The sequence below is a fragment of the Mytilus edulis genome, chromosome 1 (assembly GCF_963676685.1).
Source record: "Mytilus edulis chromosome 1, xbMytEdul2.2, whole genome shotgun sequence".
NCBI classification, from domain to species: domain Eukaryota; kingdom Metazoa; phylum Mollusca; class Bivalvia; order Mytilida; family Mytilidae; genus Mytilus; species Mytilus edulis.
The window spans coordinates 81533533-81594677 of NC_092344.1; the positions used below are offsets into that span (position 1 = coordinate 81533533).

Consider the following 61145-nt stretch of genomic DNA (forward strand, 5'->3'; position numbering starts at 1 on the left):
TTAAACTTAACGAACAGGTGAAACACATTAGGATTAAACATGTTTGTGAGTACTCGATTCATCAGCTCCATTTTATAAACAAGGACTGGTGAAACAAAAGTACGATTAATTCCGATTATTGAACATATTTTTTAGAACACAATAATCCAGCTCATTAAACTAAACGAACTGGTGAAACAAAAGTGGTATTGCACATTTTTGTGAGTTCTCAATCCTCTAGTTCCTTTCTCTAAACAAGAAATCGTGAAACAAAAGTAGGATTCAACATATTTGTGAGTACTCAATCTCAAGCTGCTTTAACTAAACGAACTCGTGAAACAAAAACAGGATTTTACATGTTTGTAAGTACACAATCCTTCAGCTCTTCCTTCAAAGAAGGACTGGTGTAACAAAAGTAAGATTAAATATGTTTGTGAGTACATAATCCTTCAGCTGCTATGTTTAAACTACGATAGTGTAACAAAAGTAGGATTAAACATGTTTGTGATTACTCAATCCTCCAGCTCTTTAAACTTAACAAACCAGTGAAACAAATTAGGATTCAACATGTGAGTACTCGCTCCATTTTATAAACAAAGACAGGTGAAACAAAAGAACGATTAATTCCGATTGAACATGTTTGTGAGTACACAAACCTCCAGTTCCTTAAACTAAACGAACTGGTGAAACAAAAGGAGGATTGAGCATGTTTGTGAGTACTCAATCCTCTAGTTCCTTTCTCGAAACAAAAACTCATGAAACAAACAAAAAAGACTGATGATGTTTGTGAGTACGCAATCAATCATCTCCTTAAACTTAAAGAACTCGTGAAACAAAAGTAGGATTGCACATGTTTGTAAGTACACATCCTTCAGCTCCTTCAACTAAACGAACTGGTGTAACAACAGTAGGACTGAACAATCATCTAGCTCCGATTGAACTTGTTTGTGAATACACAATCCTTCATCTTCTTTCTCTAAACTATAACTGATGTATCAAAAGTAGGATTATACATGTTTGTGAGTACCCAATCATCAAGCTCCTTTTAATAAACGAACTGGTGAAACAACAGTAGGATTGACCATGTTTGTGAGTACACAATCCTTCAGCTCCTTAAACTTAATGAACAGGTGAAACAAAAGTAGGATTGAACATATTTTCGAGTACACAATCATTCAGCTCCTTTCTATAAAATACGAGTGATGTAACAAAAGTAGGATTGCAATTTTTTTTGAGTATTCAATCCTCCAACTCCTTAAACTTAATGAGCTGGTGAAACAGAAGAAGGATTGAACATGTTTGTGAGTCACAATCCTTCAGTTCATTTCTAAAACTACGACTGATGTAGCAAAAGTCGGACTATACATGTTTGTGAGTACTCAATTCTCAAGCACCATTAACTAAACGAACTGGTGAAACAAAAGTATGATTGAACATGTTTCTGAGTACTCTATACTCCAGCTTCTTAAACATAACGAACTGGTAAAACAAAAGTAGGATTGAACATATTTGTAAGTAAACAATCATTCAGCTCCTTTCTATAAATTACGAGTGATGTAACAACAGTAGGATTACACTTTTTTGTGAGTACTCAATCCTCCAACTCCTTAAACTTAACAAACTGTTAAAACAGGAGAAGGATTGAACATGTTTGTTAGTCGCAATCCTTCAGTTCCTTTCTAAAACTACGACTGATGTAACAAAAGTCGGACTATACATGTGTGTGAGTACTCAATTCTAAAGCTTCATTTACTAAACGAACTGGTGAAACACAAGTAGGATTTTACCTGTTTATGAGTACTCAATCCTTCAGCTCCTTAAACTAAACGAACTGGTGAAACAAAATCAGGATTAAACATATTTGTGAATACACAATCATTCAGCTCCTTTAACTAAACGAACTGGTAAACAAAAGTGGGATTGAACATATGTGTGAGTACACAATCATTCAGCTCCTTTCTATAAATTACGAGTGATGTAACAAAAGTAGGATAACACTTTTTTGTGAGTACGCAATCCTCCGACTCCTTAAACTTAACGAACTGGTAAAACAGAAGAAGGTTTGAACATGTTTGTGAGTCACAATCCTTCAGTTCCTTTCTAAAACTACGACTGATGTAACAAAATTCGGACTTAACATGTTTGTGAGTATCAATTCTCAAGCCCCGTTTACTAAACGAACTTGTGAAACACAAGTAGGATTTTACATGTTTATGAGTACTCAATCTTTCAGCTCCTGAAACTAAACGAACTGGTGAAACAAAATTTGGATTAAACATGTTTGTAAGTACTCAATACTCCAGTTCCTTAAACTAAACGAACTGGTGAAACAAAAGTTGTATTAAACATGTTTGTGATACTCAATACTCCAGCTCTTTAATCTAAACGAACGTAGGATTGAACAAATTTGTGAGTATACAATCATTCAGCTCTTTTCTATAAATTACGAGTGATGTAACAAAAGTAGGTTTAAACTTTAATCCTCCTTTAACTAAACGAACTGGTAAAACAGAAGAAGGATTGCACATGTTTGTGAGTCACAATCCTACAGCTCCTTTCTCTTACGCACGCCTGATGTATTGAACATATTTGGGAGTACTAAACCCTCCAGCTCCTTAAACTTAACTAAACTGGTGAAACAGAAGTAGGATTTAACATGTGTTTGAGTACTCAATCATATACTACTTTTAACTTAACTAGGACTAGTGTAACAAATAGTGGAGTAACTATGTTTGTGAGTACACAATCCTTCGGCTCCTTAAACTTAATGAGCTGGTGTTACAACAGTTAGATTGAACAATCATCTAGCTCCTTTCTATAAACAAAGGCTGGTGAAACAAAAGTACGATTGATTCCGATTGAACATGTTTGTGAATATGCAATCATTTAGTTTCTTTCTAAAACTACGACTGATGCAACAAAAGTCGGACAATACATGTTTGTGAGTACCCAATCCTCAAGCTTCATGCACTAAACGAACTGGTAAAACAAAAGTAGGATTGAACATATTTGTGAGTTCCCATGATGTAGCTCCTGAAACTAAACGAACTGATGAAACAAAACAAAAGTAGGATTGAAAATGTTTGCGAGTCACAATCTTACAGCTCCTTTCTAAAACTACGACTGATGTAACAAAAGTCAGACTATACATGTTTGTAAGTACTCAATCATCAAGCTCCGTGTACTAAACGAACTGGTGAAACAAAAGAAGGATCGAACATGTTTGTGAGTACTCAAAACTGTAGCTCCTGAAACTAAACGAATTGTTGAAATAAAAGTAGGATTGAACATGTTTGTGAGTACTCAATCCTCCAGCTCCAGTTCCTGAAACTAAACGCACTGGTGAAACAAAAGTTGTATTAAACATGTTTGTGAGTACTCAATAATCCAGCTCCTTAAACTAGATGAACTGGTGAAACAAAAGTAGGATTGAACATATTTGTGATTCTCTTATGGTAGGGGCCTGTTATCTAACTCCCATGTGAATAGATATTTTTCGTATCTTATTTAATTTCAATAATAATAAACTCGCCATAGGCTCGTTTATTATTATTGAAATTAAATAACTCGAGTTGATATCAATCGATATCTAATTCTCACTCGTTATGAAACCTATAAGTATACAATTATTTAGCTCCATTCTATAAATTACGAGTTATGTAACAAAAGTAGGATTAAACGTTTTTGTGAGTACTCAATCCTCCAACTCCTTTAACTAAACGAACTGGTAAAACAGAAGAAGGTTTGAACATGTTTGTGAGTCACAATCCTACAGCTCCTTTTTCTTAAGCACGTCTGGTGTATTAAACATATTTGGGAGTACTTAATCCTCCAGCTCCTTAAACTTAACTGAACTGGTGAAACAGAAGTAGGATTTAACATGTGTGTGAGTACTCAATCATATATTTCCTTCAACTTAAGTAGAACTAGTGTAACAAATAGTACAGTTACCATGTTTGCGAGTATTCAATCATCCAGCTCCTCAAACTAAATTCTTGTTTCATTAATTTATTGAAATCTGACAATGAATTAAAATTTTGAATTTTGGACCCCCTTTTTTTATTAATCCACATTGAGGTCAAAAGGATAAAAAAAATAAACTTACATTTAGATTTGAATGTGGGTCCAGTTTTCAAGTTGGTTCAAATCGGGGTCCAAAATTAAACTTTGTTTGATTTCAGCAAAAAATAAATATACATGTATGTGGTTCTTTGATATGCTATAGCTAACTGTGTATTTAGATTTTGGATATTGGACCATAAATAGTAGGTAATTGTCCAATTTCATTTTTTTAAGCGTCAGAATCCTATACTATGTCAAGTATTTGATCATAATCCAAATTCAGAGTTGTATTGCTCAATTAAAAGAAATTGTAAGTTAACTACATAGTTAAATAGATACTGCATCAAACTCTAATTTTAGAAAAGAAATTATGTTAAGATATATTTGAAATTTACTGTTCATTATAAGAAATTTTGAAAAATGATTACAGGTAGGTTTTATGGATTTTTTTAATGACATTGTATTAATGATGAATGGTATTTTGGTAATTGCAGGTCGTAAAATTGTTCCGGCGGCGTCAACATTAAGATTCAGTATGTGGTTAACATTTTTTCAGTTATCAATAACTTTGTCAAACCTTCGTGGTATTTTATAAAATTCAAACAGAAGCCTGTGTCTGACCACAATACAATATCCAGAGCAAATGTTATATATATTTATATATACATGTATATATATATTCCTAACATCACCGAAAAGACATTAATTATCGAAATCAGGATATGGTGTACCAATTTTTGCACCTCATGTTTGCGGCATACCACATGTCCTCAAGTTTATTGTTTTCTGTTTTGTTTTAAACTAATAACTAGGATCCAGTTTGTTACATCTGGAGATCTGTTTATTTGGCAATCGCCATGACAGTCAGCAGTGTAACTGTTAAGGACATCCCAGAGTAAACACAGCCTGAATAAAACCAAAAACACATTTCTGTCTCTTCCTTTTCACTTAGTGAACACGGAATTGCCCTATGTTAAAAATAAATACAAGGACAACACTTTTATTGCGTTAAAGCTTGTAATTTATATTTGTTTAGTTCAAATTTAAATGTTTATGCACATGTAATTCAGTATTTGTCCTTTAGGAACATTTATAATAATATGTTATTATACCGGCTACCTCAAACAATTATAGTTACTGATGATAAAATTATATAACATTCTGGTACAAAAAGTCATAGGATTTACATATAAGATGATCGCTCAAATAGTTTTATAACACATTTCCTTGTTATTTTGGCTAATATTACACAATAGTGTAAAACTGTGTTATAGTAGTCTCATTACAGTCCGGCCTCGCCCATTAACACTCGGATAAATAAGAAAATGTGATGTCAACTGGTACATCTTTGTTTATTGAAAAATCATGACTGAACGGCAAGTCTTATGAAGTTCATGCTATTATTGCACCCTCAACTTATGGTAATGCATTAGGTTTATAAATATCTTCTTTAAAGTGTTCTTTTATGGCTAAGTTGAATATCTCATTTTTTAGATATAGAAAAAATTAGGTACCGACAATTTATCTTTTAGAGGTAGGGGCCTTTTTTCAAATAGTTTATTTCGGAATTGAAGGGATAAACAAGTTTGTTTCTTCTGAAAATAAGTATTAAAAATTTTGACTAAAAAAGATTAATCTTAATCCTGTTTGTTATTTCTTTATTAGTATTATTATGTTTGAAAAAGAAAACAACATACTGATGTCTAAATTGAAGTCAAATTACATATCAAACCCTCTTAAATCACACCATACCATATCAAAGATGCTGTCATATGTACAGTTCAGATTTGGCCTGAGGAAAATCGAACACAGACTTTGTTGAAACTGTTTAAGCTTAGTTCAAGCAGTATGGTTAAAAAAAATAGTCTAATATAGTTCAATTTTATATTGTTATTTACAATTGTTCATTGGGCCCGTGTGTCAATACATTGAATATACATCTCAACTTCCATCTATGTATGTTAGACATTTATAAGATGAATAGCAATGGCGGATCCTGGGGCGCACTGAGCACTGAGCATTTTGATCGCCCTAAAAAAAAATTAAAAAATCTCATATTTTCACGATGTATATATAATTTTTTAGTTTAAAATAAAATAAAATTTTGAAAATATAAGATAACATATACAAACTTATGTGTATATTCATTTTTTTGACAATTATGCTCCTCCCTTTCGAAAACGCTGGACCCGCCTTTGAATAGTTAAATCCTGATATACGCAGGAGTTTCAAAGTGGAATCCTGACATTCTACCTTATTTGGAAAAACTACCTGCATATATATTGACCCTGTCAAATTTCTTTTATGTCTTATAAAAACTTACATATCACATAATCATGTAAAGGTAAGATGCCAAAATAGTTTACATTTTATTAATGCACTTTAAAAGTAAAGAAATGAAAGATTATTAGCTATTTACTGAGTTAATGAATATTTCCCAGTTGACACCTGTGGAGTTTTGGTCATTATAACCACAAATAACATTGAATATCTTCTTGGTCTATAGTATTGACATAGGTCAAGTGATTCTTAACACTTAGGTAGTTTATTAATGGTAATATGTTGACACCACAACTTAAATTGTCATTGTTAATAAATCTTATTACTTTTACTGATCAGTACGTATGTTGCCCCAGGAATATCACCTGTTATGCCATTAGATATTTATCTATATTATAAAACGTTGACATCTTCGAGATAAACTAGGATCATGTCCAATCGGGATCCAGATCAAAAACCGTTACACAAGATGTGATAATAACGGACATCGCCTAACTCTGATTAACATGATGAAGACATATAGTTACATAAATAAATAGGGCATGAATTTCCGTTACCCAGACATTTTATTATCATATTTAACAAATGTAACAGAGCATTGAAGTTTTATTATAATAAGCGACTATTTTTTACTATCACAGTTACAAGGCTGTTTCCAAAGCCAAAGTTACTTTAATGTCTGGCCTACTCGGTTCGTTTCGTTTTTTAGGACGAAAAACATCATCCATGTCTCTGTAATCTTTGTGGACTTTATTTGTCAATTCTTGTTTAGTAAGTTCGTCCTCGTCATGAAAAATGCCATCATCAGATTCAGTGCTTAGTATTTGTATTTTATTCTCTTTTTTTGACTCTCTTTTATTTTTTGTATTAGGCTTATTGTCCATGAGAGACCTCCTTCTTTCTGGTAACTTTGGCACTGTTTCAGACAATCTCTCGTTGCTAGTCAATATCACAGGTAAACTTTGGCGTCTTATATTCATTCCTTCAATTCCTTTGGCTGCAAGAGGGAAGCTCTTTGTTGTATTTAATGTTTCTGTAGACCCAAAATAGTCTGACGTAAAACTGAGATTACGCGCATGTCCGATAGAATTTGTTTCTGTTCTAAACTTTGTATTTCCTTCAGAGTTTACTTTGGTATTAGTGTTAGCAGCGTCTTGTTTGGTTAGTTTTTTATTTGTCGTCTGATCACCTGCCCATTCTGTAAGAATAGTTTTCAAATCTTTTTCAACACTGGGCGAGGTCTCCATTTTATCTTTCATTTTTATATCAGAAGAACTGCCATACTGTCTTGTAACAGCATGTACAGGAGAAGGAAAGTTATATTGAAGTTTAAAATCGGATATTAATTTGGAAACAGAATCTCCCCTTTCAAACTGTTTTGTAATAACAGCTTCACATTGGAAGCTTGCCCTACGAAGTTTTGGACGGATCGATCGGTCAATCGGAGGTGGCTTACTATTAGTTAAAGTGTCCACTTGAATACTGGCCCTTCGTCTAGGCTGAATTTGTGGCGGCTGAGCTGTCGGGAAATTTCTTCGAAAACTTTCTAAAATTTGTTCATTTGTGCGAGTTTTTATTTGGTCATCTATTTCTCTTGATGAACGATTAAGCGACTCCGTGCTTCCACTTATATTACTGTCGCTACTACACATGCTAATGTCCTTTAGTGAATCATCACTACAAATACTAAAACGGACTTTGGAGTGATGGCTTTCATCATTCGTGGTTTCGACATGAAATTCACTGTTAACCTGTGACTCTTCTTTGATAATAGCTAAACTTGAAGACGATAGTCTGACTGGACTACTTCTTATCTGGTTCTACAAAAATAAATATAAGCTGTTACTCATTTTACTAACAATTGTTCTTTTTTTGCTATGTTTTTAAACATGAACAGTGTGGAATATGAAAATGAAGCGACTTGAGATATCAATATATATGAAAGATACACTGTTCCAAAAGCCTCATTTACGATCAGTTGTCTGAATGCCTTGGTTATGCTTACATTGTGTATAGAAATGTCGGAGAACGCATATAGATTTTAAAAATATAAATTTGTTAAAAGATGAAAGTCAGACCTTGAAACGGGGGTCAACTGCTGTGTAAATTATTGTTCAATATTATTTTTTTATGGATACATATCATAACGGATCAAAGATAAATTAAGAACCTGAACGTAAACAAAGTCATGAAAATATTTAAAACTGATCTTGTCATAAATAATAAAAGTTTTTAAACTGGTCATACTATTTTGACCTGTATATATTTTGGGACAGACACAAATGAATGATTTGAGGATTTCATTTTGAAAAAAAACCCCAAAGGTTTAACATAATTATTCACAAATGAGCATTGTTAATGTTAGTACTTATGTTCAAATGTATCGGAAGGATGGAAAAGGGGGGGGGTATATATTTTTTTACTTTCGATACACCGACAGTTGCTGGAGGTGTGGTATTTTAAAATAGGAAGCACATGTTTTAATAAGCATAAATCTTCGAAATTGTTTTTCAATACTAAGACCAACGGATAGCATAATTCATAGATTGTGTTTTTGTTTATGTTATCTAATTCTCAAAAGTTTCTATAAATCAACATATTGACAAGTCTGGAGTAATTGAAATCTCGTTACAAGATTTACTGTAAATGTCCGGAATTCTAATGACCGTCTGAGAGGCCATTATCCTCAATAAAGGTTCGCTCTTATATAATTTAAATGTATTACATGTTATTTGTATGTGACTTATTTATCAATAAGATTTGTTATTGTACGAGATAAGAGATTGATATTACAATATGATACCAATAATGAACAAATAAATAACAACTTTACGGTGTAAATCTCAGTGTATTATTGAAAAAATTTGCAAAGAATTTCATTTTCATTTTAATTGAATGATATGTGATCCACTATAAGTAAAGCCTGACCAATAGGGAATACAATTGAGAATGGAAATGAGGAATGTGTCATAGTGACAACAACCCAACATAGAAAACCGCCGAAAAATGGGACAGGGTTAAAGACTGTTTGCGCTGAAGGAATCAACATAGCGCAAATAGAGTTACACTGTAATCGACAGAAACATGCATGTATAATCACGAGTATTGTCCTTTGATACTGTAGGCCAATACTCTTTTTAATTAAATTGTTAGAGTTAGAGAATTAGCTAAGGAACAAAATAAGATAAATAATGATAAGTTATGGAACTTATTTTTGCGATATTTGATTCTATTAATTGGCGAGTAAAGGCTAACTCGGATTGTACATTATATGTAGCAATCACTTGTCTAAAATAGTGTAATAGAGATAACTTTTTTAGATGCTGAACCATATTGCTAGATTTTCGATACTATTTGTAAAAACAATACGAATACGAGAAATAAAAAAAAAGTATAAAATTTGTGTCATTTTTTTTACAAATTATTTACAACAGACCAGTTGCCTACTCGATCAAAGGATTTCTCTTCTATGTTACTGTATACAAACGTAAAACCAACGGGCTGATTTCTCGATAATCCGAATGACGCCCTTGACATGACTGAAAGTAAAGTCTTATTTCAAAGCCTTTAAAAAGTAAATTCTTGATAGATTCCAATGATTTAAATATGAAATATTTGAATTTTAAACATGTGTATGTATATAGAGAAGGCATTAAATTAATACTCTTATCTATAAAGAAGATGAAAAGATATTTATATTAATTCAACATTGGGGATTTATTTGACTTAAAATGTAAACCGATAGAAATGCGATTATATATGTATCATATCCCTGGACTTGCTGATGTGAGAGAATGTTTTTCCTAGGGCTGTCATGTTTTTCTTTGGTCACACTTTAATTGCATTTAAAGAGAGAAATCTTAAATGCTTCATTACCCCTGTCTAATTCTCCGTAAAATAATTATCGAGTGTTCCGTGTTTAAAATATTCCATATATGTATATCGCTATTATTACAAACCATGAAAATGTCTGATCGTTGTAGATGATTAGTGGAAGGTCGTAGCTGTGGACAACACGTGCGCATAAAAAGGTCCTTAAGCAAAAATGTAAATTACTTCACATACTTTTTAGTAATTAAAAGAAACATTTAGATGCAATTTTCTAAATTTTGAAAATGTCTCAATATAATTAAAATTTCTGACTGTTATTAAATTAAACAAACCATTTAAACTTAAAAAAACCTTTTTTTTACATTATAATAGTTCTATCAAAAAGAACTTTGTCCACTGAGGATCGCAATGAGGATCCAGTATAATAAGGATCGTGTGGTCTTTGCCAACCTGACTTTAGATTGTATAGAATCGCAATGAGGATCCAGTATAATAAGGATCGCGTGGTCTTAATTGCCAACCTGACTTTAGAGGATCCAGTATAATAAGGATCGTGTGGTCTTTGCCAACCTGACTTTAGAGGATCCAGTATAATAAGGATCGTGTGGTCTTTGCCAACCTGACTTTAGATTGTAGATAATATCAATGATAATAAGGCCGTTTGTTTTCTTTAAAAGTATGTATTCCCTAAGCACTGTATACCAAATAGTCTTTTTTATGATTATTGTTAGATCAAGTTATTTGACGGGTACAAAGGCTTCGTTTCAACTATATACAGCCGATTTCAATGAGCGTGTAGGCACATGTGATATATTTGGTTAGCTTGCTTGCTAGCTGAATCGTGAAGTAATTGTTGGGTTAGGTAAACTACCCTCCACTTAGAGTAGACTAGTCCGACAGATAACCAATCTATTTGTCTGTAGGACTATGCTACTTCGAATGGAGGGTAGTATACCTTACCTAACAATGATCGTTTCGATATATATATATATATATATATGTTAGCGACAATAAGTGAAATCAGGCATTAAGCTCAGCTAACGCCTAGGCAGTACGTCTATTGCCTAAATTATGTTAGGCAGTAGTCTTAAATCCTAGGATTTAAGCTTAAATCCTGAAAAATGTGTGCAGGCATTAAGCGTAATGCCTAAAGTATAAATGCGAGTAAATAAAAGACATTTAAATAAAACTATGTTTGTTACATAATAACATTATGAGAACTGGAGCCTGTTTATCGAAACTGTCCTAAGATCGACCCTATAAGATATTCTTAGGACAGAAATTATGATAAAGTTAGGACCGACTTTCAACATGTCTCAGCATACACATCGAAGCTATCTGAGGATAATCTTAGCAAGGATGTCATAACCGCTGTCCTAAGTATTGGCATAAAAGAAAATAGCAAATGAAAAAATTGAAAAATTGTATCAAATTTAACTAACAACTTTAATTTATATACCGATTTATTATTGGCAAATAATTATTAGTTTTAAATTAAAGGGTAATAAATAATTTTGATATCATAATTGTACATTTAAACTCTTTGAAACAAAACATAAATATAACTATGTTTTAAATTACAATTGAACAAACTCACTGTAAATAGTTAAAATTAAATATAAAATCGGTATAATCATTTATTTATATGCTTTGAGGGAGATGAATTCGAAGTGTCACGGTTTCATACTAAATAGATCAAAGGAAAATATCGTGCATCTTTCATTATAAATACAGAGAACTTCAACTATTTTAATTTTATTACTGCAATTAACATACGTTTGAATATGAGCAAAAGAAAAATAAAACTACAGGGCCCAGTTTCGTCCTAAATATAAAAAAGAAGATGTGGTATGATTGCCAATGAGACAACTGTCCACAAAAGACCGGAATTTAAATCACTCAGAAAACATGTTATTTATATTAAAACGCATCAAATAATAATTTTAAAATATGAAAACTTGATGGAAATTTGTGTTAAAATCATTTTGTTGTCACAAATTGTGGAACTGAAAATGTACTTGTTCAATGAAAAGAATATGGAAAATGGTGTGAGCAATATATCATATCTTAATTTTGTCTACTATTGACCAGTTCAAACCAGTTCGACTAGTGAAGTGTACAAATTTTTAAATGGACATCATGATTACTCTATAGAATCTCCCCCTTTTTTCAATTGAATACAATAAAAAAAAAAAAAAAAAATCTTTTTAATATTTTGTAATGCCGAAAAAACATGAAAAAAGTATGCGTTAGATCTGTTTTTTAAATGCTAAAATTACTAAATAAACTTACTAAATTTGAAGATCTGTCAAATGAATGTATATTTATATGCATAAATTCCAGAGTTTACTTATTGCCTAAAATTATGTTCGGCAATAGGATGAATAATTATCATCAGATTTCAGGAAATAAGCTTAATGCCTGAAAATTTCAGGCAATAACTTAATGCCTAGGCGTTAGCTTATTGCCTAGGATTTAAGCTTAATGCCTAATTTCACTTATTGCCGCTAACATATATATAACAAGACCAATATCGTGTCTGAACCTATTCCGCACAGTTGTTGACAGTGTTGTTTTGAAAAAAAGAAGCTTTAAATGCGCTGTGCAATAAAATTTAGAGTTCTCAAAGATTGACTGATTGTTCTTTGCTTTATGTTACGTCCAGTGGCAAATGTTTCATTCACCTACGGTCAAGTTTGAGTGATTCCGAAGGAAAACCGTAAAAGTTAAACATGAAACAAACTAGGTACTTTGGCCTCTATTACCTCTATAGCATTAATACATTTGTGCAAACTTTAATTAATGTTGAAGAAAATGCAGTTGATGCATTGCACACCCTATGAATCGTCTATTTGAATGGACGGGCGAAGTTAAGCGTTTACATGCCCCACCTTTAGCGATGGAGGCAAACAATGCGTGACAAGTAAAATCTTTCTGTAGAAAATGTTTACAGATCCCGTAGCATTCGAAACATTCGAAACGATTTTGATGATCTCATTAAGTGAGTGTTTTTTTTGCAGTTTTGAAAATCGTTCAATGATTCCTGTTAAATTAGTTGGTATGATGTATATCATTATGTTCTTTGTTAAATAATTGCTTTAATTCCTCTAAAAAAAGCAGAGAGTTAAATTTTGTGAATCTACTTTCTTTCAACTGACACGATTCTATTTGTATTAAAATCGGAAAGAAGCTACTCAAAGGAAACCCACTGGTACCAAAATGAGTTAACAGTACGTACCTACTTACATGTATCTTAGGTAACTCTTAATCTAAAACACTTAATACAATTAACAGAAGAATGGCTGGGATATTAAAACTCACAAATCGAAGAAAACCGAAAAAACGACGAAATAACAAACAACAGTCTACATAGAAAACTTCAGACAGAGCAACACAACTGTAGCCATAACTGCCAACCACGATGGCGTATAATGGACAAACGATATTCTCGAAATAGATCTATAACTAAGTCGTATATATGACTCACTCAATTTTCATTGAATTTGCCAGGAAAACAACTTCTATGGGAAATGTGTGTACATAAATTTTGTTAACACAGAGTAAACTTTGCATATATTTAAAAAAAATGAATTTCTGGTTGATTTCACTTCAAAGTTAATGTGGTTGCAATCTGGGGGGAAACAATATACTAACTAGACCCCTTACAGAATGAAACGATGATTGAACTTGTCCCACGTCCAACATTTATGTCAACAATGTAACTCCGCATGAGAAAAAGGACGGACAACATTAATCTTTTGAGGGGCGATAACACATTCAATTTTTTAAATGATACTAAGTTTGGAGTAAATCAGAAATTGTCATCGTGGTTAATCATATGATAAATAGAAACTGTAATACATACAGTGAGTTATCAGAACGTTTATGTAAAGTACTTTCTGATTTTACATATTGCGATAAAAAATAATTATTTCAAACGGCAACGCATTTGTTACAAAACAAGACATGTCATCAAAAAGCAAGTCATCACTTGAGGTATGCAAATATCACATAACTGTGTAAAGCAGTTTTTTCTTATCCTGTTGTTCATAGAAAATGAGCTTAATGTAAATAAATTTGATTGAACAAATAGATATAGTCATAATGTATTTCTTATAAATTGTATTTGATCTTAATTTTAAATCCTTTGGACTGGATTAAACTTTGGCTCTGTCTAGTAAAATATTTTCAATATTGTTACTTTGAAATAGATTTTCCTTTGCCAACTTAGCAACTATAAACTTAAAAGAAATGATTTAATGAATAAAAAAGACTGATAAACGACTTATCAAACTTCTTTTGTAACTAAAATGTAAATATAAGAATGAGACCTCCTTGATGTTAAATTTGTCGTAGGCCTTTGGACTGTCGGGCCTTTCAGTCATTTTGGACATTCCAAAAATTTTTAAAAGGGAGTCCAGTCTGATTTTCATATATATTTTTTTGGCTCTACTTCAAAGAAATAATAAAAGAAAAAAGAGGTCCAACCTGGATCCTTCCCACTCTAGGTCAGAAAATGAGCATGCCTTTTAAAGTATCCGATGGACAATTTCTCTTGTCTATTCCATTCTTATGAAAATTAACAAAAGCGCTGCATGCTTGCAAATGAAAAAAAAAAGATGTAATTCTACCAATGTTGTCATTTTATAAAGAAATATTTACTTTTAGGGTTTATCTCTGAAAGTTAAAACAAGTACTAGTATACTAGCCCTGATTTGTTTCAAATCTGATGGTCCTTTTCCATTCTTAAACATTAACAAATTGTTTTGTTATCGATTAGGCCGTTATAGTTTTCTCAATTGAATTGTTTCATATTTTTCAAGTCGGTGCCTTTTATAGTCGACCATAAAACGGGTATGGATTTACACATTGTTGAAGGCAGCACGGTTGCCTATGATTGCTTACAACCACTTCATTTGGACTTTGGTCGATAGTTCAAATTGTCCCATTTGCAAACATACCACATCACTTTTATATATAAGTCGGATGAATGTTCGTGACCCCTTGATAGTAACTATACATATGCCTTATGTGTCTCATGTAGTACATTAATGTTATGTGCGTTAGAAAGTTGATATTTATGAAGGGGGTTAGAATCGGTCTTTATAGAGACAAGTCAGAGGGTCATGTTCTTTTCAATAAGCCCAATATGAACAATTTACAGACGAGCGACGGATTGTCAATTTTTGAATGGATATTAGAACAATGAATTTTTCTTCTATTTTCTATTTCTTTATCTACATTAATTACAGAGAGGTCCGAAAAATTTCCAGTTTAATTAAACATAAACCGACTACTGACTACCCAAGGTAGGTTTATTTTAGTTAGTTACTTAAGAATCCCCGATCAAGGTATCGATATCACCCTAGACGGTGTAAGTGTAATTAAAGTACAGCTAACAGGACAAAATGTAAATATAGAACTTGTCATCGAGGCATTTTTTTTTGTACTTAGTCTGTCCTTATGTACAAATATTTTCCCATAATTGCCAAAATTTAAACTAGAACTCATTTGTGGATTGTTGACAAATAGTTTCTTAACAAGCTAAAAAAAAACAATATTTAAATTAGAATATGATTTTTCGTCCAATATAAAATAACACAATGAAAATTTGAGTCTTTTACAACCGAAAAAGGTTTCATTTATTGTGTATGCCTTGGGGTTTCATAGACCTATTTTTGAATAGCGTAAAAAATGCCTCACAGTCAGAGGTGTCGGTACAACGTTGTACAATATGTATTACTATTGTTGAAACATGCCTCAGTCTAGACACGAGAGAGAAAAGTTACAATTTTATGAAGTGAAAATTTTGTTTATAATATCTTAAAATTGACCAAAACAAATGCTCATAGCAAAGGAGCTGCAAACGGTTAGATTAACGTCGTTTCTATTATGTGTCATGTCACTTTGTCAGACAAGAAAATCAGTGTATACCTTACTTTTGTCCTAGGCATAAGGATAGTGTTTAAATATATTATCATTTTGTTACTTTATGACGTAAGTTTCGTAGATTATATAAGACTGCACTAAGGTTACCCTCATTTACTTTGATACAGTTGATGTATATTGATCGACCGATCGTAAATTTTTAAATGTAAATACACTATTTTCATATTGAAAAAGTCATTAAGTTTAAACATATATGGAAATTTGAAACTTGATGAGACGTCTCTTTTGACAAGTTAAACATATAGGTGATTTTTTTAAATAAAATTAATAATTCAAATTTACCATTCTAATTACCGGTATTTTATTTTGAATGAAAGATTGATTTTTGCTGGCTTACCGTCCAGTGACAATTATTTCCTACATATTCAGGACATCAGAATGGAAGAAGATAGGTAGTTGTACGGACTAGCACAGTTTGTTTAACAGTTCAATAACATCATACACATGTATCAATAATGAAAATAATAACAAACCTTTTCTTGAGGGACTAATGTAGCTGTTATGTCTTCCACCATTTTCCCATGTTTCTGTCGTAACATTTTTAGTTCCTCCAAACCAGCAACGTTTGCTTCATATTTTTGTTGAAAACGTGAATCTGGTTTCTTGAGTATTGGTACACGTAATCCACCAGGCAAGTCATCCAATGATCGACTTCTAGGGACATACTCTGGTGGCTTCTTTGGTTGTCTGGTATACTTAATGATGCTTTCAGCATCTTTGTCAGTCTCATCACTAAATATTTGCGTCCCCATTTTGGAAATTTACACAAGGTTACGTTTTAACATAGACACTTCTCATTTTTCTAAACTGAATAGCGTTTATTAGATTTTCTGTCCATTTTCTCACTGTCCTGTGGCGATGAAAGTGATACTTAAATAAACTAATTGCTGAATAGATAGACACTACTTTTTCATTTCTCGACGGGAATATCCAGACTATAGAAAAAATACAGATCACGCACAGAATGTTATTTATTTTATATGTAGAGTTACGTGCCTTCGAGCATTTCGAAATTCAGTATAAAACGTATTTATATATCAAAAACATTTTTCAATTTGAACATTTAAGGCTGCTATAACTATCTACACTGATAAGATATGCTTTAAATATCAAATTTATATACATCACCTCCAGGCGAACCAACAAATCACGTGCTTATTCAAAATTCTTAGTATTAGAGTTAAAAGATATTATAGTGAAAAGAAGGTAATTTATTTAACCGAGGACGGTATGCGAAAGAAATATATTTTCTACCTGAATTAACAAGTTTATTTACATACTTATTTAGAACCGTGAAACTTTATTTTCATATCAATGAATTGAATCAATATTGAAAAACATTCTTGCTTATTTTTACGAAATATTATATATTTGATATGAAAATCTATCAAAGTTATCCAACTGTAAAAATTAAATTTTCCTAATGTCAATGCTAGAATAGTGTCCTGTATTGAATAGTTGTGAGTTTGCAAGGTGTCGAATAATGAAATAATTTAAGTAACAATTTAATGTGGTTTTGTTTTACGACAGTTATAGCCGAATTCAAACAATATTTCCGTTACACATTGTTTTTATTTGTTCCTTTAGGCCTAGACTTCAAATTCTATTTAACATAAATTTCAAACATTGCTGAACATTCACATACAAATGATATAAAAAATCAATCTTAGTAAAAATCGTAGGACGTCAAATTTAATTTAATGAGCATGGATGTCAAAACTTCTATTATCAAAAATCCATTCAGATCTAAAAGTTTGAACAATTACTGTAAATGTAAAGTGCATCTAAATGCAATAATAATACAAAGATAAAGAAAATCTGATAGAAATATGGGATCCCTTTGCCAGAAATGAAGATGTGAAAATAACGAAAGAATTCACGATAAAATGAAGAGGATGTTAATGTAACATCACCAGTCTGTCCGTTTTTGTGTTCCATATTTGAATTAAATCCCTTTCACGTATATCAAAAATCATTTACAGATGATGTGCATTAATAAATTATAAATTTTAAAAGGAATAAAAAAAAAACAAAATCAAGTACATGTATGAACCTGGAAAAGCGAGCAACCTTTAAAATCCATACCTTGCTTGTCAGCTGAAGAGGGTTATAATGTAATTAAGCACAGTCGTCCTGAGGGAGATTTGTGGATATATTATGCGTGGCAACGGACGGACGAATAAATGAACACATGGTACCCCTACTTTAATATGTTAAGAAAACATTTCAGGGTGGAGCATAAATACGACCAAACATGAATACATGCAAATGTGGATTAAACTTCATTTGGACAGCAATGCGACATCTTTTAAAACAGTTATCCAAAGTTAGCATGTAGAGATCATCATACGACAAATCATGATAGCAAAGAAATCTCGCTTAAAAACGTGCTTCCAAGGGTGACTCAAGGATAAGAAATATTGTTTTCTTTCGACCGGCAGTAAAACCCTAGCCGAAGTGGGGCGCCCGTTTGGCTGTGCGGGATGTGCAAGTACGCTATCCCCACCGGTGAGAGACGTAAAATATAATGTCTCGTAAAGAGAGTGACAAGTTAAGGACCATTGCACTAATTCTGATGATATATACGTAGGTGGCATGTTGGAAGGCAGAATTTCCGTCCGTATTCACAATATCCTCCTTTTCAAGTGGCAGTCAAGAATTCCCAGATCTTCACCGTTCCGGACGTCCTCTATTTCTGAGCTTCTGATTGTATTTATGGTTAACGTGGCTAGTCCTGGACATGTATGATATATTTGCCACTGGACCAAAGGATCTTTTTTTCAAAATATTTGCGTGGCATTCTTTCTATATTTTCTAGTTTGTCCAAGAGGCAGGCCCCTTCGCGGTTAGTTCGGCCATATTTGATAGGTGGCAGATTTTCATAATTGAGATAAAAATGGTGTGAAAAATACGAGAAAACATCATCATTAAAACAGAGCAGTTGCTTGGAAATATGCTTATTGGATTTCCCATATTTCAGTCAACAATTGAGATTCCAAATATTTTTATCAGAATGGACTGATATAATGTGAAAATTTCTTTAAGAACACTATTCATCCTATACCTGCAAACTGTAATTCGAACTGGTCAATTGGTGTTTGACATAAGAAATCTATGGGCCCCATAACTACACATCATGCAAACTAATCAGAAACAATGAAAAGCTATATAACAGTTTGACTTTTATTTCATAGAGAAAAAAAAAATGACCAATAAAAACTACTTTTAGTAATCATTTTGCTATTTTTTAGGGCTGTTTGTTAGAGAAATTTCTTTTTATAACTCATCTTTGTTAAAGTTAAATTTAGCCAAAAAATTTGAACAACACTGAGAATTAAAAGTATTACATGAAACTTAAGATCTCTCAAGTTGAAATTTATTTCTATTTTGAAATATATTTGTATAGCACTATTATAGTCAATTGTAAAATATCTTAATTAAACAGATATTTTACATGGTTTTAGCGCTCTTTGTCTCGTCAATCCGTTACAAATAAAGATCTCTCTCAAAATCAAAGTTCTTCTAATTCAACTTTACAGGCGTGATATTAAATCAAATGAAAAACTCTCTTATTAAGTAACAAATCTTTTAACTTTATCCGTAAATCTCTCTGCATACACGGTACAATGCACACACAAAAAAACCCACAAAAAACCAACACATATTACAAAAGAAAGTAGATATTTTGAGAGGAATTATTGAAGGATCTCAAATGTAATAAAAGACTTCTATTATTTACCTTAAATATATATATATATATATAAGTGAAGCCGAGGTGGTCGAGTGGTATAGCGCGTCGGATACCTTGGCAGTGCAGGCGATTTGATATCACGATATCCCGGCGAGGGAAGAACCAAAAATTTGCAAAAGCAAATTTACAGATCTAACATTGTTGATGATTAGACGAGTTATATATATATATATATAGCCCAGGTGGTCGTGTGGTCTAGCGGGACGGCTGCAGTGCAGGCGATTTGGTGTCACGATATCACAGTAGCATGGGTTCGAATCCCGACGAGGGAAGAACCAAAAATTTGCGTTATGTATTATAAATATTTCTAAATATAAAATAACCGCGGCTCTTTTTCCACTATAGCCGAGGCCAATATATTAATATACATGCATGTATTCGTTCAAAATAAGAGTCCCAAAGAATTCGGAATCATGGATGTGGATAGTCTTTAAGACTTTTTTAATATATTTTTAAAGAGTTTTTATAATTTGTTAGTGGGAGTGATAAGAGTTATGTAGGACTGGTTACCTTTATGACATTAAAGGTTTAGTCTGAAAGCAGTTCCGACATTTAATTGAAAATGTGGACGTTCGTCAGACTTGTCAAATGTGCATCTTAATCACGTATTACATATATATTCAATTTTTACAGGCATGCATACAATTCTGTTTTTGATTGATGAGTTGTTATGAGTGATGAATTTTTGGCCTTGTAAATGTATCTAAAAATATGTGTTCAGTGAAGTATTTAATGCAGTGATTTAACATTCATGTCACACTTGCCCCAGAAATGATCAAAACTAATGAATTTTAACGTGGAAAGAAAGTGTTTCTTCAATCAATGATTTACAAAAATTAAGTTAAAATTCGGCCATTTTGATTAAACTTAACTAACATCACACATGCACAAACAAAAAAACACATAGCATGGTAGGCTGCAAGAGATATTACAATAAAAAATCTAAAAGAGTTAAAACTTACATCTAAATTAATTAGAACTTGTAACACTTAGGGAATTATCATTTTTTATCTGGAAAGGGGCTGGTCATTTTGAAATCAAACACATAAAACTTTCCCTACCCCCCTCCCCCCCGCCCCCCCCCGCCCCCCCCCCACCTTCCTCATAATATTTCACCATTTATATTTATCATCCCTTAAGGGCTTAACAATACAGTTTTGATCCCGTATTTTGATAAAAATGTCCATAAAGACCATTTTTACCTCATTAAATTAAATATGTAATAACAAATATACCTTCATGTGCTACTTTTTGAGTAAAATGAGGTCGAAATTTTGTGATATTTGCTCAAAATTCGGATTTGTGGCCGTATTTTCCCTTTCGAAAGAAAACCATAACTTTTTTGGTTTTAAAAGATAAACACAAATTATTTTTTTGTTAAATAGTTTGTAATTTTTGTATTTTATAAGTATCCTAAAAATTCATTTTATTCAGAAATAACTCATATATATCAAATGTTCATGGATGTAGAAAAACATATTTTTTTGCTGTATATTTATCAAATTTAAAAAAAATGCACTATTTACGTTTTCATGAAAATTGGCACACCTAATCTTCTCGCTTAATCAAACCAAATGGCATTTTAAAAAAGAGGGGTCCATGAATTCGTTTTCAAGTTAAATAAGTTTGAATGATAAAAATCAGTCGAAAACTGAATCTTTTCCCGATAAGTCCTAGTTTGGCGTCGCTAAAATAACAATTTACGTTAGCAACGTCATTACCTCCTCTGTAACTGTATCATATGCCCTTAAAAGTTAAAACATTTAAAAAAGATTGACCCCCCCTTTTCTCAACACGCCAAAAACTTACCTTTGACATACATGATAAGTAGGATATACTTGAATCAAAAGTTCACAATTTTTTTATTAGAGACAAAACTGACTCCCAACTTTGAATTTATAAAAGAAATTCTAACCCCCCTTCTTCTACATACCTAAAAAATTGACCACCCAAACATTTTGACCAGTCCTCCCTTTTCCTAGGTATAAAATGATAAGTCTTTTGAAAGTACTAGGTGCAGAAAAGGGGCGGGCATACACGGAGAACTGTCCATTTGGCTTTTCAAATATGGTTCAGCTATCATAAGAGTAGTCATAAATACAGCCAAAAAATCAAACCAACTATAAGCTCACATTAGCCAGAATCTCTCAATGGCAAACGAACACAGCACTAATCAGAGACGTGGATACTTGCTGCGTTCTGTTAATCGAACATGGGGTCGTGAGCCGCTGAAGGTCCGAAGCGGATGTACAGCAGAGCCCTGGTGGATCGGAAATTCAGTCCAGCACGCAATAAATAATATCTGAATTTACAGTATTTAAGGAATGTAACAACGGCAATATAAGCCAATTGATGATTTCTTTCACTTGAAATTCTTGCTTATCTTTTTATGTGTACTACACCGTTTTCTTTATCTGAAAAAGTTTCCAAGTTAATATCAACAAACCTTAAAATTTGTCAAAAGTTGTCATCTATTCTAACTCTACAAAAAGACTAACCACCAAAAATTGTTATCTAAGTGCAGTAACTCTACCAGTCTAACCACGAAATTCAGTTCACTTGTGTCTAAATCTTTGTAGATCTAATCTTGTTGTTAACTATTGCTGTTCGCAGTCTCTCTCTAAATCTGCATGCAATATCCGATGACATAATTTACGACGGTTCACAAGGAGCGTTGTACAATATCGGACATAATTAACGACAGCTCACAAGGAGCGTTGTACAATATCTGACATGATTTTTATCAAACGGTCATTTTCTGCTACCGTTAGCGACAAATTGGTTAAAATTTTATCGTAATTCGTCAAAATATTTTTATCCTGATTCGTCAGAGGTCTCAAATAATTATCGTTATCGTTTAATGTTGTACGTTATTCGTCAAAAACAGTCGATTTTTTTTCTGAAAGAAAGTATAATCGTTTACAACGTCATTTGGCAGGAAGTTTTACATTTATTCGTCATGAAGGTAACGCTTATCATCTCGCTGTAGTACTATTCAATAGCTAATTATTAGAGCAAAGTCTATAATCCCTAGCTATACAGAACTGCCGAAAGTCGGGGACTCAAATGCGTATTTGATCAAATTTGACTTTTCTCAGTTTTACGGACGAAATTTTCGGCCTTTAAAAATGCTTAACCCATAAATTCGTTACCCTCATGTTGTAATTCTATCCAATAGCTATTCGTTAGGGCAGGCTAAAAAATGGTATGTAATAACAAGAACATGTAATGATTGCTGACAAGAAACTCAGTGGATTTGTCATAAAAGAAATGAAACTGGTCTAGAAGTAAACCTCTTGTAAATCAAACATGTATAAACATTTAATAACAATTACATTGTTTAATAAACAAGTAAAAACATAGAAAAATTATTAAAACATTAAAAAAAAACAATAAAAAAATAACAATTGGTTAGCCTTTGTATTGTAAATCACAGGAGCAGGAAACATATGGTTAGCCTTACTATGAATATATAACTCATTTCCTGGAAAACTGAGAAAAAAAACATACATTTCCAGCCCCTGAGTTTTACAAAGACACTTGCATAAAACAAAATATGATAATCCTGCCTTTTAGTCAAGCAGAATCAGTCCATTGTCTAAATAAACTTTCATCTGATTTGTTGTCAAAATCTGGAATAAAGTCAATTTCTGTAATTTCTGAAAATCCCTCAGTTTTGGTTGGAGCTTCAAAGTTTTTTCTGTACACATGAAATCCAACATCTGGAATTCTACGAACTTGTCCTTCTGTTTGGTTTTGCCTGACCAGATTAAGATGGTGTGCCAGTTCTAGTGGAGTTTTCATCACATAACATCTACATGGTATGCCTGGAAAACAAATGGAAAAGTTACAATTATGTATGATGATATCAAATGCATGTGATGGTAACTTTATGAATTTAGAAAGAAGGTTTCTCCCATAATCATGTTAATCAGTACAGGTTAGTACCTAAGAAAAGTTATCCTTGAAAGAAGCATTTTCTTTTATAATTAGTAGGAACTGATAACTGAATTCAAAGTGAATTGCTTATTTTTATATCTTTTTTGCATAATACAACTAAACAGACACAATCATTGGCGGATCCAGGGGGAGAGTTCCAGGGTTGGATCCCCCCTTTTTTTTGGACGATTAATGCATTTGAATGGGGACATTTAGTTGGAACCCCACCTTTGTCCTGGGTTGGGAACTCCCCCTTTTTAAAATGGCTGGATCTGTCCCTGACAATATCATCACGTAACAAAGTGTTTAACTTCCTTGAATACAGTTTTTATCATTATTCTAAAACACTAACCTGCTTTCTTTGCCACATCTATAAAATCTTTCCTGGCAGCAGCTGATGGGTTAGTATTGTCTGCAATAACACTTTTACCATTCTTTACTGCTTCCTTTGCTGCCTAAATTGAAAAGTGAATAATTTTGATAGTAAAATTGTAAATTTGACTTATATCTGTACATTAGTTTTTATTCAATTGAAAACATGCAATTTTTCTCACAGATTGAGAACTGAGAGCCTGAAAAAAGGTAAATCTAGTTAAAAGTAATTTAAATTTTTTGTTTGTCCCTATGGTAATATAGTCAATGGATTAATTAAAAACAAATGTTTAACATCAACCTTGAGTTCCAACCAACATCATTTTCAGAAACTACTCACCTTTAACATTGAATCACATTTTAAAGCAGAACATCATGAATTAGATATTTATAGTGTTTCTGTCCACATGAAGATATCACTCTGAGACATCAAATCAATTTGAATCTTGAACCACTTACACTCTTTACTCCATATTTTGTCATGTGTTAGATTTAAAAACAGAAATACAATTTTCTATTCTAATATGAGGTTCTTCTTAAGCTTTGGGTACAAAGCCATTTTCTAATTCAAATAGAACATGGGCTGCACGTGATTGACGTCACAATTGAAATTGCAACGTCAGATGAATTTTGAACAACACCAGAGATCAAAATGGACATTTTTGTTGGTGTTTCTCGCTAGTAAATTAAACAACAACAATCTAAAAGTAAGTTTAAATGTTTCTGTTCTTTTTTTATTGATAAACTGCTAATTTTCTATAACGTTTTTGGTTCATAATCAAATTGGCGACATTCCGAGCGCCTACTATAGGTCCACTTCGAAGTGAAAAAGTTCGAATATTCCTATTAGAATCGAAATAATTCTATCCTGCCATGCTCTATGCTCATTTTAACATGGGTAGGCATTATATTTGTAAACATTTAATACCTCGCTTACGCTCGGTATTAAGATATTAACAAATATAATGCCTACCCATGTTAAAATGAGCATAGAGCATGGCAGGATAGAATTATTTCTTAATTCATTTTGTATAATCTGAATATGGAAGAAATCTACAATATGACAGAGTAATAACTATGTTACTAGTAAAAAAAAGGGATCATTTGTGATGCTTTTATATTTTGTTATACATGTGATTTGAAGTTAGCCATACCTTGACACATTTGTCCATTGTTCCCATAGTATCTCTGTTTACCACTTGATATCCATGCTTCTCAAAATATCTTCTTCTGAATGTGCTCTTCCCTGATGCTGGACAGCCACACATAACTACAAGCTCTTGTTTCTGTAAGAAAATGTAATCAGGTATTTTTTAATATTAGAAGATGATATATCATGCATTCTGTTTTTCTTGATTGCTAGTTTATCATTCAGAAGCCCATATTAAATAATTCTTCATAATTATATATAATGATATTTAAAATAAATATTTACATAAGTTACAAAAAAGTATGAACAAATATTTTTTTTAATTACACCAGAGACATATTATATGTCTCTGATTACACTAATCAATTTTCAGTTTTTGTCACTGAAACATGCAAAGAAAAGTCTACCAAAGTACTAAACAGAATTGAAAGAATAACTCACATTGGAATGGTGTTGTGCTTTCTTGGGTTTTTCAGCATTTGACAAAAATGTATTTGGATCCATGGAACGCCATTGAAATGGAGCAACTTTTTCTTTAAGGAAATATTCTTCTGGTGTGTGAAAATCTATCCAAAATATATAGTTGTGTTACAAACCATGGGAGACAACTCAAAAGACTTTTTATGTTATTGATATGCTTGATGTATTTTAAATTTCATTTCTATTGAAATATTACTTTTCCATTTATCTATGTCCCTTTGTTGTGATTTGTTTAGTATTAAAGCTGTTAATATTGCCATGCATTTATTCAGTAATAAACTCATTGACTTGAACTATTAGTGATTATTAATTTCTACCAATTTATGTCTAAATAAATAATTATAGTGTACCTATTCCTACATTGGCTGCAAACATTCTATCACTGCAAGAGAAATCTTTAGGTTTACCAGGGGACCATTCCTTTGCTCTGCCAGCTGCATCACCAACATATAAACATTTGGACATATCAGGCTGTAAACAAACATAACTGTTAGAAGCAAACAATTACTGATAACTGAGTCAGTTTTTGGAGGCACAAATTCTAACTGAGGCAGTATATAGAGGTTGTTTATGGAGACACAAATGCTCACTGAGGTAGTATTAAGAGGCACAATATTGCTAACTGTATTATTTTGGATTTTGATGGTTTTTAGTTTTTACAACTATTCAGCTTTCATGGTATTACTGTGCATATTGAAAAAAGATAGTTTTTTTAACACATTACATAGATTAAATGGCTTATTTGTAATACTTTTATTTTTTAATGAAATACCATAAAATTGTTACCTTTATTCCTTTATTACAATGTTCCACAAAGTGGTCCCACATCATTGTACTAGGTTTTCTAAAATGATTAGTTCCTGTGCATGCAAAAACCTACAATAGATAATAATACACTTGACATTACCTATACTAATAATGTATTTTAATTATGTTATCATAGTTATGTAGGAGAGTTGTTTATATGAATGAAAAATATGTAATGTTTAATACGGAAAAGCAATTGAAATAGAATAAGAGAGAGAGAAAGGGGGTCTTTTTTTACTAAACATCCATCATTTATGCTTTATTTGATGGTTTAGTTTGATGTTGTTAAAATATCAAGGGCATTTTAACTATTATAGTCATTGACAGTTCAAATGATATATATTATATCTGCATAAATCGTATTTGCTTCAAGGGGTTAACTTAACATAAGTTCTCAGTGATCATGTTAAATTTTTCAAACTTTGTATTAGAATAAACTGGAGAAAAAGGAAAAGAGAAACAATATTTTTTTATTCATCGGTCAAACAACAAAAGTTCATCGAAAATGCTTACATAAATTGGTACACCAACTTCTTTAATTATAGCCTCGGTTTTTTTCATGAATTCTTCCGGTTTAACTTTAAGTTTCTCTATTCCAGCTTGATTTGTAAAGAAAACTACTCTGTAACCATTGTGATGAAGCTCTTGTAGTTTACTTGGAACAACTTCATCCCAAAATTCCCAATCTGATGCACCTTCAAAGAGAATCCAGTAAACGGGGTTACTATAGATTAATTGTGTTTCAATTGAATAAAGATATTTTTTACAATCTGATCAATTATAAACAAGGAACGTATTTATAAAATACTTACCAGTAGCAAATCTTCTACCACTTGCAGTTCTGATAACTGTAAAATCAATATCAAAGCCAGCTACTTTGTCGCAACCAGGGAGGGTGTCGGATGTAAGTTTCAAGAGGGGACACACCCCCTTCATGACATCTCCATACTGATGCCATTTGAGATCTCCTTCGAGATCTGTTTCTCCTTTGGCTCGTTTGGCCTTAACTTCAGAATCCATGGCTGCTTTTCGTTTCGGTCTGCTCATGTTGTATTATTTTGTGTTATTATAAACTGGAGAACCGTACTATTTATATATCTAAACCACAAGCGTGTTTTTACCTGTTGTTTATTTTTAAAGGGAGGTAAAGATGCACACATACAGGATCATAAAGAAACACACCATCGCATTAACATTAAATTCCTGTTGGTTTTTTTTTTTTTTTTAAGTCAGAATAGATATAAAACTACAAAAAAATATTCGATTAATTATATAAACTAAAATGCAGGTGTTGCTTTGCGGATTAAAGGTAGCTCCTCCGTCAAATAAAGTTGGGAGAATTTAATTTGAAAAAAAAGTTCAGCGTTGTGAGAATTTGATAGTCGTCATATTTACCTGTTGTTTATTTTTAACGGGAGGTAAAGATGCACACATACAGGATCATAAAGAAATACACCATCGCATTAACATTAAATTCCTGTTTTTTTAAGTCAGAAATAGATACAAAACTACAAAAAAATATTCGATTAATTATATAAACTAAAATGCAGGTGTTGCTTTGCGGATTAAAGGTAGCTGATCCGTCAAATAAAGTTGAGAGAATTTAATTTGAAAAAAAGTTCAGCGTTGTGAGAATTTGATAATCGTCATATTTACAGATAATTCGGTCTAGCGATATTCGGATAATGTGTTATCTGATGTCTATTCTTCTTTTTCTTCTTCTCGTTCCTTGCTAAGGACTGGATTCTTGATAGATGGTTATAAGTCCACTAGACGGAGAATGAGACAGCCATTCTCCTGTAACTATTCACAGATATAACGTTCCGAAATATATACAATCAAAACTATGTACACTTTGCTGCTGTCTACGGTGTTGATTTCTGAGGTGCACTATTGTTGGATGGTGTACTCTATTGTCAGAGATTCTGTTGTAGCAGTTGGGAGGTGGTCCACTCTTGTATCGTCCGAGGGAAGAATGAGTATTTATATACTTTTTGGTTTGCTGGTGGTTGGTATAGACGTTTGCCTCTAGTACGTCGATCGTTTGGGCGTAAGATAGAACTGGCATCAATGTCCACTAGCTCACTTTTTTCTGTGTATACTTGGGGTATAATGATCTATAATGCTAAAGATTAAAACTTTAAAATCTTCTGTTGCAATTACTTCAAGGTTAGGGTCATATTTATGCTAGATTGACTGGACTAGATTCAAGGCAACCATTCACAAATGACTAAATGCGCATATATTAGAGGAAACAGTAGTTATCTGGAGTCGATTTCACAAAAAAACTTATGATTAAGATTAATCGTAAGTCATGAGCAATTCAGTATACTTAAGATCAATCTTAGTCGTGAAATCGACTCCTGGTGTTCAAATCTTGTATGACCTTATATCCATTTATGAGATAATACCAAAAAGTGAGGGAATAGTGTAAGCATCTCATGCTCTACATGCATCAGACGCCATTCAAAACCACACTTAAGTCAAAAGTAACAAACAGGAATAGGACACAATCTTTATATTTACAAATTAGATGACTGCCTTTGGTTTCTAGAGATATTCAGACACTTCGTATTGATGAAATGGTAAAACAAATGCAGTGCAGATTTCCATTGTTTTTCCTCAAACCCCTGCTGGAGCAGTTTTTGTGTCAGTAATGTGCCATTTAAAGCTTCCCAATTGTGAACTTATCATTTTAAACAACATTATAACGATATAAACCAGTCACCAAAGTTTCATGATACCTGTTCAAAGCAGTGTTCGAAAAACTGGAAAAATTCCCCCCTTTTTTTATGAACAAGAGTGCACACGCTGACATGTCTTACCTTCTTTACTTATCATTGATATTATGTTGATAGTCCGAAATATAAAGCTTTTTACAACTGTCACATAAACTTAACATAATAACCCAGAAACTAAAAAAATGACCAATGAACCATGAAAATGAGGTCAAGGTCAGATGAACCATGCCAGGAAGGCATGTACAGCTAACAATTCTTCCAAACAACAAAATTAGTTGACCTATTGCTTATAGTTTAAGAAAAACAGACCAAAACACAAAAACTTAACACTCAGCAATAAACCGTGAAAATGAGGTCAAGGTCAAATTAAATCTGAGCAACTGACATATAAATCATAAAATATTCCCATAAACCAAATATAGTAGACTTATTGCATACAGTATATGAAAAACAGACAAAAACACAAAAACTTAACTATAACCACTAAACCATGAAAATGAGGTCAAGGTCAGATGACACCTGCAAGCTAGACATGTACACCTTACAATCATTCCATACACAAAATATAGTAGACCTATTGCATACAGTATAAAAAAACCAGACCAAAACACAAAAACTTAACTATAACCACTAAACCATGAAAATGAGGTCAAGGTCAGATGACAAGTGCCAGTTGGACATGTACACCTTACAGTCCTGCCCATACACCGAATATACTAGACCTATTGCTTAAAGTATGAGAGATATGGACTTGACCACCAAAACTTAATCTTGTTCAGTGATCCATGAATTGAGGTTGAGGTCAAGTGAAAACTGTCTGACAGGCATGAGGACCTTGCAAGGTAAGCACAAACCAAATATAGTTATCCTATTACTTATAATAAGAGAGAATTTAACATTACAAAAAGTCTTAACCTTTTTTTCAAGTAGTCACTGAACCATGAAAAAGAGGTCATGGACATTGGACATGTGACTGACGGAAACTTCGTAACATGAGGCATCCATATACTAAGTATGAAGCATCCAGGTCTCCCACCTTCTAAAAACCTTTTAAGAAGTTAGCTTACGCTGTAGCAGCCGGATCACTATCCCTATGTCGAGCAATAAAATCACATAACTCCGAAACAAAAATCTAAAATTTGTAAAAATCGAAATGGAGCTAACATCAATAGACATAAACATTTCACCAAGGTTTCAGGAATACTGCTGAAACAATTTTTGCGTGATTGTCCAAAAACTGGAAAATACCCCATTTTTTTAATGAACCCCATAACTCGGAAAGGTAAAATCAAAAATTTATAAAAATCAATAGATGCAAACAGTTTACCCAAGTTTAATGCCAATTGGTTCAAGTGTTTTGAATTATTATCTGACATGTTGACGGTGGAGTGACAGATGGACAGACAGACAACAGTATATCATAATACGTCCTGTAAACAGGCTTATAAAAACACTACCAACAAGTTATCCCACTGCAACCAAGTGCCTACAGAAAAACAATAAAGACAGCACCACATAAGTATATGACTTTTGTCATAATGGCAACAAAAAAAACAACACTAAAACTTTCATGATGTTTTAATACAAAAGATTGAATAAATAGACATATACATCAAACTTAATAATACAAACAGTGTCCCAATGTACTCCCCATTCTAGTTCTGAATATATGTGTCTGAATGAAGATCTTCAGAGTTGTGAATGTTTTTGTTTTTCATTCCAACTTCTAGAAACACCAGTAAGTATAAATCCCTTAACTTGTAGACAAATTCAATGTGAAAACTGTATGGTAAGTGTTAAGAAACAATATAGTTCTGCTTTACAGATAACCATTATAACATCATTTAAATAGAGTGATAACAGAGTGATAACAGTGTAATAGATTTTTTATCTCTGTGCTTACAAGTTCTGTGAGGTTTTGTTTATGATAATCATTGTAACACCTATTTGGAATAGACACCCAAAAAAAAGACTAAATAATTTTAAATAAGAAATTATCAACCTAATTTATGCAACACGCCCAGCATCTTTATGTTAGAATTGATTGCAGATCCAAAATCTAAATTACAAATCAAACAGAAGTCTGGTTTGTAGTGCTTCACTTTTTATAAATGAATTTAAATCTAAATATCAATCAATTTTAGGAATAATAATTTTTCGGTTACGTCACAACAAAAAAAGTTCAAATATTTAAAAAAAAAATGAATACATACTAAACTGGTCTTTACAATCACTTTTGATTTTCAAATTTGGGTACGATGCACATAAATTTTCACATGTGAGATTTCAAACATTTGAATTTGTTAATAATGATTGATAGTTGATAACTGGTCCAGTAATAAGATCTAATAAATAAGTAACAACCCCATTAGTGTTTTTTTCTGAACTTATAAAGAACTTGGTAACACAGAAGTGAAAATATATAATTCACACACTATTCCTTACTTTAAATCAAAAGTTTTATATTCTTATGGATGTGAATATAATTTTTTCCACAAGTAAATAGTAAAGGAAGTCCAATTGGAAGCCTCTTAATTTCCTGTGTGCTTTATCAAGTTAACAAGGGCACTAGTGGGCTCTGGGTATTTTTAGAATTATATATAGTCCATGACTACAAAACATCTTATCAAAACTACATGTGTAAAATGCTTTGCTTTGTTGTATCCTGTATTTCTTGGAAACTGTCAAAAATTATAAAATAAACTACTAAAAATGTCAACGTTCATACTTTTGATAGTTACATGCCATTTCAAAATGTAATAGATTAGCACAGCTATTTCAATGATGTGATAATAAGGGAGGACAGGAATTGAACAAGTGGTTAACACTTAAGCATATATAATATATACTCATAATCAATTATTAGAAAATACAACAGACATGTAAAATCAGAGGATTTATTTCCTAACATGATTTATAACAAAAGAAATATATTTATCACTTTTTGGTTAAAATAAACAAGTCAAAAACACTGAAATATCTGATTAAAATACAACAACTTTCTAAAATCTTAACTCCATATTGATTAGGACCCTTCTTTCAACAACAATTTAGTAAATCTGTTTGAAATTGGAAGTTGTCAAGTCAAAACTAAATATAGAATACTGGAGACCAAACATTATTAATGCAAGATCTTGCAGTGTGTATCAAATCAATGCCAGTAAAGAAAAGGAATTCAGTATTTAAAAAAAAATATAGAGTCTTTCTAAAAAAAGAAATCACTTTCAGTACTGAATACAATGTTACCATTAAAGCCTATATAAGTGACAAAAGCAATTAACAAGGTAAGAGTTAACAAGCATTAGTTTGGTGTTCTACTGATTATGGCAGACACATACCAGTCATATCTCCAGAACCAAATGTTTAAAATTTTATTTCTTGATGACAGAAAGTTAAAAACTCGAGTCTCACACGAAAAATGTTTATAAAATGTTACAATAATCAACAGTGTTCATGACCCAGCATGTGAAATGTAAGATGGCGATAACAGCATTACCTACATGTTTTAGATGGACTACTATATATATTATATACACATTTTATGTACAGGCATTCAGTACTGTTCAACATTCTTTGAAATCATAAACTCTCGGAAGAAATAAATCTGTTAAGAGGATTGTAAAGATAAGTTCTATGAGGACTAGAAAACAAGAATATATCAACAAACACAAAGCCCTTATAAAATAAACAATCTTCAAAAAGCAATACTCTGCATTCACACACAGTTATACACTTCTCATTTTATCCATTTAAATAAAATGCTTTTGCTTCCAACATGACTGAAGTCAACGGAGCCCTATTGTTCAGTCATGTCAAGAAAATAAATATGACTGCACTGAAGTTCCATTTTGTAGTAGAATCAGAAGCTACAAGTTTGTTTATGTCAAATGTATGTTACAGTTAATATATGCTAAAAAGAAATTATGAGAGAAAAGGAATGGATTATTTGTATTTATCAAATATACTATTATACTTATTGGAATTTTACAGTCCAAACTTTTAAGGTTTATTGTTTAAATAAAGGATCATCAGGTAATTTCTGTTTTTCTTTGTTTTTATGTCAATTGACTCTCTGGTGATAAAAATACCATAATAGATTTTGATCAATCAAAGCAATAACATCTGAATTTTAAATATAACTAATAACCAGCACAGTTAACTTTGGTAATTAAACTTTTTCAAAGTTGTATTTTTTAAATTGGATTCAATGTGTTGGATTTGATGATAAGTTTTAGTACTGGAATTCATGCTTCCTAAGTATCTGGTTAGTTATTATAAAAGTCTATACTTTAAGTACAGGAACTACAATGAATTAAAGATCTCTACTGACCCAAAACATACATATTCATTGGTAACTAAAAACGGAATAAGTTATGAGGTAAGATAGGTAGAGATATCATTCAGGTTCTAGTTTTCAAAATGTTCAAATATCAGTTTGTGTACTGGTAATAAGGAAAATAAAATGCAACAAAAAAAGCATGAACTAGAAATTTCGTTTGAGCATTAAGAACTTAAACCTGTAAGAATACACATATGCACTTAAATGGACAAAATGTGAAGAGTATACTTTTGTAAACAGCAATAGACAAAAACTTATTAAAATATATTCCATCTGGCAGTTAAACAAAAAAATCATTATAAACTCTATCATTACAACAAAATTATCACAATACAAAAACCATTAAGTGTTTTATTAAAAAGTACAACCTCCCCGTCTACAGGGAGACTAAGTGAATATCACATGATCTATACACAATGGATATCAAAGCACTATTCTTATTAAATTATACACTATTTTACATCATGTACATTATATGCCATTTCTTGTCAACAATAACACTGGCTATTTATGAGGATATATCAATATATACATTTGTACAGAGATGAGACAGCTTCCTATCTGTGGTCACGAGATGTGGTGCGACGTCTCTTGCTTGGAGGGGGAGGAGGTAGATCGGTTGCATCTGTAAACAGAATAGCACATGCCAATATGAAATCATATTTTTCATTTATGTTAACATACATGACATAATAGATTTTTTTTTGTAAGTTCCAATAGCATGGTTATAACAGTGTACCAAAGTTTCCAAAACTCTCATATTTTGTGTAATTGTCCATCAAATTTCAATTTGGGTTTAGGTGAGAGGTAGTTGAACCAGGCATCTGATATCAACCGGAGTTTTTGGTTGGGTTCATGTTACTAAGTCTTTATTTTTCTAAGATGTCTTGTGTACTATTATTTGTCTGTTTGTCTTTTCAGCCATTGCCTTGTCAGTTTAAATTTCAATCTATGAGTTTGAATGTCTCTCTGGTATATTTTGCCCCCTCCCTGAAATGGCATTGATATTATTTTATAATTACATAAATATTTGAAGTTGATGCAATCTTTTTTTGTTTTAACAATAACACATTTTCAGTTCATAAAGTTGTGTGAGGAGAAATTACTATACAAACAAGCCCATATTTAATTCCCCTTCACCATAATTGATATTACGCTATTGTTTCAGGTAATGGGTTTACACTTATTTTTTGGGCCCTGTTTAAGTGATTCTGGCATAAGTTTTTAGAAAATAAAACACATACATTAATATTGAAACAGAAGTAAAGAGAAGTAAACTCTTTAATACTTGATTTGCTTTAATTGCTTTACTTTAGTAAAGAGATTGAAAAAATGTCAGACTGGTTTTTCCTAAAGTTACAGAACATACCATTTTGTGTATCAACACTCTGAAGTTTAGGCTTTGCTGATCGTGTTGATCTCTTACTATTATCATCTTCAGCACTGGGGGAAATTTGTCCACTTCTAGTTCTAACAATTCTTCCAGGTGACTTTTCTCTAGCTTCTACAAAAATAATGCATTATTATAGGTTCTTTTCTTACAGTTTAAAAGCTAATAATAGTCATACACAGTTCTGTTTCATACTATATTTGTTTGTTCTAGTAGGTTACATAATTTAATGCCCTTGAATGGGTATTTGTTGTACACCTATTTTGAAATGGAAATCTGTCAGACTTTACATTCATGTCAGATACCAATAATCAAGTGACCATAATCACAATGAATCTAATAATTTCGATTTTTGTTTTGCTGCTACATTCATGACATTGTAGATTGGTTTATGTCAAATCTTCACCAGAGATATGTGACCTCATATTTTTTTTTGTTTCCTTTGCCAGTTTGGTGTACAATTCTTATCTGTTATTTTTTTTAGAGAACATTGAAGATAAAATAGATGTCTTTAAAAGCAAAATTGTAAGTTAAGGCCACACCAATTTAATTTCTTGTTCTACGGATTTTTGGACTCCAAAAATTGGGGCGAGCGAGCGATTTGAAAATTTTAATAAAAAAATATTTAATTTGAAAATTTTTGAGGCGAAGCTGGAAAAGTAAAGGCGAGCGATTATAATTTTTTTTTGTAAACATAAAATAGTAGGTTTTGACAATATTAAAACTCAATTTATGACTTGTACTTTGAAATTTCTTTAATTTATGAAGTATTTTTTCCCTGTTCACCATGAAATAATTGTATATTTAAATCTGGTCTATGTATGTGGGACTGACAATTGGCCAATTTTCCATCTACTTTAAGTCATAATCAGGTTGGGAACAACCCCTTAATGTTATAATCTAAATATCCCATTTATGAGGGGGTCAATATATTAAAGTCATAATATATTTCTTTGTAAAAAACATCTTTTAGTACAAAAGGGTTCATATGTTCCCAAAGAACTATATATCTATCTTGTATTAAATGGTCAAAACATGTCCAAGAATTTTGTAAACCTATTAACACATTTACTTTATAAACAGTTTATTCAATATTATTCAAAATAAGTGGACCCCTCTTTTAGAAAAATTGTTTAAAATAAAAATTATGATGTATTTCTCCTCTTTTTGAGTAAAACAATCTAAATTTTCAAAGGTTTTGAATAGTAGCACTATACAAATCCTTGGTATTTCTATTTTCTTTTCTACAACAGAAAAATTACCCCTTGTCTGAGGGCGGGTTGTTCCGACAGCCTAATAATAACAATCATGACAATCACAGGTCAAATACGGCCTTTTACACAGGGCTTTGATCCAGACCAAACAGCAAGCTTTAAGGGACCCCACACTTATTGGTGTACACAATTCGAACAGGAAAACCAACTATCTAATGTATATATCCAAACGAGAAAATACCAATGAACCACATCTACAAACGATAACTGCTGAACGACAGGCCCCTAAATCAATCAGGACAGGTACATAAACATGCAGCGGCTGTGTATAGTTTTGTTTCTCCAGCATACAATATAATCGCAGGTGAAGGCAAATCCTTCAGAAGTTCTTTTTACTTTATTTTAACAACGAACATCTTTTGATAGGGAATATAAGTAAGGGGGAAAGAAACCAATGTTTAGTTCTGTACAGGTATTTCCGCTTATATATTTATATTGGAGCACTCTCACGTTTCATGCTGAAACAAATATTTTCACAGATATTTACACAGTGTTATGGGGTGCTTATAGGTTTAAAATCGTTATTAACAGGTTTAGAATGTGATTTTAAAAAACAAATGTTGATTTTATAATATTTACAAAAAAAAAAAACGGTGCGGGAAATGGACAAGATTACATTTCCGGATGCGGGAAGCGGGAATATAAAAAAAATAAAAAAATTCTGTTTTGAAACAAATAGGTGCGGGCGGGTCCGTCGAACAAGTAATCAAATTGGTGTGGCCTAAGTTTGAAAAGATTTTCTTCTAATTATTTCTATCATGTCTATGTAAATAAAATTATGTATTAACCTAAACTGTTTTTTCATGTTTGTTTCTGTATTTCTTTCTAACATTTAAGAAACATGAAACTTAACAATATCATGAAATACCTTTAGTTTGTTGTTTGTCAATGGTGGTTGGTGACTGTCGACTCTTGCGATTTTGAATGTTACGTTTCACATTGTCTTCTTCAACACTTTTGCTCTGTTTAAGCTCTTTAGGACTAACTTTGATCTTTTCTTCAGGTTTATTTTGAGTCCTAGCTCTAAGACCACTTTTCACAGTATCAAATAATGTAAGACCTTCACCAATTTCAGTTTGCATTTCTTCACTTTTACCTAATTTCTCATCAGTTTCTTCTGAACAGTTTTCAATATGAAGTCTCTTATCTGAATCTTGTGCAGGTTCACTGTCCGATGTAGTTTTTCTTCTTCGTGACTGCCTCAGAGATTTAGATGAAGAATCATCCACTATTTTATATTGTTCCACTTCTTGTTCAACAGATTTCTGACGTACTGGTTTAGGTGGCCTTAAATTGTGTGTTGATTCAGATGCATCCGATGCTTTCCTTGCTCTGAGAGACATAGTTAGTGATTGAGATTCCTCTTGTTTTTGTTCTGTAGTTGGTTCAACAACAGCTGGTTTTCGAGATACCTTCAACACTAATGGTGGAACAGTTGGTTCCCCTGCAGAGTTTTCGCTCTTCCTATGATCGGATCGTGTTATCACAGTTATATTAGTTTCATTTGCTAACTCCTCTTTGCTAAATGGTTGTGAATTTGTTATAATGCCATGAGAAAGATGAAGCTTGATAGGTCCCTTTTCATCTGATTTACCTTTTTTCACTGGTGACACACTTGTAGATTTCTGACTAGATTTGGGAGAAGTTTTTTCAGAATCACAGTTAACTTTTAATGAAGAATATTCAACACCTGTATTGCACGAACTATCAGATTTCTTGTTCAAATTTTTATTTTTCACACTTTTATCAAGCAATTTATCATTTTCAGGATTTATAGTATTTATTCCTGAACCATTATTATTTGTTGGCACTTTAGAAAGGTCAATTTTTGATGTTGTAACAGTTGAGTCTAAGCTTGTTGAATCCATTACGGAAACCTCAATTGGCACTTTCACATGATCACTTGCATTTTGTTTATGATTCTCCTGAATATTTTGCTCAGAAGAGTATTTAAAACTACTGTCAGAACCAGATTTGTTTGACTGGTTATAAATATTAGAAACAGCACTAACACTAGAGGGAGCACTTTCCTGAGAAGGTAAGGAATGATTTCCAGATCCTAAGTTTCTAGTATCACTTCTACAATCACCATTCTTGTCACTATCATGTGCATCATTTGATTTGGGAGTTTTTTCACTTAAAACATGGTTAAAAATTGGAGAGTTTGAACTATTTTTTACTCCATTTTCAGCTTCTGTTTTCAGAGGATCTGAAGAGGAATTTGATAAAATATCACTATTTACTATATGGTTATCATTGTTTAGAGTTAGATCCGATTCCATTGGACCATTTATCACATTGTCTGAACTGTCCATGGAATCTTTTAGTCCATCACTTTTCAGTGACTGAGGAGAAGTGCAGGCTCTAGAACCCACTGATCCTGGTGAACGTCTCTGAGAATGAGGTAGAGTTGATGATTCAGGAAGAAGAGGTTTAACTAGTTTTTGAACAGATTCAGTCAATTTTTTCGGATCAAAAAATTGCTGCGGTAATGGATTCAACAATGCTGAAGCAGGAGATCTTCGTTTGTACGACCCAGACTTTGATAGTTTTGTAACGTCATTTTCACTTGATCCAAGAATATTTTCCGGTCTTTTTATATTGTTCATCAAGTCATTTTTTAGAATACCCTGAGCATTCATTCCTTCTGCATGTTTACCTATAGCACTATTCACAGACATCATATTTTCTAAAGAGATCAATTCCATAGCTGCTGATACAGTTAAATTCCCACTTATTGGTGATTTAGCTTTTCTTTCATGGTTTTTCTGTGTCAAATAAGATGAAATTATATCATTTTGCATTGATTCCATTTCAGAAACAGGTGTTTTATCAACGTTATGTCTAGTTTTATTGCACATGTTGATGTCACTTGTTTCTTTCGGATCATGATTTGCAAACAATCTTGGAGAAGGAGTTCTTGCACTAGTTTGTATGCTTGTTGGAGAATGTAGGTTATCTATTCTACTAGGGACAGCCAGCCTTGAATTTGACAATAAATGCTGATTTGATTTATCTTGTTTCCCTGAAATAAATTATATGATCACTGTGAATACAGTTAAAACTTTATAGCATTATATATATATAACAACTAGAAAACAAAGTAGCTGATTAAATTAGTACATATTGAATCAGGGAGCATATGTTAAATGCAACTCTATATGCAAACATTCTTCAGGAGCCTGTAATTCAGTGGTTGATGTTTGTTTATAATGTGTTACATATTTGTTTTTCGTTCATTTTTTGTACAGAACCAAGGCCATTAGTTTTCTCGTTTGAATTGTTTTACATTGTCATTTTGGGGCCTTTAATAGCTGACTATGCAGTATGGGCTTTGCTCATTGTTGAAGGCTGTACAGTGACCTATAGTTGTTAATTTCTGTGTCATTTTAGTCTCTTGTGGAGAGTTGCCTCATTGGCAATCATACCACATCTTCTTTTTTTCATATTCAAATAAAAAAAAAAGACTCATACTAATGCACCTGATAGCAGTCACTATTCCTGCAAAGTACTATTTTTCTTATATTAGAATTAAATGTAAAATACTGCTTTCTTGGCATTTTTTCACCCATTTCATTTCCTCAATAAACAATTAAAAAAACCAGGTTTAATATATGTTGATATACACCAAAACACAGAGGCATAGATCTTTACATAGTAATTACAAGAGCAATGTTTGATGAAGTTTGATTCAGTCTTTGTCTGAACTCTTGTTATAAATTCAATGATCTACATCTACCCTGGATACTCAAATAGATTTACAATATCTTGATTATAAATAGCAATAGCTGTAATACAGTACTGCACTATAAACATCTAACATGTGCATGATGTGCTTTGCTATTGTTTGGACAATGTTGCTGAACACCAATTTTTTTATAACAGGATAGGTGCATTCGTTCTTATGTTATTCTATTATACCACTGTCCCAGGTTAGGTGAGGGTTGTGATCCCGCTAACATGTTTAACCACACCACATTTTTTATGTACGTGCCTGTCCCAAGTCAGGAGCCTGTATTTCAGTGGTTGTTGTTTGTTTATGTGTTACATATTTGTTTTTTGTTCTTTTTTTTTATATAAATGAGGGCGTTAGTTTTCTAATTGTTTTATATTGTCATATCAGGGCCTTTTATAGCTGACTATGTGGTATGGGCTTTGCTCATTGTTGAAGGCCATACGGTTACCTATGGTTGTTTATTTCTGTGTTATTTGTGGACAGTTGTCTCATTGGCAATCATACCACATCTTCTTTTTTATAGGTACATTTTATTGATATATTATGAGATGGTCTTGGATGGGGGGTAATTTCTGTACATGTATAATATATATATACTCATTTTTTTAAAGGGCATTTTTACTCTAATCTCTATATTTTTGTCCCCTATTCTTTATTCTGTACATGTATGCTTTGAAAAAGTATATACAGTCTAGATAGAGTGTCCACAAAGTGTGAAATGTACATCATGTTAACCAAAATGTTTCTGAATATATTTTTTGATCTTTATGCGAAAAATCTGAAAAGCATTGATCTGTTCAACCTCAATGAAGATCAAAATTAAACATCGAGGTCTTATTACAACTATTGATACTTTGTGATGGATGCAATATGGACATTGATTCCGTATTCATGAGAATATCAATTTATCTCCTTAGCTAGCGATGGATAATGCATGAATCATATGTGATCAGTTATTTTAAGGAAAAGAAAGTCAACATTGAACATGATGAAATTGAAACAAAGGTAAATCATTTGACTGACTGATTGCATCCACAAAAATCATTCTTACACAGGTTAAAACGATGATCAACCTATATTTGTATAAATTATATAATATGAAATTAAATAGGCCTAGAAAAATTCAATTGCACAAGTTCACTTAATCTATTTACCGGTATATCTATATTAATGTTTATATCCCTTCTATGACCATCAGAGGTTTTCAGAGGTCAACTCAGTAGTTAATTAGATGGCGTCTAAATTAATAAAAATCCGCAGTCAATTGACGATTCCAATTTTGTTGACTTATTTGTAGATTTTAATTTACAAATCATTTCTAATGTTTAAAGTATCTCTTGCATGTCTTAGGTGATGGAATGTTTTCAAAATAATTGCCATTTAAAATAATAAATTTGTACAAAAACATTGATCTAGGGCAATAACAATTTTAAGGTGTTTTCTTATCATTCAAGATCTGGTATGACTAAATAGTATATATACATGTAACACCTCTATGATAATTCTTACCCTGTCAGATTTTCACAATGGTTTTCAATATATGAAAAAAAATTATAATACTACTTAACATAATTTGTTTACACAAGCCAGAGTTAGGTTGATGTCTTTAAAATAGTTTATAATCATGAGGACAGACACCAAAAATATGGACCATGCCATTAAAGATATATGATCTTAATTAGATTTAATCTTCTGCATCTGTTGAAAATCCTGCTAATCTGGAACTCTGCATAATGAATACAATATACAGGTTTGAAAAGAATCATTCAGTTGTTAATTTTTTTCTTCAACTATTTTTCTAGCAACTGTTTTGTTAACTCTTGTTCTAGAATTTTAGGCTTCAAAGGTTCTTACAAATATTGAAACTGAACTTTTTTATGTGTTTGTGTTTTCTCCTTTGTAAACCTACCATGTGGATGTTTATGTGTTTGTGTTTTCTCCTTTGTAAACCTACCATGTGGATGTTTATGTGTTTTCTCCTTTGTAAACCTACCATGTGGATGAAAATTGTCCTGTAAATACTGCATACTGTCTACTTTCTGTAACAACTGAAGGTGTTCCTTTGTAAGAACATCTTCGTGCAAGAAATGCTTTGGGCTTTTCTTTTTGTTCTTACTAAATAAATGCATCATTGCCACTTGATGGTCTGTCAAATCATTGTTTTTAGTCAAATCACTATTTTTCTTTTTCAATGCAGGGTGCCTTAGAGCTTTATCAATTGCCAAAATATTGGAAACATCATTGCTGTACTTCTCATTTTGTTGTTGATTCGACATGGCATAGCCAACAGTTATCACTTGTTGGTCAGGTTTGTTTAATAAATTCTGTTTTTGAACTATATTTTCATTAAACACTGATTTAGAAAATTCTTCCACATGATTGTGATTGTTAGCAGATTTAAAATCCGATTCACCAGGTTCTGATGGTGTATCGTCTGATCTCTCAGATGAACTCCCCACACCGGAGTCATTATAGTACACTTTAGAATTTATTTCAGTTGTGCATCCCGTAGTAACAGCACCAATATCATTTTGCATATGAGTGTCATGTATGGATTTTGTATGACTGGAGTGTTCAGTGTTAACACCAGTACTACTGTTCGAGCAGCTGCCTGTTTTTTTGGCTGGATTTTTCAGAGGGTTGAGCAAATTTTCAGAAGTGATAAATTTCATATGGTCCTTATTGGATAAATGTTTATGAGATGAGTAAGTAGATTCAGCAGTGCTTGTTCTAGAACCACTGGAAACTGTGATGTGATGACCATGTAATGCTGCAGTTTTGTACAGATCTTTGTTTGAAGAAATGCTCTTAGAACAAGTTTGTGATGGAAAGTTACTTTTTCCAGACATATCTAATAGAATATTGGACCGTTTACTGACACTTGCTATGGGACTAGATTGCACTAAATTGTAATTTTGTGATGACGATAATGCCAAACTGCTACTTTTAGCAGATACAGTCACAGATAATGATTCGCTGCCTTGAATACGAGATCCCACAGTCAATGCAGAATTTGTTTGACACTGCTGTAAAGGAACAGAACAGTATGTACTTGATGCTGGCATATTTGAGTTACAAGTACTTGGTAACTTGTTATGTGATATTATATGATTCATTCTCTCTTTGGACAGCAGTGTTTGTTCACGACTATTCAATCCTAGAGGTGAAAGTCTATCAAATGTTACACAGTTTTTGGCAGGATTAGAATCCGAATGCTCCATTGGTTCCAGATGTCCTGTATAAGGATTTATGATCTTTCCTACAGTGCTCTCTGGTAATATTGGTTCAGTCCCTGTAGATGACATAATTAAAGCCTTACTACTCACAACTTCAGGATAATTTGCTCTATCATCATTAACTGAAGAAAGCATCATTTCTGATGTTGATGGCACAGATTTAGAAAAAGTAACAGAAGGTTGAGTGTTAGCTGCCAAAGCCTGTGTTACCATAGGAACAGGTAGAATGTTATTTCCACTACCAGATGTCGGCATAGAGTAAGACGATAAAACGGGATTTGAAACACTTTGTATAGTAGCTTCTCCTTCACAACCCGCCTTTGGCTTTCTTGGTTTACGCTTTTTCTTTAACGGTGGACTTGATTCTGGGGGTGGCGGTATCATTTTAGAGTTCATAAAATTGTTCATTCCAGCTAATGCGAAGGCAGGATCAGTTTGTAATAAATTGACCAGTAATGGGCTTGTTGTTGGAGGAATTCCTCGAATGCCCCTTGCTATATTATTAACCCAAGCACTCCCCTCAGGATAGGGTGGAGGAGGTTTATCCATACCTACAGCATTTTGTTCAATTTCAGCTGGAAAATGACTGTATGAAGGAACTTGTGCTTTACTGGATGAAGCTGTATGAGATGCAACATTTTGAATATTTTTGTCAGTATGGAAATTTGCACCCCCAATTATATTAGGATTCCTTCCTACATGCACAGTATTCTGAGCACTTTCACTCTCTGGTGTAAGAATGGAATCAAATATAGATGCCCCCTGTCGAAGATAGTCTGCAATATTCCTACGGGTTGACTGAACATTGGTAGGACCTGGAGACCCATAATCATGGGCTCCCCCTCCAGAGTCAAGTAATGATAAGTTAGGAGCATCAACAGTATCATCTGCTGTCCTAAAAATAAGTTGTGTTCTTGCATTATTTCTTCCTGCAATTGTCAGTGAAATAAGCTGATCTCCCTCTATCTGAACAGCTAATACTCCAAGCTGCCTTAGAGTAACATTGCCTTGTTGTGCAAGTTGTTTCAGTCTCCATGCCGCTTCTCTTGGTATATTAAATGTCACACGCACACTATTCCAAGGTTCTACTTTCTTTAAAATCAGCTTTCTTTTATCTGTAAAATGCAAGTAGTAAATATTATTATATAAACATGAAAATGTTGTCAGTGTAATCATTAGTAAATAAACATAGCATGGCAATACATCATTATACATAGTCCCCTACCGGTTAAGAATTCATTGTACTGGATCAAAATGCTTACTTGATCTACATAATCTATAAGTTGTCATGGTGTAAACTAAATAACAAATATCAAGTCAATATATATTAAAGCATGAACGAAAAATATGTGGAAAACTGATTATTTGATTGAATTTTATAAGTCCAAGGACCATAACTCTGCCCAAAATCATCAGACCAGGACAAAATTTGAACTTGATCTGTAACTTGTTATGATAAACTATATTCCAAATTTCAAATCAATATCTTCAAGAATGAAGGAAATAAATGGGGAATGTGTCCAAAGGGACACAGATGATGTCCCTGCTAGCATATAACATTATAAAGGGACATAGCTCAAGAACTGTAAAAGTGAAGATGCCCAAAATTTGAACTTAAACTGAGTTTAGTGGTAATAAGCATTATATATACATTTCATTAAATTAAGTTAAGACAAACTTAAGTTCAGAGAACAGTCACGAAAAAATTAAGCAATTTTTCCATTTGTAAAGGGGCATAAACCTACAATGGTAATTATAATGAAAGTGTTTGTAAGCACTGAATGGTAAAAATTGCTTTAATTTATCAGTTGGTAGTAAAATTGAAAATGGCATTGTATAAAGCTTTGGTTTAAGTTGATTCAACAACCATTCTAGGAAAGACACCTTCAATTTTCATAGAAGATTTTAAAAAGCATTGATTGTAGTAGATTTAACTATAATCATGGACATTTAGGAAGATACTACAATTTAAAACACAAATTTTTGATTGATATTTTGAAATTTTCCAGCAATTTTTCCATTCGTAAAGGGAATAACTCTAGAACAGTAAATGTGACGGCACCAAAATTCAAACTTGATCTGTATTTTGAAGTAATTAGCATTGTGTAAAAGTTTCATAACATTTAGTTGAGGCAAACTAAGGTAAGGAAACGGAAATGGAAAATTAAGCAATTTTTCCATTTGTAAAGGGGCATAACTCTAGAACGGTAAAAGTAACACCACCAAAATTCAAACCTGATTTGTAATTAGTGGTAATAAGCATTGTGTATAAGTTTCATAAACATTTGTTGAGACAAACTAAAGTAAGGGAACGGAAACCAACTTTGGGACGCATGTACATACAGACGGACAAAGGTAAAGCTTAATGCCCCCTCCGCTAGGTCGGGGGCATAAATGGGGGCATAAAAAGTGTGGAAAACTGATTTGCCATACTAACGGATGGATACACACAGACCGTTCATGAACAGACGTAGTGCAAACCTCAAGTCCCTTACCGACAAAGTGCAAACCTAAAGTCAACTTCGACTTTGTCGGTAGGGGACTAATAAGCACTGTTTTAAATCTCAGGTAAAGGTAGCAGGAGCAAATGTGAAGTTTCATTTCTTTAACTATCCAGTTCAAACTAATGGAAGTATTTAAGGACTACAACAGTGTTCTTACTTGGATCAACATTTTATCACTTAAATGATATAACCTTGTTTATATGCCTGATTCCCAAAGTTTTGTTTATCAATAATCATGGATGTCTACTCATGATTAAAGTATATATTGTTTTGATTTCAACCTGTTTGTGTGATGATTGCTTATTAGTTTTTGAAAGAATCTTTCTTTTTACGATTGTTTTCTTGATATAAATAGGGAATGTGTCCATGGGACATAGATGATGCCCCCCATTGCATTCTGATAAAGTGACATTACTGAAGAACAATTAAAGTGATGCTACCCTAATTCGTACTTGATCTGAGTTTTATGATAATCAGTTCATTTAAAATTTTCCCAATCTTCATTTGATCTTTGTAACTACATTTCATTTAAAATTTTCCCAATCTTCATTTGATCTTTGTAACTACATTTCATTTTAACCAGTCAGGGGACTTACTTAAATAAGTGATTTTCTAAATCACTGATTTAAGTAACATTATTTCCATAAAGGTTGGAAGTTAGAGTTGTCTTTCTTTAATAATCACCTATTTAAGTAGTACAAATTAATCACTAGAAGAAGTGATTTAATTTTATTGTAGCTTTAAATATAGAATACTAATGATCCAGGGACTAATTATGTTTCTAAACTTATCAGAACCAACATCTGTGTTGTCTAGGATGACCAGGTCATTTCAGGTGATGACCTTGTACTGAATCTAGGATAATGACATAAAAATCACTTGTTTAAGTATCAGACCTCAATTTCCTTCCCAAAAATCACTTCTTTAAGTATCATTCTTTTAATAATCCCTACTAATTTCAACACCCCCGAACAGTGAGATTTTTATCGCGAACAGTAGAATTTTATTACATAATCTGAAAGATGAAACCTTGAACTTCACAGGAAAAATACTCCCACTGCTGGGAAAAATCTTTTAAGAAAGTATCAGTTCATTATGTAAAGCCATTATTATAGCATTTTTTTCAACTAAAATAGAATTTTCAGCTAAATGATAGCATCAAAGTCAGAAACCTTTCTACTTAAAAGAAGCAAAAAGTTTATTTTTTTTAATTCTACTAATTAAAAGATATTATTTAAACCTATGTGTTTAAAATTTGGAAAAAAATACAAAATTCCAATTTGTGATTAAACCACGATTTTGCTACTCAAATAAGTGATTTAAAAATCACCTATTTCAGTAAGTCCCCTGACTGTTAATAAGTGACTGGTTCCAATCTCTTAAATCCTTAAAAAAAAATTACTACTTTTTAACTAACAGAATTTTAACTTGCAAATTCAATATTTTCAAAAGCTGGGCAGTCAGATTTCAGGAAAACCCTAGCCCTTCAGGGATCTCCATCATCCAGCGATGAAAATTGAACGATGGAGGACTTTCACCACGACGAAAACCCTCGTCTATGATGTACGATGTAGCGTGATCAAGCGAAAACATTGCTTATCTAAATTATATTTATTTGAATTTTAATTATAGATTAACTAATATTTTCATTAATCGTCATTGTAACAATTCCAATACCAAGTTCTGCATGGCTCCCCTTAGTCGAGAATGACAAAACCCATGAATTTTCTTGCTATTTTGGTAATTGTTTAGGGGGTTTGAAACTGAGGGATACATGCTTTTCATTGTCAAATTCAGAAGTCATAAACCGGTATTGCTGATTTTCAGTATCAACAACAACACGATTCATAAGTGTTTTGAAAAGCTTGAAGAGATTGGGGGGGGGGGCAAATGTTTATGACTGAATAGGTTTTTAATGACTTTAACTAGCAAATTGCATAGTATTATATATTATCACTATGTAACATGCATCTTTCAATTCTAAATGTAAACCGTAAGTATCAATTTGATTTTAAACTACAAAATCAGTTCGGAATTACGATACAAGATTTCTTCACAGTTAATATTTATGTTTTAACTTTTTTAACTTGAAAAGTGATTTGATACTATCTTTATTGCTGTATTCTTGTTATATGGCGTGACATTATTTTCTGTTTCACGTTTTATTTTGTACTTGTTTATAAAGGGGATAATGATTGCGTAAGTCAATAAAGAGGCATGTGTTAGACTTGATAAACTTGGATTATCATACAAAAAGCCTTAGGGTAATGAAAGTGCCTGCATTCGATTATATTTGCTACAAAATATGGCGATAGATATGAAAAACAATACCAGTAATTTTTTTATGATATTGGGGACCATTTGAAACTGACGATGGCGGGGTGCCATCATAAAACAGGTCATGAAGATCCCTGCGTTGTTTAATAGACATGCATATCAGGCAATGAACTTATATACCAAATATGCATGTAATTGTCTTATTACACATAAAATTATTCATTTGTCATTAATATGATTTTCTTTTCTCAAGAAGTTGCTGAACAATGAAAATAAGATCAATTATGGACATAATTTAAGACAGAAAAGTCAATGCATCTAGATACAAGATATAAAATATCTAGATCTTCTACCTTCTGAAATATAAAGCTTTATATGTTGTAAATCTATTAAAAAGAAATCTAAAATCCAAAATCACACATTTGATTTACTTTAGATCTCAGTCTGTTTGATATTCTGCTACAAACAGTTGCAAACACAGTAAAAATTACTAACCTGTTGATAAAAGTTCTTTGAGCTGGCTTTGAAAATCTTCCAATCGCGACTGAAGGTTTGGGTCATTGATATCTCCTTCACATGTGAAGACTGTCTCGATGTAGTCCTCTTGAGGACCCATCCTCACAGTGATGGCATGGAACCACCTGAGAAAAAGATGAAGATTTCAATTTCTTTGATTTAACTTCCTTGTAGCAAAATGAGATATATACATTATATTAATAAAGCAAGGACTGAAATTAGTGAGGGTTCTTATTAGCAAGGTTCTCACTAGGATATTTTGAGGCAAAGCCCTTAAGTAATTGAATATAAATGAAAACTTATTGCTTTGACAGTCTACGAAAATAAACAATCCACAGTTTAACAGTTCTTTCATTTTCGCTAAAACTTAAAAACAACTATTTTTTACAATAGAAAGCATTACCATATAATTCAATACAACCTTCAGTTCCAAAATCTTTTTTAAACAAGAATGTGTCTTCAGTACACGAATGCCCCACTCGCACTATAATTTTCTATGTTCAGTGGACCGTGAAATTGGGGTAAACCCTCTAATTTGGCATTAAAATTAAAAAGATCATATCATAGGGAACATGTATACTAAGTTTGAAGTCGATTGGACTTTAACTTCATCAAAAACTACCTTGACCAAAAACTTTAACCTGAAGCAGGACAGACGGACGAACGAACGGACGCACAGACCAGAAAACATAATGCCCCTCTAGGTGGGGCATAAAAAACTACAATACTGAACAACATTGTCACAGCAGGAAAACTAGAGAAATCATTACAGCTGATTGCATTGAATGTGTAGGCAAGGATATCTTTGGTTAGCTTGTTTGCTAGCTGAACTGTTAAGTCATTATTAGGTAGGGTAAACTAACATCCTTTAACATTTTTTAAGAGTAGACTAGCCCAACAGATAATCAATCTATCTGTCTGTAGGACTAGGCTACTTCAAAAGGAGGGTATTATGCCTTACATAGTTATTACTTCACAGTTCAGCAAGCTAACCAACGATATTACCTTTGCCTACACACTCAATGCAATCAGCTGTAAACATGGTAAACAATACTTTCCCGATTTTAGAATAAAAATAAAAGTAGTGCTTCTTACTTTTATTATTATTTTTCCCGCCGACTGTTACGAAATCCTCAGAAAAAAAAAAAAATGTGTTGTTCACGATACTCGCTTTCAGTCAATTTCGTTATCGGTAATATTTAAATTTTACCAAGTCAATGAAACAGCAATTTTCATTTAAAAGTAAAGAAATCAAGGCATAAACGATATATTTTCTTCTAAAAGATTTTTAAGTTGGTGGCATGCTTTTCATACTTGTTACACGAGAGCGTACATCAAATCATTCTAACTTTCGGCAAAATCAGTTATTACTTCATCAGAACTTGATGAAATTAGCCTAAAGTAAACTTGTCATTCATGTATTGCACTAGAAACGTCATGTTCCTTTCCAAATAGCGTATCAAACATCGTTTATTTTTGTAAATTTTTCTTCGTCCGACATTTAAATTTATAGAACTACGGATCGGAATCGGGATTTCATCGGAAACGGACCCGCTACGACTGAAATCCGGATTCTTGCGATAACGACTACAGACGCATGAATGGCACTGCTGACAGACAAAAATTGATCCCAAAAGGGAAAATTCCACACACATTAACATACTTTGGTTAGATCTTCTTGATTAATGTAGATATTTCCATGTATATAAGCATTGTTTCAATTTATAGGTTAAAGTTGCTTAACTCTGGGACTATTACACCAGAGACATATATACACATGTGTATATATATGTCTCTGCATACACTTTTAAAGAGGTTCCTGACTGGGTGACTGGTATATACATATATAGTGTATATGCAGCGAGGTTGATATGTTTGATATGTTTGAGTGGTGCTATGGATCTATATTAGTGGAAATACAGAATCAAAACATAGTTTTTATGTTTATATTAATAGAAGGGTTAACCAGAGGCATATATAAACTATATGTATTTATATTTCTCTGGGTTGTTAATATACTGGTCTGTTCTCATTTCATTGTTCTTGTATTTTGATAAATTCTAAAAAAAAAAAAAAAAAAAAAAACGTCACTTATAATGGTTTTATTTTTATTTTTAGTGTCGACTAGACCAATTTTGCACTTTTATTATTTTTTTTATTTCGTCCCCTCGACCCTAATTTTTTACAAATTTTCTCGTTAAACAGATAAAATAAAAAGTCTGGCCTAACTATCCCAACATGCCCAAAGGACTAAATTGATTATGAAAGTTTAAATTCAATCATAAGATAAAACTAATTTGTTTGCTGATCCTCTTCTTTAAAAGTTAAGATTCAGACAACAGAACTGAAAAATTCATTACTTTTTGTTAATAAAGGGGCATAACTCATGAATGGCAAAAGTGACACCACCCTATTTTGATCATGATCTGTATTTTATGGCAAGCTAAAGTTATAGAACAGAAACCAATTCTGAGAATGAACAGACAGAGAGACTAGATAAACAAACAGACAGGACAGACAAAAGTAACACTTAATGAACCCTCTGTTACAGAGGTTGCATTTTTATCTTGTTTCCTTTTCGATTCTGACTAACTATCTCTTTGAAAGCTGTTTTATAGAAATAGAAGAGGTGTAGATTGGCTCATTTAAAATGTAAAAAACCCAAAGCTTTCGCCTCCTCTATTGTATTTATATATGAAAGCAGGGCTCCTACTTCCAATCTAAGGAATCACAGGTTCATTAATGTGGAAAACTATTCTGTGTATGATCAATATATATTTATTGTTTTCATGAAAAAAATATAAAAATTTAATTTATAATTATAACCTAACAAATGTAAATGCAACTTGAATTATTCATCATAAGTTGAAACAATGCATTTATACTAAAATATATACTTATAACTAAGCACTGGTTGTAAACTGATCATGGTAATCGCATGATCCAAATATGGCAGAAGTTGAAATAGATAACATTGTTTTCTGTCAATTTCTCTGTGAAAACTTGTTGTTTTTGAGATTTACTCAGCAGCCAGGTTGATCTGTACAGTTTTGTTGTATATGTAAATACATAGTATTTAATTAGTTCAGCCTTGCTATAATGTGCATGAAATATATTTTCCATGTCTTATGTTCCATAATAATATTAGTATTGTGTATGCTTATTTTGTTAATGTATCTATTTTTTATAAAAGCTAGAAAGGCTTATGATGTTGTTAAGTGACATGCAGACTTAAAACATGTTAAACATGTCAAATAAAGCTTTTGATTTTGATTTGTGTGTGTGTTCTTAATATAATTATACTAAGAATTATCTGATTTCATTTTGATCATAAAATATTTTTTTGCACCAATCTTGGTAAAATTTGACAGTCACAGACTCGAGTTTCTGTAACTTTTGTTTTACATGTATATTTTCAAGAAATTATCATCTGTCAAATTTACTGAGTTCAGTGCAAAAATGTATTTCAAACAACAAACGTGAAGTGTCTTGATGAGGTTTCAGCTTTACATTTTAATTTAAATCTCTGACAAAGTCAAACTGGAAATAATGACCAGCGTTTTGAGTCTTATGACGCTTCAGAAAGGCTTCAAAGCAAAATAATTTAACCCTTTCAACGGCGTCCTCAAAATGTTCAGTCAACCTCAGTTTTCCCCCCTTTTTCTAACTCTCGAAATGATAGATCAAATCATATTTCCCACACAAATTAAATGTAATTATAAACACATTGAGATAACAAGAAACCTTTAAACTAATCCTCGTCGTCAGTTTCGCCATAGAAATACTGAAATATTTCCATATTTACAGCTTCGTTTCCGATTTCCGCCATTTGCATTTGTCAAAATATTTGTTTTTATTTTCCTTCTACCATGTCTACTGCATGATTTTACAATAAAAATTGCCTGGATTTAAAGCACAAATGAGACCTTGTATATCCTCGATTCATACAAGGAAAATTAGAGAGGGACCCGAATGAAAACCGAACGGTTTAAGAGTCCTGATGAAAAATCTGTTGTCATCGCAGCATATGCCGCGAATAGTAGTATGTCATCGCCGCATATGCCATGTATAGCGTTGAAAGTTATAATAATTATTTTGACTAAATTGTGTCATGATAATACACATAAATTGCAGAAACATTTTTCCCTTCCATGCATTAACTTTTTAGTAATTTAAGATTTACATCGTTACAAATATTAAAAACGATGATAATTCGGATAAAATAGATAAACATGAATTGTCAGCTTATGCCTCTATAATGAAGACATGAACTCCCTCACATGTACCAGAGTGGTACAGGGTGCACTAATTCTTGAATCCAGTTAAAAACATGAAAAAGTAGACTGCTTGGTAGCAATACACTTTAAACATTTGCCTGGTTATAAAATACTTTTAATTTTCAATGCAACTGTGATATAACGACATCGGAGACTATTGATATAGCGATTTACAGTAGTTTCCTTTTTCTGCAAAGTCAAATGCAAAATACGAGAGGTACAACGGACTATAATGCAAGAGAGACGCGTTTGTTTTGTTACTTATAAGATATTTAACCTGTTGTTCCTTGTAATGACATGCACTTTTTAAAAGGTGTTACATGATAAAAGTTGAACAGATTGTCAAATATGGGAGTAATGAACATCAACATCAAAATCTTGCAACCACATTCGACCCTACGGTTAGGAAAATGAACACTTTTCGATATAATTGAACGCACAACTATCATGTTGCACTACATTGGACATATGCATTGCGCATTTGTTAAATGCACATCTTTCCTAGACCAACACTGACCTAAACTTGTGACGATGAAGCCATGAAATATACTGATATCGTTAACGCCATTGAACAAAAACAGATGCCGCCATTTGCAATTGCCTTCAAACGCATGCTCTAGAATTTGAGGAACTCTGGGAACGTTAAAGCTTATTTAGCGCGAAATTTAAATGTTTTGTGATTGCATTAAATCAATAATCTTCGTGATCTTGTCCCTACAAAACAATAATTAATTTTGTATAATTATAACTTCAATTGTAATCTCAGAACACATTTTGAACCTATTAGATTCCTAATAGTTTTTTTTTAAATTGTCTGCATGTGATATCAACTTTCCCAAAAAATATTATAATTCGGCTTAAACAAGTGATCACAAGTAATATTTAAGCCTATGATGATGTCTAATGACTATTATGAGGGGGATAGGAGGGGTCCTGATCCCGAAATCCCGGGCTTGAAAAAACGAAATCCCGAAATCCCAGGCTTAAAAACACAAAATCCCAAGGTCCCGAAATTCGCAAAAAAGAATTCCCGGATCCCGAAAGGGTCAATCCCGAAATTCCGAGCTTAAAAACACCCGATCCCGGAGTCCCGATAAAGGTCCTATCCCCCCTCTATGATGCGACTGAGCGCTGACTTGTCAGAGCAATTTTCCATATATATACATTAATTCAATTTAAAAGGACACGATGGTTGATCGACATGAATTTCAAACTTCAATCACTATCTATGATCCACTATGACAATGCCGGCTAACATAAACGGTTCTGTGATAATAAAAAATCGAAAAAATCGTGAATATCAATTCATACAAGAAATGTAGCCGCGCAAAGCACTTACAATATAATTTTTCATAGAATTTGTATTTCAAAGGAACATTACTGCTGTATAGTTAAACGCCACCGGCGATTTGAGACTAACTGAGTTACTCAAGACGACTCGAGTGCTGATATATTAAGATCTATTAAGACTAACGGCAAGGCCGTAACTACCATTGAGGCAAGTGAGGCAATTGTCTCACTCAAATTTCGACAGTGATTTTTTTTATGGTAAATATTAATACGAAATATAAGTAACAGTTGGGTTGGAAAAAAAAAGGAATTTAGCTTTCCTGTTAGCACCATCATACTGTCGCTGTTACAAAATATTAAACTCGCTTTTATGCTGACAAAGAGTAAACAAACTAGGGATAGGGTGAAATAAGATACATGAATATGATTCTATCTGGAGTTAGTTTACTTGTATGATACAGGTACAGGGGAATTGGAATGGAGTTTTCGCCGTTTCCATGTAGGTCCGTGATTTCAAATTATTTCGGGAAATAGTCGGTGGTAAGATATGTTAGTTCCAGAATCTATAAATTTAGGGGTTAGTGGTTGGGGGTGTCTGATTCCGAAATCACGAATATGAAGACACGAAATTCCGTAGTCCTGAATAAGTAAAGACAAAATGCCGTTTTAAAGGTCCTATAAACCGTTCCTCAATAATGTCAAATTGGAATACGGGATGTTCTTTCAATTCTTAAGGTTAAAGAAACATAGATAAAAATTAACCCATGCATGTTTCATATTATTTATATTTTGTTTATCTGTAAACAGAGAACAAGTAAAGTTGGTGAAACGGAGAAATGAATACGCAGACAGGATTGTCCCCTTGGGATGCACAGTACTTGATTTGTCAGTCTATTTATCCATGATTTGGTTTTTGGGTTAGTTCCAATGAAGTTATATTCAATGCTCAGATTCTGTTCACAAGCAGCATTAGTTTACTAGAATTATTCTTTATTTACCTTCAGTATCGCTTTTATGTTTTCTGAAAGAGCCTGTTTTTAACCAGAGATCCATGTAATGATTATCGTTACTAGGTTGATTTAATTGAGAAACATCACCCATTGGATGCTGATTTATTTTATACCAAGTAAGAAAAATTTAAAAGGAATGATGACAAGTTATGGAAATTAAGGTTGAGACAGAACAACAAATGACAATTATATTTCGTATTTAATGTTACCATAAAACATCACTGTCGAAATTTTAGTGAGGCAATTCACTTGCCTCAATGGTAGTTACGGCCTTGAAATTTATAAAAGATTCACACAGAAATTACAAATTATTACCGAAAAATGTTCAGGAAACGCGAAATTCAATTTTAAAAAATCGCTAAGATGTCCGTATATTTTCAAGATGACCGTAACATAAAACAAGGATGACCGTGATTGGTAAACAGATGACCGTAACTTGTAAAAGATGACCGTAATTTGTAAAGAATGACTGTAATTTATAAAGGATGATCGTAACTTTTAAATGATGACCCTCAATTCTAAGAATATCCGTATTTTTATATATAGCTTTTTGTTGTGTTTGGTCTCAATAGGGGCTTAGTGAGCGGATATAAACATGTTTCATCAATTTATTTTTAACTATTTGCCGTATTTTGAGTTCATGACAATGATAGTAAATTGCAAATTTCTCGTAAACAATGAAATATTTATTGATAACGACTTTAAAATTTTAATACAAATTGACAGAGATACGACGAAAAGTTGAAGAAACAAGAATGTCGTCCCTCTGAGGTGTCTCTAGTACATGCCTCATCTACACTATAATTTTCTATGTTCAGTAGACCGTTAAAATGGGGAAAAAACTGTAATTTGGCATTATGATTAGAAAGATCATATCATAGAAAACATCTATAATACTAAAATTACGAGGTCCAATTTGTCAGCCGTCATCGGGTAAAAACGACAAATCAAAGAATTCAACTCTATATATAGCTAATATAGGACAATGGTGTAGATTAAAAATTACACCACTCCAGACCCTTTTGTTTTCCACATAATTAATATTGACAATAATTAACAAGTTCGGGGTCGAATCCGATACCGATACCAATAATATATTCACCTGTTACCTATTACCTTATCTGTACGTTCCGCATTTGACAGGCGCACCACCAAACGGTGTATTTAGGATTTTGCTATATACACGGGTCATAATCAAAGGGTACGTTCCGCATTTGACAGGCGCACCACCAAACGGTATATTCAGGATTTTGCTATATACACGGGTCATAATCAAAGGGTACGTTCCGCATTTGACAGGCGCGCCACCAAACGGTGTATTTAGGATTTTGCTATATACACGGGTCATAATCAAAGGGCCGACACTACTAAATTCAATCTTTGTCAAATTTTTCCCTATTGTAGTTTTATTCAACAATCAGCAAGACTTTCTAAGATAACTAATATGGGACAATGATGTTGATTAAAAAATACTCCATTCCTGGATAGCCAGGACCTTTTGTTTTCCAAATAACACGGCTGGTAATCTACACACGCAGAACATTTGGTTCTGCAATGAAAACCGTGAGAGGATTTTCCGGTTGTGCTTGAGTGGAGTAATTGTCACCGCTTCAAAAGGTATGTACATTTCTAAATCTCAATTTTCTTATTCAACTGGTCAAAATATTGAAAATCGGAGAATGCTATGCTGTGGTGAATACTTTAACGAAGAGATACATGTATCATTTACTGTTGTACGTATAGTTGAACTCCTACAAAATCAGTTGTCCCACGAGAAATGGCCTAAAAAAGTGACATTTCAATTTTGAAATGGTTCTATTTACAGGCCTACAAGTTCAAATTTAGTTTTTTTTTCGTGCAATGGGTATGCATGTTGTTTTTGGCGGCGTGTGCGCTGTCCTGTGTTGATAGACGTCTTAATAATTCCAAAAACTACAATTTTTCATGAAGTCATGCGTGAGGGGATCGGTTCTGATTGAGGACATTGTGAATGCGTGAGGGGAGGTACAAATCATATCTTTATATTCAAGCTATGAGTCGTTGAAGCTTAATACCTAAATTTGGCTACATTGTTCATGAAAAAACACATATGTGAGTGTGCTTAAAAAAGTTTATGAGATTGGATTATGAAATAATTGTAGGAACCTAGGTTTAATAATATGTTTCACGAAGAATAAAGATAAAAATTGTTGTCAACGATTTTGTTTTCTTGCTACAAGTAACTTGAAACTAGCCCACATTTGCAAATTTGGAGACAGATTTGCAATTCAATAGTTAGACTTTATTCATATAAAGAATATATATTTGGTGATGTATTGTATAAATCAAAATATTTAAACAAATATCAAATTTTATGTTTTTAGAATCATCTTTTTTTTTTTAAATAAACTATTTTAGGGGAGATAACTCCTTTCATAAATGTGTATAACATGAATTTTCATTAAGGTTTTTTCAACTAATTTTTACAGTTCCCAGATAGTTTAGTTCACTTCGAGGGCGGGGATAACTTGTATCTCCATGGCTTTTTGTAGAGAGTCAATTTCAGTCCTCTTTTCCTTTTTCCTTTGAACAATGGCATTTTCTGAAATTGAACAAACAATTTATAGTTTGACTTCATTGAATCAGTGATCAGTGTACGTCTATTAAAGTATAAGGATAAATCTGTGTTTTTTAATCAGCATTGATTTGATCACATTTATTCATTGAGTCAACAAAAGTCACAAACCCAAAGATTAAAAAAAAATGTTTGTACTTCCCCTCACGCATTCACGATGTCCTTAATCAGAACCGATCCCCTCACGCATGACTTCATGGAAAAATGTTGTTTTTGGAATTACTAATACGTCTATCATTACAGGACAGCGCACACGCCGCCAAAAACAACATTCATACCCATTGCACGAAAAAAAACTAAATTTGAACTTGTAGGTCTGTAAATAGAACCATTTCAAAATTGAAATGTCACTTTTTTAGGCAATTTCTCGTGGGACAACTGATTTTGTAGGAGTTCAACTATACGTACAACAGGAAATGATACATGCATCTCTTCGTTAAAGTATTCACCACAGCATAGCATTCTCCGATTTTCAATATTTTGATCAGTTAAATAAGAAAATTGAGATTTAGAAATGTACATACCTTTTGAAGCGGTGACAATTACTCCACTCAAGCACAACCGGAAAATCCTCTCACGGTTTTCATTGCAGAACCAAATGTTCTGCGTGTGTAGATTACCAGCCGTGAATAATTAATATTACCAATAATTGACAAGTTCCAGGTCGACGGGTTCAAACAGAAAGATTTGAAAGCAGAGAAAACTGTGTATCGTATAATCGACATGACTTTATCAGATGACAATACCAATTACTAAAATAAGGCTTAGGCATAGTTGTATACTTTAATTCAGTTACGGACCAGCGATGTCACGGGTGTGTACTTGTGTGTACTAAGTTTCAAGTTGATTGGACTTCAACGTCACCAAAAACCTCCTCGATCAAAAACGTTAACCTGAGGTGGGACAGACGGCCGAACGAACGAACGAACAAACGAACGGCAGGGCCGTAACTAGGGTTCGAATTCAGGGGCGACAGGGGTTTTGGGGCCGGCGATTGAGACGCCGATTTTTTTCTCTCAGTCATTGGCAAAAAATTACCCGTTTCCCTTCGATTTCCTTACTTTAAGAAACCTCAGTATTGCTTGAACCTGGATGCAACTTTTATGCAAAAACAAGCTGAGATTTCTGTTCAGGGTGAGCTAAGGCTCCATCTTGAAGGCCGTACTTTGACCTATAATTGTTAACATTAAAAACATTGTGACCGCGGATTTTTTTCTCAAATGATATGGCTAAAAATTACCCGTTTTCCTTCGGTTTCCTTACTGTAAGAAAAAGGTCAGTTTTTCAAGCAAACAATTATTATCTGCATTTAAAGATATTTTTTTTTAGAAACTGGTAAGTTCAAAAAACATATAAAGCAAACTTGTAGAACGCAAGATATTTTTTTTTATCGAGGATCTTGAATTTCAAAATTGTTGAAAGCTGAACAGACATCTATATAACTACAACCACTGAACCAGGGACTTTCTATACTAGTCTAGTATATACTTAGTATAGAAAGTCCCTGCTACAACGAATGGGAGTGTTTATCTACTAAGGCATTGACCATAATGTTCTCGTACGATCGGCAGACTTAAAAAAACGACCCAACAGCTGATTCAGCCGGTAACGAATTTCCGATACCTTAAAAGATTCACAATACAAAAGGAACTTCCTCTGCTTAATTGAGCCCCCAAATAAATGTGAATAGTTAAGTTTTTATTCAAAATTATCGAAAGCAAAGTTTCATATGTGTTCTCGTCCGAATACTGACCCCCTCAATACTGAATAACAGAAGGAGGGCCACACGAAAAAAAAACAGAAATACTGAAACGGTTCACTTTCGATCAAAAATCAGAAAAATGACAGACATATCACGTTTCATGATAACACTGTTTAAACTGTAAACTTGTGTTGTTTATAATATAAATTCAAGTTCTTCGTGTACATATTGTCAATATTTTATTTTATTACTTCAAAAAAAAATTTGATGTAGAAAATTCAGGGCAGTTGCCTCCCCTGCCTCATAGGTAGTTACGGCCTTGAACGGACGCACAGACTAGAAAACATAATGCCCATGGATGGAGCATAAAAACACTAATCAAACATATGAATATCCGGTAATCGAGCCTGTGTATATGGTTCCAGAGGAAGCAGATTAAAATCTTAGTTTGTCTTTATATATGAATAACATTGCTGTATATACAAATTGACAAGGTTCCCCTCAGTGGTGGATCCAAAGGGGGGGGGGCGGGGGTTGGAACCCCCTTTTTATTTACCGATCAGTGCATTTGAATGGGGACACATAGTTTGAACCCCTTTACCCTGGGTTGGGACCTCCTTTTTTTAAATGGCTTAATCCGCCCCTACCCCTTGTGATACGCTATACGCACAAGACTATTTTAAGGATCTATTTTGCTGGAGCTCGCCTTCACTAGTTTGGTCGTAGTATTTTAAAAACAGGTTCTGTTATTTTACTTGCAAGACAAAATAGAACAGAGGCGGATTTAGGGGGGGGGGGGTGAAAGGCCACCCCCTTTTTGGGAAAAAATAGGCTGCTTATATAAGGAATCACTGAAGCGTGACTGGAGCGGGCCCCCTCTTAGGTCAGTCAGTGGGCCCCCACTTATGAAATTTTTTGGATCCGCCACTGTTAAGAAGACAAATCAAAGACGATATAATATCAATGGGTGTACATCCATTGGCATTTTTTAAAAAGTGCATTTATTATATGTCATTACAAGGAATTCCAGAAATGAAAAAAAATCTTTTGGCTTTTAGTTGGAGGCTGTGCAGCACACTTTTTTTTTTTATTATACTTGTAAGGTGTCATTTAATCGCGCTTTTGTTGCATGTTTTTCCCTCTTTTTCATGTGCATGTCTTGTTGTATGTTCATTAAAAAAATTATACCCTCTACCGTAAAAAAAGATATATATGGTGAACTTTGTATTTAAAGCACGCCTTATTTTCTCCTACCTATATGATAATACTCTCATATAAATACGTTTTATATCAACATACAAAAAAAGGAGTTATACAAAAAAAGGAGTTATACAAATACGGATATTTCTTAGAATTCGGACGATCATCCTTTAAAAGTTACGGTCATCATTTAGAAATTACGGTCATCTTTTAACCAATTACGGCCTACCTTGTTATGAATAGCTGATTCTGTTACGGTCATCTCGATTGTGATTTACGGTCATCTTAGCGATTTTTTTAAATCTACTTTCCTGTTTCATGCACATTTCTCGGAAGTAATTTGTGATTTCCGTGTGAATCTTTTATAAATTTACATAGTATCAATGTCTCCTTTGTAAAGACAATACAGATACTGACCTATTTGTTTTATCCGACATCT

General features: G+C 32.7%; 3 protein-coding genes across 4 annotated transcripts; all 3 read right to left on the reverse strand.

Annotated features, from left to right (window-relative positions):
* Positions 1-6868: 6868 nt before the first annotated feature.
* Positions 6869-17258, reverse strand: LOC139491840 (uncharacterized). Its single transcript, XM_071279737.1, has 2 exons — positions 16575-17258; positions 6869-8141 (listed from the first exon to the last, which is right to left on the reverse strand). The coding sequence occupies exons 1-2, from the start codon at positions 16851-16853 to the stop codon at positions 6963-6965; spliced, it is 1458 nt and encodes a 485-aa protein (XP_071135838.1). The 5' UTR covers positions 16854-17258; the 3' UTR covers positions 6869-6962.
* A 5876-nt stretch (positions 17259-23134) lies between these two features.
* On the reverse strand, positions 23135-27754 carry LOC139491847 (bifunctional polynucleotide phosphatase/kinase-like). The gene is made up of 8 exons (XM_071279747.1): positions 27413-27754; positions 27114-27295; positions 26580-26669; positions 26144-26264; positions 25755-25879; positions 25318-25449; positions 24144-24246; positions 23135-23679 (listed from the first exon to the last, which is right to left on the reverse strand). Exons 1-8 carry the CDS (start codon positions 27645-27647, stop codon positions 23429-23431), a joined length of 1239 nt encoding a protein of 412 aa, XP_071135848.1. The 5' UTR covers positions 27648-27754; the 3' UTR covers positions 23135-23428.
* Positions 27755-30906: 3152 nt separating this feature from the next.
* On the reverse strand, positions 30907-53518 carry LOC139491854 (serine-rich adhesin for platelets-like). 2 transcript variants are annotated; one of them, XM_071279769.1, is made up of 6 exons: positions 53408-53518; positions 48593-48738; positions 42074-44431; positions 37213-39369; positions 35050-35184; positions 30907-34305 (listed from the first exon to the last, which is right to left on the reverse strand). In XM_071279769.1, the coding sequence occupies exons 2-6, from the start codon at positions 48711-48713 to the stop codon at positions 34238-34240; spliced, it is 4839 nt and encodes a 1612-aa protein (XP_071135870.1). In that variant the 5' UTR covers positions 48714-48738; positions 53408-53518; the 3' UTR covers positions 30907-34237. The 2 variants fall into 2 exon arrangements, with proteins under 2 accessions (XP_071135870.1, XP_071135859.1); XM_071279758.1 differs by having other exon boundaries at positions 42035-44431.
* Positions 53519-61145: the final 7627 nt, after the last annotated feature.

Excerpts from the sequence above, each read along its gene's own strand:
- LOC139491840 (XM_071279737.1), bottom strand. The coding sequence starts at position 16,853 with ATGGGGACGCAAATATTTAGTGATGAGACTGACAAAGATGCTGAAAGC. Across the intron at positions 8,142-16,574 it reads CATTAGTCCCTCAAGAAAAG|AACCAGATAAGAAGTAGTCC; the intron begins GTTTGTTATTAT and ends TTATTTTTGTAG.
- LOC139491847 (XM_071279747.1), bottom strand. The coding sequence starts at position 27,647 with ATGAGCAGACCGAAACGAAAAGCAGCCATGGATTCTGAAGTTAAGGCC. Across the intron at positions 27,296-27,412 it reads TGGTAGAAGATTTGCTACTG|GTGCATCAGATTGGGAATTT; the intron begins GTAAGTATTTTA and ends TTCTCTTTGAAG. Across the intron at positions 23,680-24,143 it reads AGATGTGGCAAAGAAAGCAG|GCATACCATGTAGATGTTAT; the intron begins GTTAGTGTTTTA and ends TTTGTTTTCCAG.
- LOC139491854 (XM_071279758.1), bottom strand. The coding sequence starts at position 48,713 with ATGGGTCCTCAAGAGGACTACATCGAGACAGTCTTCACATGTGAAGGA. Across the intron at positions 39,370-42,034 it reads AACACATAAACATCCACATG|GGAAACAAGATAAATCAAAT; the intron begins GTAGGTTTACAA and ends AATTTATTTCAG. Across the intron at positions 35,185-37,212 it reads TGACAAACAACAAACTAAAG|AAGCTAGAGAAAAGTCACCT; the intron begins GTATTTCATGAT and ends TTATTTTTGTAG.